This window comes from Antennarius striatus, chromosome 7 (assembly GCF_040054535.1).
Source record: "Antennarius striatus isolate MH-2024 chromosome 7, ASM4005453v1, whole genome shotgun sequence".
Classification (NCBI taxonomy): domain Eukaryota; kingdom Metazoa; phylum Chordata; class Actinopteri; order Lophiiformes; family Antennariidae; genus Antennarius; species Antennarius striatus.
In genome coordinates, this window is record NC_090782.1 from 23,677,837 (window position 1) to 23,748,196 (window position 70,360).

At 48.3% G+C, this 70,360-nt stretch overlaps 4 protein-coding genes across 11 annotated transcripts in view; 3 read left to right on the top strand and 1 right to left on the bottom strand.

Annotated features, from left to right (window-relative positions):
- Positions 1–7,316: 7,316 nt before the first annotated feature.
- On the bottom strand, positions 7,317–13,593 carry ntmt2 (N-terminal Xaa-Pro-Lys N-methyltransferase). The gene is made up of 4 exons (XM_068319809.1): positions 13,313–13,593; positions 11,460–11,632; positions 9,864–10,116; positions 7,317–9,439 (listed from the first exon to the last, which is right to left on the bottom strand). Exons 1-4 carry the CDS (start codon positions 13,509–13,511, stop codon positions 9,183–9,185), a joined length of 882 nt encoding a protein of 293 aa, XP_068175910.1. The 5' UTR covers positions 13,512–13,593; the 3' UTR covers positions 7,317–9,182.
- A 14,405-nt stretch (positions 13,594–27,998) lies between these two features.
- On the top strand, positions 27,999–32,535 carry gorab (golgin, rab6-interacting). The gene is made up of 5 exons (XM_068319315.1): positions 27,999–28,189; positions 28,304–28,616; positions 29,685–29,786; positions 29,861–30,001; positions 31,022–32,535. Exons 1-5 carry the CDS (start codon positions 28,135–28,137, stop codon positions 31,425–31,427), a joined length of 1,017 nt encoding a protein of 338 aa, XP_068175416.1. The 5' UTR covers positions 27,999–28,134; the 3' UTR covers positions 31,428–32,535.
- A 5,714-nt stretch (positions 32,536–38,249) lies between these two features.
- prrx1b (paired related homeobox 1b) lies at positions 38,250–50,809 on the top strand. Of its 5 annotated transcripts, none has more exons than XM_068319945.1 (6): positions 38,250–38,840; positions 45,159–45,334; positions 47,761–47,942; positions 48,905–48,988; positions 50,053–50,194; positions 50,449–50,809. In XM_068319945.1, the coding sequence occupies exons 1-6, from the start codon at positions 38,594–38,596 to the stop codon at positions 50,530–50,532; spliced, it is 915 nt and encodes a 304-aa protein (XP_068176046.1). In that variant the 5' UTR covers positions 38,250–38,593; the 3' UTR covers positions 50,533–50,809. The 5 variants fall into 5 exon arrangements, with proteins under 5 accessions (XP_068176046.1, XP_068176047.1, XP_068176048.1 ...); XM_068319946.1 differs by having other exon boundaries at positions 38,251–38,840; positions 50,080–50,194; XM_068319947.1 differs by lacking the exon at positions 48,905–48,988 and having other exon boundaries at positions 38,252–38,840.
- Positions 50,810–57,037: 6,228 nt separating this feature from the next.
- pde4dip (phosphodiesterase 4D interacting protein) overlaps positions 57,038–70,360 on the top strand; it is a 29,913-nt gene continuing 16,590 nt past the window's right edge. For 2 of the 4 annotated variants that reach the window (XM_068318603.1, XM_068318606.1), the window contains exons 1-6: positions 57,038–57,196; positions 58,150–58,202; positions 59,254–59,321; positions 68,612–68,722; positions 69,402–69,478; positions 70,210–70,300. In XM_068318603.1, the coding sequence (XP_068174704.1) occupies positions 57,171–57,196; positions 58,150–58,202; positions 59,254–59,321; positions 68,612–68,722; positions 69,402–69,478; positions 70,210–70,300 (426 nt within the window). In that variant the 5' untranslated portion in view covers positions 57,038–57,170. Of the gene's footprint in view, positions 57,197–57,902; positions 57,995–58,018; positions 58,203–59,253; positions 59,322–68,611; positions 68,723–69,401; positions 69,479–70,209; positions 70,301–70,360 lie in introns of those variants that run through there. The other 2 variants (XM_068318605.1, XM_068318608.1) reach the window with 2 other exon arrangements.

Below are 70,360 nucleotides of genomic sequence, written 5' to 3' on the forward strand. Positions count from 1 at the left end.
AGGGACAGAGGTGCCCTGGCACCGGCCCGTTGGCAGCCTGGTTGTTGCCCCCCCCCCCTTCAGATGCGACCACGCCAGCGCCGTGCCCAGAATAGCTTAATGAGGCGCTTTTACTGCCTTTATTATGGCAGAAACTGGCAGCGTGTGCTAATGCTAACGAGCCGCCGGAGGTGTAACCGTGTGAGCGGCGGCCCATCTTTACAGCGTGTGTTTTTAATATGTGAACACAGCCCCCACCCCATCTCCACCCCCACACCCCCCCCCACCAGACAATCAGGCTCTGATTTACTACCTGGGACTCTTTTATTCGTCTAATTACTCATTTACAGACGTTCTTCTCACAGAAAACAGGAGAAAAGTGCACCCTGGGAGTTTTTTTTAGCCACGCAGCCAAAACCTCGTTTGATTTTATGGCCAAGACAAAGTTGTTGTTTGGTTTTACGAGCGTCCTCGAGGTTTCCTGAACGTGTCAGACCCTCACAGGGCGTGGCCCGTAAGGCAGGCGCGGTCGTTAGCCACCGACGAACCAACGGGGCTCCTCCCCCTAGCCTTCAGGATGGGCTGCGCTAGGAGTTGTTAGCTAAGCGTCAACCGTTCCTTCAACCAGGTCAAGGTCACCCAAAGCCGTTTAAACCAACCCGCTGGACTAGTTAGAGGCTTCACCGCTCGTGTTGATGCTAATGATGGACGTTAGCCTTAGTTAAACTAGTCTCTTCTTCAGGTGTTTTAAACTAGTCTCTTCTTCAGGTGTTTAAACTAGTCTCTTCTTCAGGTGTTTAAACTAGTCTCTTCTTCAGGTGTTTAAACTAGTCTCTTCTTCAGGTGTTTAAACTAGTCTCTTCTTCAGGTGTTTAAACTAGTCTCTTCTTCAGGTGTTTTAAACTATCGACTGTTACTTCCTGACTGACTAACCCGGTTGGACTTGACTCGGCGTTTCGTAATGGCGTTTAGAAGCCGAGTCGTGCTCCTGTCCACTCGTCCACCGTCAGCGCGTCTGCTGGCGCTGACGGAAATCCTCCAGTCGTCCTCAGAACTCTGGACCTCGTCCTCGTTTCCCCCCAGAGTCGCCGTTCGGAACCAATCACGTCACGTCGGCGCCGGATGATGTCACAACGGCCTCTGACCGCTGCCGTTTGAAACGTGTTTGACCCTGGTGATGTGAACCCAAGAACACCGAGTCCTGGCCTCGCCGGTCACGACTCGGGGGCCGGGACGTGAGTGGGCGTAGCCCGGCGATCATCATATCACCTCTCCCTCCACAGGCCGCCGCCTTAGCATGCGTGCATCTGTTAGCATGTGGCGGCCATCGCTCGGGGAGGTTCGTCTGCGGAGGCAAACATCGGTCCGCCGCCAGCGCCTGACACAACTCATTACTCAAGCCGGCGGCTGACGATGGCGAGAAGCCTCCACGGCGAGCGGAGACGTCCAGCGCGGCCTGCGATCCGGGTCGTTCCGAACACGCAAGACGGGGATGAACGCCGCCAGCGGAGACGCCAGGAATGCGTTGAGGCTCGCCGTGTTGACGTGTTGCAGCGGCGAGGAGAAGCATCTGTCTCCACTTTACTGGAAACTCGATCTGCAACAGCGAGCCTTCGCACCGCCGCCATCGCCGCCGCGCATCCGTCCTCTGAGGTGTGTCCGCATCCCCCCCCGCCTGAGGGCGGGGCACCTGGGAGGGGCTTGTCAGGACAGGTGGTGGTTTATGAAGAAGCGTCAGGTCGGTTAGAGGCGCTGGTTCACCCCACCCGGGAACAAAGGGTAACTAATGCCCCACAGGGTGAAGTCAGGCAGATGAGGTGGGGCCAGAACCACGCCCCCTCTCTGGGGGGGGTGGGGCTTGGCTGTCGACAGATCAGTTGATCTAACTGATTCTGAACAGCTGCAGAGGCGATCAATAAATCAATCGGCAAACACCCTCAATGCTTTTTAAACTGAGTATAACGGAAAAGAATGTCCTATGTTCCTGTCACAGGCTCCGCCCCTCTGTCCCCACACAGGGGGCGGAGCTGTTCGTGGTTTTATTGACCGCTACAGACTCTAATCAACCACTCCTGGAGGTCACCACCATCATCATCACCATTATCATCATCATCATTATCATCATCATCATCATCATCATCATCATCATCATCATCATCATCACCACCATCATCATCATTGTGTTTAGACGTTCAGTTAGCAGGAGGCTAGCATGTTAGCATCAACACGGTTAGAGCAACTGGCACATTGACCTTTGACCTTCATTCACTTCCTGGTGCAGACGTCCATATTTGGTGCAAGTGAAGAAGGTCACCTGATGTCACAGCGTTAGGTTTGAATGATGTGATGAAGGTGATGTGTGTGTGTGTGTGTGTGTGTGTGTGTGTGTGTGTGTGTGTGTGTGTGTGTGTGTGTGTGTGTGTGTGTGTGTGTGCTCCATCAGAACAGAACAAAAGCCTGGCGCTGTCGGTCCCATCTGGCGCCGAGGAGAGAGGCTCCATTGTTCCCGCCCCCTCACCTCTCCTCGGTGACCCCGTCTTCCTGTTGTGCTGACTTGGCAGGCGGACGGGGATTTTTTATTTTGCTTTCTCCGCTGGGGGTCAAAGTTCGCGGGATGTGGAATCAGAGGAGACGTTGCCATGTTTGGCCCCGGGCCCCTCCCAGCGGTCTCTCTGGGATGGCGAGGGGAGCATTTCATCTTACCCTGAGAAACGGCGATCTCACGGCGAGCGGAGGCCTCCGCTAGCATGCGAGCCGTCCCATGAGGCATGAGGAAGCGTGTCAGCGCGCGGATGGCGTTCAAGGCCCACGCTGCGTTTGTGGACGTGTTCGTTTAATCGCTTCGTCTCCAGCGTGGAAACAGTCAGACACTCTGATTGGTGGAGACCAGCGGTGATGTCACATTGACGCATCAGCTGATCTGTCCTCATCTGTTGTGCTAGCATCAGTGGTTTAGGAGAGGCTAGCATGTTAGCATCAGTTGTTTATAACAGGCTGATACCCCATCATGGTGCTACAGGATTGGGGCCCCTGGGGGTCCGCGTCGCCGCCATGTTTTGGTGACTCGGCTGCAGATGTGTTCTCTGGCCTCCGACGGCAGCGATGAGTCGCTGCAGGATGATGAGTCACTAAGTGTTTTTAAGATGTTTGCCCCCCCCACACACACACACACACCTCCCCCTCCCCCTGAGTGGGGCTGTTCTCGGCGGGTTCAGGGGGGGGGGGTTAATATTTTCCGTGCTCTGTGTCCAGGACATTTACAGTTGGCGTCAGGGAACGCCGCTGGTCTGAGGGAGGCGCTTTGAAGTGTTTGTGGTTTCACCACATCTGCAGGCAAGATGTGCGTACGGGGGTGGGGGGGTGGGGTGGGGGGGTGGGGGGGCGGGGGGGAGGCGGCTCATAGAGGAGCAGCTAATGTCATGTGACAATGAACAACATCCCTTAACCCTTTGCGAGGATTGCCGGAGCGGCTAGCGGCGTGCGGCAGCCATGTTTGAAGGGGCGGTGCCTCAGGTGCACCTTCGGGGGGTGGGGGGGGGTCGCAATTTCTATTAATAGAAAGAGAAGCTGAATCGTAAGTCCGACCACAGAGGTGGGCGGGACGACGGAGGTGGAGGCGGGGCGTCAGACGTCTCACCGCCACAGTGAAGTGGGGAGGGGACGGTGTCCTGGAGTCCTCGCCGCCGGGGCATCGGTTTACCCGGCGGTTTATGAAGCTGGAGCTGGCGGCGCCCGTGGACTTTGCGTTTTCACAAGTCATTAGCTGGCCCGTTTGATGACGGCAAGTGGGAGACCGCCGCCCCCTCGCCGTCCCACCCAGACGCTTGTTTGCAGCCATTATTAAAGTCATATTTCACAGCTCGCTTCATAAAGTCGTTCAACTTGCTTCAAATTAGCAGGATTGCCCCTCCATCTGTTCAAAGCATCATGGGTGATGGGGGCGGGGCGGGGTGGGGCAATGGGGTTGGGGCGGGGTCTGCCGCCGAGCCGCCGCCTCTCGTCCCCGTCGCCACCTCGTGTCGAGGCTCCTGAACACAGCAGCACATTTCCTCACGTCATAAATACTGAGTCCGTGAGGCGTTCACTGACCAGCAGGAGAACCCAGCTCCGTCTCAGGAAGACATGCTGAAGTCTAAGAGGGGAGGGTCACGGCCCTGCCCCCGCCCCATGTGACCCCCGTCAGGTGACCCATCATGACGGTCATGTTGAGGCGGGGCCGAGTCCTGATGGATTAGAACCTAATGAGAATTCATTAATGACAATGACAAAGGATTGATTGATTGATTGATTGATTGATTGATTGATTGATGTTGTTGGGTTGTGGATGTTTTTGTTGCACTTGTGTTGTTGTTGTTGTTGTTGTTGTTGTCGTTGTTGTTTCTCTCGTTGTTATTGTTGTTGTTATTGCTATTGTTGTTGTTGTAGTTGCGATCATCGAGAGGTTTGTGTTTGGAGCTGCGTCTGTCATGTAAGGTGGTTAAATAAAGTTTAATTTTAATGATACAGTGTGTTAGTGTCAAATATGATCAGCACACATTTAATAAAGTTTTATGAGAAAACAGACCTTTAGAAACACACACACACACACACACACACACACACACACACACACACACACACACACCCCGGGCTCCAAATGAAATTGAATAATAAACTGTTGGCATCGAACCTCATCTTGTGATGAAGTCGACCCCCGCCAGCAGAAAGCAGCGCCGCCCCCGACATCAAGAGACAGGAAATACCTGCCGCCGCCGCGCCGGCTCGCACCAGTCCCAGCAGGTTTACTGGAGCAGCTAATGGTTCCAGCAGCAGGGCTTGACACACACACACACACACACACACACACACACACACACACACACACACACACACACACACACACACACACTAAGAAACACAAGCTACGGGAGACAAACGTGCCAGAAATCCCTGGGGGCGTGTCCTTTCAGGTACCAATGAACCAATGAAATTTGATCCAGGAAGTCCAGTTGGAGGAACAGACCTGGATGGCCTCCCCAACACTTCCAGTGCTGGGGGGGTTTGAGGAGGAAGCGGAAGAGGAGGAGAGAAAAGTGAGAGGAAAGGAAGAAGGACCTGAAGGAAAAGAGGGGAAGTTTAAAGAATAAAAAGATTTCCTTTTGACATTAAAGGAAGGAGAAGAATGTGTGGGAATGGACACACACACACACACACACACACACACACGCTGTGACTCAGGCAGGAAAAACAGAGTGAGTCGTGGGCGTGGCCTGTGTGGCGGGCGCTCTGATTGGCCGTCGTACTGAGCATGTGCGATCCATTTGGGCTCATTACTCTGAATCTGAAAGGTTCTGGGAGTCCAAAGACGCCTGTGAACGGCTCCACATGTTGTCAGGAAACACGCTGCCACGGCAACGCCAGGAGGGGCGGCGGCCTGGGATTTGGGTGGATATCATTGGTCGATTCTGCTGTCACACATGGTCAAATGATTCCACCTCTTTTCACACCTGTTTTAATGTGGTGATAGAATAATCACCTCCTCAGAGCCCCCATGTCTGTCTGTTGGTTTGTTTTTTAGTTTATTTGTGTGTCTTTGTTTGTGCGTTTCTTCTTGCACTCATTTATTTGTGTCTGTGCATCCGTTCATTCGTTTTTTTGTGTTTTTTTTGTGTTTGTGTGATCGTTTGTTCATTCTTTTGTTTGTTTGTTCATTTGTGTGGTTGTTTGTGTTTGTTTTGTTTGTTTTGTTTGTTCTTTTGTTTGTTCATTTGTTTATTCATTTGTTTGCATGCACTATACCTTACAGATAAGGATTGTGGATCTTTTGTTTTGTTTCTTTTCTTTTCCTCTTTTTTCTTTTCTTTTGTTTTTTTCTTCATTTCTTTTCATTTCTTCTCTTTTGATTTTTCTTCTTGTCTTTTCTTTTGAGTCAGCACAACCTTAGGATCCATCAAGGAGGAGGAGCTTCAAAAAGATTGACCAATCAGGTGGTGAGGTTTTACTGGAGCTGTGGCCTCCGAGTGTTTTTCAAGTGTCTCATGTAGTTTGACATGTGAAACGTACGTGTTACATGTGAGGAACCCGTTTAACATGTTAAATTATTTCCTGTTTCTGTTACCAAGATGGTTTAAGACACACACACACACACACACACACACACACACACACACACACACACCCTCATGGGTTGCAGACGTCCAGCTAGCAGATGTCCTGTTAGCAGACTTTAAGCTAGCAGACGTCTTGTTGACCTTGATGACCTGAGGAGAGTCCAGGTGAGTCAGTAGAGTTATTGATCGTTTGCTGTTTCCATGGAAACCAGGTGTCGGCGTTTCGTCTCACATGGACCGTTCCCCGCTTCTTTCCCGTTCATAACGATGGTAAGGAAACCACACGTGCTCACGTGTGACTCAACACCAGGTCATCGATTGATGCTGGTTGAAGGGGGCGGGGTTTGGCGGTGTCTCGGTGGCCGCTGATGGCGTGTTCGGTGGGGGCGGGCGTCTCTCTGAGGTCGTCCTCACGTCTGGATCCTGCCCAACGCGGCGCTGCTGACGTGACAAATTAGTGTTAGCGCGGCTAATGTATTCAAACCGCCGTCGAGCGGCTCGGACGACGTTGAGTCGGATTGGAAATGATGGCTCTGACTGTCGGTGACGCTAACCACTCGTGAAAAGGTGACAGCACATTTGGCTGCTATTTACTGGTGGGGAGAAAAATACCTAGGAGTTTAACTCGGGGGCATTTTGATGTTTAATTCAAACGGGATGTGGAAAATGTGTTTGCTATATTCTCAAAAGAGTCATTCTGAGGGGAGAAGCACGCCGCGGAGATCATCTCACGCCATCGCGCCTTCAGCACTTTGATGATCTCGCACTTTGTCAGTGCCCGCCGCCTCATTGACAAACTATCCTTTCATAAGGAGGAACAGCTCCGCGCCGCTCCTGTCGAGCGCTTACGCACGCAAACGGCGAATATTTGAGGTGACTCCTGGATGTGTTTTAAGCAGACATCATCTGACAAGCTTGAAACCAAGCCAGGGTGCGTATGAAAGCAGGCACTGTCTGTCAGAACCAGGAAGTAATCAGGTCCGCCGTCCACCTCAGGCAGCAGCTGAAAGTCATTAGCGGGGCAGCATTGTGCTGCTCCTGCTGTTAGCATGAAAAATAATAACGGTAATAGCGCTTAGCGGCGTCGCCAGAGACCAGCTGTCATCTAACGGGGGGCTGCAGAACGACTAGTTAGCATTTGCGTTCCATTTTAAATGCAACGGCGGTGCTGTGATTAGCAAATGCTAATCCGATTAGCCTTTGTTTGGACCGTGAAAACATTTAAAAAGAGCAACAAAAACGATCAAACTAGTTCCACATGTTCATTTCTGAGAAACAGCTGATCGGAGAAAAGACGGAACCGGTGACACGTGTTGATGATCTGTAGCGGTACCGAGTACAAAACATCACATCAGGAACATTTATAACCTGATTAAAGAAGAGACTCATTAAAATACCTGGTTAAAGAGGAAAAGAATAGTTTAAAACACCTGAGGAAGACTCGTCCCAAACACTGTAGCTAACGTTAGCACGTGTCACCTGAGGACACACCTGGTAATAGTTAATGTTAGCACATCACACCTGAGGACACACCTGGTAATAGTTAACGTTAGCACGTCTCACCTGAGGACACACCTGGTAATAGTTAACGTTAGCACATCTCACCTGAGGACACACCTGGTAATAGTTAACGTTAGCACGTCTCACCTGAGGACACACCTGGTAATAGTTAACGTTAGCACGTCTCACCTGAGGACACACCTGGTAATAGTTAACGTTAGCACATCTCACCTGAGGACACACCTCGTAATAGCTAATGTTAGCAAGTCTCACCTGAGGACACGCCTAGCAACACTGTATCTAACATTAGCACGTCTCACCTGAGGATGCACCTGGTAACACTGTAGGTAACGTTGGCACATCTCACCTGAGGACACGCCTAGCAACACAGCTAACGTTAGCACGTCTCACCTGAGGACACACCTGGACAAACATCTAACAGTTGAAAAGTGGGCGTGTCTGATTTTTAGCAGTAGCAGTGTTGGCTAACATTCAGCACTGCTGCTAATGCTAGCTTGTTGTTTATGGACAGTTAGAACCAGTTTGGACAATTTTGTCTGTTAGACAGTAACTTCGCATTTTTACTAACATTAGCCTCAATACATTATGTGTTCTTCCTTAGCAACACGCTATCTAGCGCCTAAAACAACGTGTGTGAAACTTGAAGATGAAACCAACAGTACATGAACTGTTTTCACGTTGGCCATGACAACAACTCTTGTTAGCATTGTTAGCGCTGTTTCAGATGCTGTAGGTTCTGTGTGGAAATCCAGCTAGCGCCTCACAACGATAGCAGTCAGAAAGCTAACTGAGAAGCAGTGACATCATGACAGCGTGACACTCTGTCTACCGTTGGGCAGTCCAACGGTGATGTGACACTGATGAACAGAACCTGACTTAACAGAACCCAACTCAACAGAACCTGACCCAACTGAGCCTGACTCAACAGAACCTGACTTAACAAAACATGACCCTACAGAACCTGTCCCTACTGAACCTGACTCAACCGAACCTGACTCAACCGAACCTGACTCAACAGAACCTGACTCAACAGAACCTGACTCAACAGAACCTGACCTGTTAGTAATGACAAAATACAACTGATGTGTGCTATGTTCTGTGTTGTATTGTGTTGTAGTATTGTTGTGCTCTCATGTTGTGGCATTGTATTTTGTTGTGTATTTTGTTGTGTCTACATTTACACCACATTTACTTTTATTTTTTCTTTCTCGTCCGAATGTCTTTTTATTTCACATTTTCTTCGTCCTGGTAGCGGCTAGCATTCCTGACACACAGTGGTACCGTTTGCTTGGTTAGCTTTCTGGTGGCCAAATAAATGCTGCTGATTCAGGACCCGTATCACGTGTTCCATGTAGCGTGACGTTAGCCTTCAATTGTTCCTGAAGACGATTTGGTTCAGTTGCCACGGGAACAGAGAAAGTCTCTGTGATGTCATCGAAGTTCAAACCCAGAGATGCTCGGCTGTTAGCCACCATCTCCAACTTTGACTTCCTTGCTGAGAGAAAGACGCCCTCCTGTCTCCATGAAGACCGCCATCGGAGACCACCCCTCTCCTGGTGACATCACCAGAGCGTCCCGCTGCTCTGGTCCCGCCTACTTCATGGCGATCATCCACACGGGCATGATGACGTCAGGAAAGCCATCCTGCCGCTGGGTGTCCAGCACCTCCAGGCCCGCCTTGGCGATGATGCTCCTCATGATGTCCAGGTGGCGGCTGATGCTGCTGTCGATGGGGTCCAGCTTGCAGCCCTGACGCGCCATGTTGTCCTTCATGATGATGACGCCGTTGGGGCGGAGACTGTTCTTACAGTGAACCAGGAAGTTCATTAGGTCCTTGTCTGTCAGGTGACCTGGAGGAGGAGGAGGAGGGGGAGAAATCAACCAACCACGACTAAGAGGTACAGCCACCTATCATCCGTTCATCCATCCATCATCCGTTTATACGTCCGTCCATCCATCCATTCATCCATCCATCCATCATCTGTTCATCTGTTCATCATCTTTTCATCCATCATCCATCCATCCATCCATCATCCATTTGTTCATCCATCATCTGTTCATCAGTCTGTTCATCCATCCATCCGTCCGTCCGTCCATCCATCCATCCATCCATCCATCCAATTATATTTGTTCAAACTCCTCCCCCTATCTTTAAGGCGGAGCCTGTTGGACGACAAGACAGGTATCTACAGGTCCAGAACCAGTCGTGACACTGGTCTAGGCCTGGTCGTTGCCGTTGGTAACAGACCCTCTGACGTGTCTCCTCCTACTTACACGCCACCCACTGCATCCAGATGACGTCGTACTTGTTCCTGGGGGGCGTGAACTCCTGCAGGTTGTAGCAGTAGTAGGTCTCGATGCGGTCGGCGTCCTCGCCCAGGTATTCTTCGTGTGCGTGCAACAGGAAGTGCTCCATCATGTCCGCCATCTCCATCTTCTCAAACACTGGGAGGAGCACGCCTTTGGTCACGCGGCCGATCCCGGAGCCGCAGTCCAGGGCGCAGTGCGTCCCCGCCTTCCCGGGCCCCTGTGGGAGGAAGCAGAAACTAGCATGCCCTTATTTGGACGTTCATCAACCGCCAGAGGAGGGGTTGGGTTTCACACGAACCCACACGCCGGGGTCCGGCGGCGTGTTTTTTACCGCGTCTGGAAGCCTTTCCTTTATTTCCCTTGTTTCCAGATGTCAGGCGTCCGACAAGTCGACCTCGGTTGCCCACGGCAACCGCACAGAGGAACAAAAGTCACCTGACTTCAATCCTGCTGGGGCTTCTTCCTTTTCATTTGGTATTCTGACCTCAGTCCAACCCCCCACCACCCCTCCCTCCAGCGCCAGGGGCCCCAGTGCGTGATTGTGTGAAGGATGGGGCCCCTGAGGAGCTCCGGGCTTCTCACTTCCTGGTTCCAGTGAATTACGGCCATGTTGCTCCGTGTGCGTGTAGCTCACTTCAATCTGGGTCGACTCTAAATCTGGATTTTAATGGAGACATGAAACACCAGGTGGGTGGAGCTTTGTGAGGAGGAGGCGGGGACACGCCCGTGAGGGAGAGCATCATCATCACAGTTCCATCAGGAGGAACAAAGTCAGGATCACTGACCTCTGACCTCTGATGCTGAGGAGCATCTGAAGGATAAAAGTGAACAGATTGGCTCCTCCCATCATCCTCATCGTCACGGTTACCACATCAGGCATGACTCACATCAACTTGCGTCTGGTCGAAGTGGGGTCCTCCCACCAGAAGTTGGCAGTAAAATGCCGACAGGAAGAAGAAGAACGTGGAGGGGCGTGGCCTCCTGGTGGGTATCGCCGTGTTGAACACGTTCATATTCGTCCACTACGTAATCAGAACCAGAACTTTTGGGTTCTGTTATTTTTATGTTAGCGCCAATGCTAACATTACTATTGTTTCAGGTGATTGTCATACGAAACTCCTCCCACAAGGAAGGGAGAGAGCCAATCCCGTCGCTGCGCTGACACACCCTCACTGAACCTGGATCAGCAGATCGTTTCCAGATGAACGGAACCGAACCCGGTGACGTCACCAGCCGGGTCTGAGCAGAACCGCCAGGTAGACGGAGTATGCTTAACGTTACAGGTCTATACAGCTGATGACATTAGTGAGCACCCGATTGGTTAACCAAGTGAAGCCCCGCCTACATCTGCTCTCATGTATCTATATTTAAATCTTGTTGGCAGATCTGGTTCTGGTTCAGGATACGAGCTTTAGACCCTCTGGAGGTAGAGGAGAATGAAAAAGCAAAACATTTCTTTCTTCTTAATCAATAACTGATATTCAATAATCAATAACCGATAATAACCAATCGTCAATAGTCAATAATCAATATTCAATGATCTGATTTCTGGTGACTCACCACAAACCTCTTTAGGAACTGGCGGGAGCCCTCCAGATCTGTGTTGGATATCTCTATGAAATCTCCCATCATGCCCTCCTCGGAGGCGGACACGTCCTCGTAGAACTGCTGGGCTCGGTAGTAGAACTGCTTCTCGCCACTGATGTACTCACAGGTGAGTGGGAACAGCTTCACTGTCAGGACACACACACACACACACACACACACACACACACACACACACACATACACACACACACATACACGGGGGTGCTGTCAGTACCCTGTCGGCAGGGAGGAGCCACAGAGAGTCCATGTCCTGTCAGTCACAGCTTTAGCATTTTGGTGTCATGCCCAACGGTGATGTGACGCTGCATCTGATGAACAGAACCTGACTTAACAGAACCTAACTCAACAGAACCTGACTTAACAAAACCTGACCCTACAGAACCTGTCTCTACTGAACCTATCTCTACTGAACCTGACTCAACAAAACCTGAGTCAACCGAACCTGACCCGTTAGTAACGACAAAGTACAACTGATGTGTGCTATGTTCTGTGTTGTATTGTGTTGTTGTATTGTTGTGCTCCCATGTTGTTGCATTGTATTTTGTTGTGTATTTTGTTGTGTTGTATTGATGTACTGTTGTATTGTTGTGGTGTCATGTTGTATTGTGTTGTTGTGTTGCGTATATTGTGCTGTGTTGCGTTGCTGTGTTGTTATGGTGTGTTGTTGTAGTGTTGTATTGCATTGTTGTGTTGTATTGTTGTGTTATGTTGTTTTGTTGTATTCTTGTGTTGTTGTATTGTGACAGAATCTTCACACCTCCCTCTAACTTCTCCTCTGGCTGAAAATAAATCTGGGACGTGAACCCAACATTTTTGAGGAGTGACATGATAGGCCGCCGGCGTGGGGGCGTGGCCACAGTGGGCATGTGGAGGGTCTCTGGTGGCATGAAACGTGAGGAGGGGGCAGGCATGTCCAGCTGGCGCTGACAGGTCATGTGACCACAGGAATAGAGGAGCGCCTGGCGTCCATGTTCATCCATCAGCTCCGAGAAGCTCATTACCAGCTGAGTTTAGTTCATGAGGATTACGGTTAGTCCATTGGGATTATGGTTAGTCCATGAGGATTAGGGTTAGTACATTAGGGTTTGGATTGGTCCATTAGGGGTAGTCTGTTAGGGTTTGGAATAGTCCTTTAGAGTTTCTGTTAGTCCATTAGGGTTTGGGTTAGTTTACTAGGGGTAGTCTATTAGGGTTAGTCCACTAGGTGTAGTCCATTAGGGTTTGGGTTGGTCCATTATGGTTTGGGAGAGTCCATTAGGGTCCGGGTTAGTCTATTGGGGTTTGGGTTAGTCCATTAGGGTTAGTCCATTAGAGACAAAGAAGTTTTTCTCACTGTTTAATTTTGTATCTGTAGTCAGGTTGTGGTGGTGCTGTAGTTAGGTTGTGAGGTTGTAGTTGGTTGTTGTGACGCTGTTGTCAAATTGAAGTCAGGTTGTTGTAGCTGTAGTCAGGTTGTTGTGATCCTGTAGTAAGGCTTTTCTGATACTGTAGTGAGGTTGTTTTGACGCTGTCCTCATATTGTAATCAGGTTGTTGTTAGGCTTAAGTCAAGATGATGTGAGGCTGTACTCACGTTGTAGTCAGGTTAATGTGAAGCTGTAATAAGGTTGTTGTGATGGTGTTGTTAGGTTGTTGTTAGGCTGTAGTAAGGTTGTAGTGAGGTTGTTGTCAGTTCATAGTCATATAGATCTGAGGTTGTTGTGAGGCTGTAGTCAGGTGGTTGTATGCTGTAGTCAGGTGGTTGTGAGGCTGTAGGGGGTTGTGAGGCTGTATTGTAGTCAGGTGGTGAGCGGCCGGCCTTCTTACCCAGAGGAATCTTCTCCACCAGGTAGAGGTAACTGGCGAAGAACTCGCTCCTCAGCGTGTGGTGCAGGTGGAAGGACATGCTGTGGCGACACATGGTGTCGTCCGTCTCCTTCCAGCGCTCCCTGAACGCCCGATGAGCAGCACGGAACTCAAAGTTGGGCGACGAGCTGCTGCAGTTGTCTTCCAGCGACGCGTCCATGGCGTCCGACTGTCCGTCCGCCGCCGTCCTGGTCGAGGTCGGTAACGCTCCAGCGCCCAATCGGGACACTGTTCCTCCACCTGCTCTATCTGCGGGAACTGAGACCTCAACACGCCCCTGCCAGGCGTCAAGCGATCGGGGGGGACGGGGTGGCGGGAGGGTGGGGGGTAAGGAGGAAACACTTGCTGTCTCATTACTAACAGCAGCAACTGAACCTCAGGCGGCAAATTCCAACAAGACATGAGTATCCAGATCGACCTGGAGCCCCGGCGTTCCTAAAATTAGAACATCTTCTCATGTTTGTACAGCGGCTGCAGGTTTTATGGTCCACCTCCAGCCAGACTGCAAACATCAACCACCCCCCCCCACCCCTGACAAGAGTCTCTTTACTCGTGTTCTTCAATTCACCTTTAAAGGTTCCAAACATTTGAAATGTCAGCGTCCTGGAGACGATGGCTGCTTCTTCTCCCAACGTTCAAACATATCATCCGACCCAAACCCTCAAATGGTTCTTCTGAATTCTTGGGGGTTTTTTTTATGTCTCCTGAGGAAACTCCCCAGCAGTGGTGGTTTATTTTATGACATCAGCGGCCACAGAGGTGCTGATTGGTGCTGAGATCAGATTCAAGTTCAAGTTCTGCAGCATCATCTTTTCCCTATGGAAAAGGAACCATGAATCTACAGCAATGATGGATCATTTCTTCAATCGGACACTCTTGTGATTGATCAGCCGTCTGTTTGGCTTAAAGCTAACGGCGTATAAATAGCCTGGAGCTGGGGCTCGGGTCAGATGGACCCCCGCCTGCTGACCCGGGGTGTGTCTGGATGATGTCACACTGCAGACATGTAGGAACGACCTCATTGAGATCATCAGGTGGACCCATGTTGTGACCCTTGGAGGCTCCTCTAGGGCTGATATTGGCATGAGTCCTTCTGGTTGTATTCATGGAACTGAATCCAGTTCCTCTGATTGGTTTTACGGTTAGTAGTGATTCTGATCTATTTTACTTAGACTCATCTACTAAATTTCTCTGGAAGGTTTCATTTTCGGACATTTCTTCCAGGCTGAATGGATCCAATCACTTCCAAGCGAAGCCCCCGCCTTCAGCCTGGAGCTTATTTTGGCTGCAACTGATCAGAGAATCTGTCGGCTTCTATCAACTCGTCCAGGTTCAGAGGAAACACGGCTCCGGCTCGGCTTTCCCTCCTCTGCAGCACGCAACCCTCATTCTGAGCCGCCGCCCACAGATGACACGCCTTCATTAGTATCTGTCATAACGTGTCTTCAGTTCACTCAATGTATGCAGACACACACACACACACACACACACACACACACCTAGTTTAGGATCAGATGTAGTGTAGAGATGCCTCATGGTTATTGGGAGTAGGGTTGTTTTCACCTTATGAACCTGGACTGTTTCACTGTGTGAACCTGGACTGTTGGTGGTTGAACTATTGGACTTCCATCCTCCTCTTCCTCTATCTTCCTCCTCCTCCTCTTCCTCCCAGGTTCAGAGCGCTGACTCGGCGTCACTACAGAAACGAGCGGCAGTGGGCGGAGCTTTCAGCAGACAGGAAGTCAGTAAAGTGATCGTCCTTCTTGGCGCCTCCGTCTTCATGCTTGCTTCAAATTGGACCAATTACGAGCCGGAGCGGGACGTCCTGTTGGAGCGGACGTGTTTGGACTTTGACAGCTAAGAGGGTAAAATGGGGGGGGGGGGGGTATTTTAACGACAGCTCCCAGCTGGAATCCCAGACCCCCCCCTAAAACATTTGAAAACCCATTTCAGGATAATCACTCCTCTGCTCCCTCCATCCTCATTATCTCCTCCAGTTTCTCATCAGCCTGGTTACAAAGTTCTGGACCAGAACCCCGAGAAGATCAGAGGAGGACGAGGAAGACAAAAATAGACTCTTCAAGCAGGAGTTTTTATTCAATATGAGATGAATTAAAATTAATTAATTGTTTGTCTTCTCCCATCTGTTCCCACCCTTACAGGTCATGTGACCTCTCCCAGCAGGATCCCCTCTCCCTCATTGGTTTATTGTTGTGATGAAGGCTCAGGCGGTCCCGACGTCCCGCGGCGCTGCTCCAGGAACCAGGACCACCTGCTTCCAATCGGACCCAGGTTATCAAAGCCAGACCCGCTGAGCCCGGATTTATCTCTGGTTTCCTGCTCAGCTGATCTGGGAGAACATCCCAACATGATGTTTACGCGACGAAGAGGAGGGACTGATGGTTGACTGAGCAGCGTGATGTCATCAGGTCTCATCATCGGAGGAGCGGCGGCGCCGGCGGCGGGATGTCAGCCGTAATTGATGCGGGCTGCAGCTGATTACTGGTTCCACACAGTAGCAGCAGTCTGGTTCTAACTGGGAACAGGTTGGTGGTGGTGGGGGGGGGGCGGGGGCGGTTCTACGGGTCTACAGCCGTCAGCTGAGCATGGTGGGTTGTTTACTCCCTCCTCCTCCTCTTCCTCCTCAAACGATGAAGACCGGGTGTGAATGGAGTTTATCCTCGTTCTCTTCCTGATGATGAAGCAGATTTAATAAGACCAGAGGTTGGCCCCGCCCCTTGTTGCCAAGCAACACCAGAACAGACGACTGGAGAGGTCACTAGTTTATTCCTGTATTACAGGAAGTAAAGTGTGGAGCGTCTGTGAGCGTGCTGAAGCGTCTGTGGGCTGAAGCGTCTGCAGGCGTGTAAAAGCGTCGGGGGGCGTGGTGAAGCATCTGTGGGCGTGCTAAAACATCTGTGGGCGTGCTGATGCGTCTGCAGGTGTGTGGATGCGTCTGCTGGCGTGTTGAATCGTCTGTGGGCGTGCTGAAGCATCTGTGGGCATACTGAAGCATCTGTGGGCATGTCAAAACGCCTGTGGGCGTATTGAAGCATCTGTGGGCGTATTGAAGCGTCTGTGGGTGCGTTGAAGCGTCTGTGGGCATGCTGAAGCGTCTGTGGGCGTGTTGAAGCACCTGTGGGCACGCTGAAGCGTCTGTGGGCGTGTTGAAGCACCTGTGGGCGTGCTGAAGCGTCTGTGGGCGTGTTGAAGCACCTGTGGGCGTGTTGAAGCGTCTGTGGGCACGCTGAAGCGTCTGTGGGCACGCTGAAGCGTCTATGGGCGTGTTGAAGCGCCTGTGGGCGTGCTGAAGCGTCTGTGGGCACGTTGAAGCGTCTGTGGGCGTGCTGAAGCGTCTCAGGGGGCGTCTCGGGTGACGGCGCTTAATGAATAGAATATATTGGTTAGAATAACACGCCGGAGCCTCTGGACAAATGTTGTTTCTGGAGAGGAGGTGGGGCCGTCAGAGGGGGGGCCCTCAGAGGGGGTGGGGGGGCCGTCCTTCAGGAAGTGAAGCTCTCATATAAGTGAACAGTGAATGATGACGCCGCCTCGCCGCTCTGACATCGGTGCTGTTTCATTTTCTCTGCCATCAATCATCGGCTTTCACTGCGACACCCGCCATGACGGCCCAGGAGGCCACGCCCCCAACGTCACCGGGTCGCCTCACAGGGTCGCAGCATGATGTCATCTGTACTTCACTTTTATTCAAGTCATTCAATTTTATTTGATTTGATTTGATTTTAGTTTTTTATTTCATTGATTTTCTTTTCTTTGACTGTTTATTTGTTTTTATGTATTTTCCAGACTGAACTAGAACCTCTGAAGGTCGTTGGTTCTGACTCGTCCAGATGTTTGTGCTTCTCCAGTTTGATGGTGTTACTTAAATGCATCGGGGGCGGGGCCTTTGGCAGCTTCTTGTCACCTTGATGGGGGGGTGGGGGGGATCCTGTGAACCCGACTCCAGACGCCTCTGACCAAGGTCAGGCGGGTTTACATCAGGCTGGGGTGTAACTGGAGTTTGCCTCCCCCCAAGAAGCGTCTAGTTAATTCTTAATAGCCCCCCCCCCAACCTTAACCCCCCCACCCACTTTTCTTTCACCCCACCGGTGTTTTGAACATTTAATGGGATCTCAGTGTTCGACCATAAAGGTTCCTCCTGTTCAGAGAGGAGCTGGGTGTGTGTGTGTGTGTGTGTGTGTGTGTGTGTGTGTGTGTGTGTGTGTGTGTGTGTGTGTGTGGAGGTGAAGCAGTGCTAATGAGAAGCACATGTTCCAGCCAATCGCTGGCAGCCGTGTAGCTTTAACTTATTAAAGGCAGTAAAATCGATGCTTCCTCCTGTTTTCCCAATTAAAGCCGCCCCCCCTCCCACCCCCCACCCCTGTGATTCCAGGTTCACTGGGAACATCTGGATCCAATGCCGCGGCCCCCACTGACCCGACGCGGCCGGACACACAGGAGGTCCATCAGCGGTTCTGGTCCAGCGGGGAGCTTCTCTCTTCACACCTCCCTTAATGAAAAGCCCCCGGGTCACATGGGTTCTGATCTCCAGTCACCCCCCCGGCCGGGTCCTCCTGCTGGCCCCCAGCCGGGGTCAGAGGTCAGACTCATAAAGGTCCAGGGCTGTTTGACAGGCTAACACTCAATCCATTCTGGCTTTATCTCCCCGCTGCTGCTGCCCAGGGGGGGCAGGCTCCGCCCCCTCTCTGGTTAACATCTCCATGGATTCGTCAGGAGATCTGGGTCGGGTTCCGGCCCATTAGTTTTGGTAATCCATTAATGGTAATCCATTTAAAGTTTATGAGTTTCATCTGAGGAAACACCTCAGGAAACACCTGAGGAAACATCTGAGGAAACATCTGAGGAAACATCTGAGGAAACACCCGAGGAAACATCTGAGGAAACATCTGAGGAAACATCTGAGGAAACATCTGAGGAAACATCTGAGGAACACCTGAGGAAACACCTGAAAAAAAACACAGGAAACACCTGAGGAAATATCTCTGGAAGCATCTCATGAAATAGCTGAGGAAACACCTGAGGAAACACCTGAGGAAACACCTGAGGAAACACCTGAGGAAATATCTGAGGAAACACCTGAGGAAACATCTGAGGAAACACCTGAGGAAACACCTGAAAAAAAACACAGGAAACACCTGAGGAAACACCCGAGGAAACACCCGAGAAAACACCCGAGGAAACACCCGAGGAAACACCCGAGGAAACACCTGAGGAAACACCCGAGGAAACATCTGAGGAAACACCTGAGGAAACACCCGAGGAAACACCCGAGGAAACACCCGAGGAAACACCCGAGGAAACACCCGAGGAAACACCTGAGGAAACACCTGAGGAAACATCTGAGGAAACATCTGAGGAAACACCTGAGGAAACACCTGAGGAAACATCTGAGGAACACCCGAGGAACACCTGGTATCAGTGCTTCAACAAATGTTAGCATGTCTGATGTCAGTGCTTTAGCTAATGTTAGCATGCCCTTAACTCGATTGGTTAACTGGAGTTTAGAATTTTTGCTAGTGTTGGCGTCAACAGCTACATGCTAACTAGCATCTCACACGCTCAAATCTTTGTGTATCAACAGTATCAACGAAAGTGGTGGTGATGACATCACAGACAGGTGGCGCCGTTTCTTCTTCTCTGGTGCCAAAACGACCCACTGCTGCCCCCTACTGGCTGGTTGTAATGACTCTGACTGTTGTTTCTGTTTGTCACTACAGACGGAGGAAAGTCCTGAAAGCAGGATTCCAGACTGGATCAATATGTAGTGACGACCAATCAGTGTCCTCTTCCAGTGTCTCCACCTCCAGAGCTAAACAGGATCAGAGTGTGACATCACAGGAAGGAGGGGAGGAGCCTAGGGCGAGACTGTCACAGGTAACATGGGTCAGAGGTCAGGGGTCACTTTATTCCTACCTATAAACACTGACACCACACACACACACACACACACACTGCCTGTGGCTGATCTGGGTTCAGATCTAAATAACGAAGTGGAGCCCACCAGCAGGAACCCTGTGACTCCGCCCACATCCTGTGACCGTGTTTTCCTGTCGTTTCGCCGCCGCCGCCGCCCTCGCCACGCTGACAAAGTGCAGCCGAATCCCGTTTGACCTCCAGCGGCTCGCGCTCTTAAAAAGGCCATTCAGCCAATTAATACATTCAGGGAACACGCCGCCTCCTGGATGCGGTCGCTGGCGTCCTGCGGAGCGTTACGCCACAGCCGCTCATTCATCCGTCGACGCTCCTCCCTGTCGTCTGTTTATGTTGCAGCTGACGAGGCCCAGAGGCCGGTCAGAACCGGCATCCTGGACCACATCAGTACGGACGACACGTCCAGCCCCACGTCTGCCCACACGCCGCGTACCGCAGGAGACTGGCTAATGTACAGCAGGAGGCTGCTAGCATCAGCAACAGACTGCTAGCATCAGCAACAGACTGCTAACATCAGTAGCAGACTGCTAGCATCAACAGACTGCTAGCATCAACAGACTGCTAGCATCAGTAGCTACCCTCCCCCTCCCCCCGACTTAACGTTAAACAGGAAGAGCTTTGAGCTGACGTGGGGGGAAGGGGGAGTTGGGGGCCAGAGGTGCGCAGGAGCGCGGCGGGGCCGGGCCTGGCTTAGGTATCACATACCAGGGGCCCCGGACCCCAAATCAGCCCCGTCTAGACTCTCTGGCACCTGCCTCTGCTTATTTACCACAGACGGCCACCGGAGGCCCCGTCAGGGCCACAGCGCCACGCCGCAGCCCGACCAGCGCCGCCACCTCTGCCCCGCCCCCACCTCCATTCCTGTCCACGTCCAGGACCAAACAACAACCTCAATAAAGCTGCACGGGGGCAGCGAGCCCAGCTGGCAGCCAATGCTACAGCTAACATTAGCACATCAGCAGCCACCTCTACGGCTAACATTAGCACCTCTGCAGTCGCTGCTACATGACGCTCCGCCCGTCATCTCTGTGTTGTGATGGTGCCTCCGGAACCGACAGAAACGATCCGCCTGTCACCACAAACCGCGGTGAAGGTCCAAAATATCTGCTGCTTCCTGTCCGTCAGCGAGGAACTTCTAACTTCTCGGTAAAAAGATCCACTAATGTCCGACCTGTCGTTCAAAAATGCACTTCTGCTACCGCAAACATGGCCGGACCCGACCTGTCATTACAGAACCAGATTTAGCCGCTGCTCGGTTGCTAGGCAACCGTACGGTTCTGGTGTCCCAACAGCTCCTTGACCGACGGACACAGAACCACTGGATGTGTTCTGTTGGGTTTACTCGGACGTCCGGTTCTGATGAGGATCACCTCATTATGGAGGCGGGGCCTGGAGGAAGGAGTTTCTGCTGTCTTGGAACTGGTGCAGGTTGAGAACCAATCAGGTCGGGTTCTGAAAGGAATAAGTTGTTCCTGTTTGTTCTGTATTTTCTGTATTTTCAAGGGCGGTGATGAAACATGTCAAGGACTTTCAAAATTTTTATAAAAAATGTCCAAAAAGTCTGACTTCCTGTTAGGAATCCTTGTTTCCTGTTTGGAAACAAGGATTCCTAAACGTTGAGACGTTTGAGGTGTGGACTTATAGAAGATCCGTCCCTTCCCTGTCGGATGAAGGCGGAGAACATCCATTTTCCATCCGACGACAGGTTGATTGTCGTCTGCCTGGTATGGAAACTGGAGCGGTCCCGGCGTGGATCCCTGAGGGACTCCAGATCAGTCCAGGTTCTTGACGGCTCTAAAGACGTTTAGAATGAAGCTGACAGGAGGACATAGATTCTAGCCTCCGCTTTCGGCCCCGCCTCCTCCTGACGAGCGCCAGTCAGATTTGACAACGGCGATTACTGCGGTGACTGACAGGTGTGGTCAGCGTGTGACGGCTGCCAGACCTCAGATCAGCATAATTAGCTGCAGATCGGGTCCAGGGCCAGAGGAAGTGTTCCATTGAAATTATCAGGGAGACATATTAAGACGTGGACCACATGAGAGGCGCCGGCGGTTCTGGAGTGTGTCAGCGGCGGGACGTCCCGGGCCGGAGAGAAAACAGAACACACACACACACAATCACCGCTGGTGTGGCCGTTTGGCAGCCATTGACTGTCCTGCTGGAACGCCATGGTTCTGCCGGGACCGATCATGCCGGGTCAGGTTCGCCATCCTGACCATCCAGAGGTGGCCCCGCCCCCTCTTTGCCTCACATCACCTGAACAGAGTTAAAGGTCAATCTCCGGACTTTATTGGAACAATGTGGACATTTTTTGTAACGTAGTTTGTGTTCCATGACAACCCATTTTAGGTTCAGAGACATTTTAAACTGGTTTTGGGTTTTATAATAGGTGTGATGTCATCATTAGAGTTGTGACATCATCATCAACTTAAAATGTTTTACCAGGAAATTTTACCTATTGGGGAATCAAAAAGGGGAGGAGCAATAGGAAGAGCCAGAAACGCGTTTTAATGTCAATGAATGAGCCTTAGCCCTGGACAGACACAAGCTAATGGACCAGGAAGGAATGTTTCGACTCAGCTCTCTGCTAACAGATCAGTGATTGTTAGCGGCTAACAGCTAACAGGAGTATGGAGGAGCCAATCAGAGGCCCGGAAGGCTTTCGTGATGAAGGCTTTCAGCTGGATTTTGTCCTCAGACATCATGTCAGAGAGGTCATGTTTAAAAATCAACCTTCAGTTCCCCCATCCACTGCTGCCGCCGCTGTAGCCGTAGCCGTAGCCATAGCCATAGCCACCTCGTGTTTTTCTGAATCATTATTCGCTGACTCGTGTTATTGAAGCGGAGCTGGTCTGAGTCAACAAGCCCTGCCGATCCAAGGCAGCGTGGCTCCACCCTCAGCAATACTTTGAGAACAAACACCCGGCCGCCCGACTTCCTGTTTCTCCTACCCTCAGCCAATCCGGAGCCAGAAGGCTGTCGTCCCTGAGAGGGGCTCTGTGAGCCGTCTCCGGTCTTTATGTCCAGTCCATAGGTGGATTCGACATAGATCTATAGATAGATTGGACATAGATCTATAGGTAGGTTAGTCATAGATCTATAGTTAGATTAGACACATAGTAGATCTATAGGAAGATTAGACATGGAACTATTGGGAGATTAGACATAGATCTATACAGTAGGTAGAGTAGACATAGATCTAGATTAGACATAGCTCTATAGGTAGATTAGACATAGATCTAGATTAGACATAGATCTATAGGTAGATTAGACATAGATCTATACAGTAGGTAGAGTAGACATAGATCTAGATTAGACATAGATCTATAGGTAGATTAGACATAGATCTATACAGTAGGTAGAGTAGACATAGATCTACATTAGACATAGATCTATAGGTAGATTAGACATAGATCTATAGGTAGATTAGACATAGATCTATAGGTAGAGTAGACATAGATTTATATAGACACAATAGGAGTTGGAGGCCACACATCTTCTCCAGGGTTCCCTTTCTGGTGACACCAGTACAGCTGGACCACATCTGAGCCCCCACTAGAATCAGTCCCACATTAAGTGTAAACATGACAGGTCGCCATGGTGACGCTGGCAGGAATGCCTACACTTTCCCTTCATGTTCGCCACAAATCCTTTGCGTGTTCCTCTGCGTGTCCCTCTGCGTGTTCCCCTTTGTGGATGTGAGTGTTCTGGTCTCGCTGGTTCCCATGGTAACAGGCCACCATGTTCCTGGTCCCCCAGTATCAGCTGGGGTCCTGCGGTTTGGTGATGCAGCCCAGGAATCTGTCACCCCGAGCAAAATGCTAGCTGGTGTTTAGAATCTGGCCACAAAATGTGGAGGTGGTTTGTGGGGCGAGCGTCTCGGCGGCTCCATCGCTGGTTCTGATTAGCTGTGTTTGTGGGAGGAGATGCATGTTCGCCAGAACCCAGTTCATCATCTCCTTAGATACCCTCAACGGTTCTCAAGTAGGACAAGAGTCCTCCATTCCAGCTGCAACACTTTTACAAGAAGGAATGAAGGGTGAAAGAACAAACAGTGTTGTTGGCAGCACGTCTCTCATCGTGAGAAGAGGCCGGCTGTGATGTCTCAGCTTTTCATAGCAGAAGCTAACAGTTGCTAATGCTAACTACTTTTTCCGTGTCTTGTAGGATGTCAGTCATTCAGGTCGAGGTAAATCAAGAAGTTGTTGTCTTTCATTCTGAACTGAATAAGACTTGGATTTGGTGGAAGTTTGGTGGAGGTTTGGTAGAGGTTTACTATGGGTTTTGTGGAAGTTTGATAGACAGTCAGTATTGGTTTTAGTTGAGTTTTGGTGGAGGTTTGGTGTTGGTTCTGGGTGAGGTTTGGTGGAGGTTTGGTGTTGGTTCTGGGTGAGGTTTGGTGGAGGTTTGGTGTTGGTTTTGGGTGAGGTTTGGTATTGGTTCTAGTTGAGGTTTGGTGAAGGTTTGGTGTCGGTTCTGGTTGAGTTTTGGTAGAGGTTTAGTGTTGGTTCTGGTTGAGGTTTGGTGGGCGTTGTGGTTGACATATACAGTGTGATTCTGCTTCTTGTTACCTTGGATGCAGGTCTTTAAACTCGTCCGTGGCTACATCTAATTGAAGAGACCGACACTGACGGCTGGGCCCACATTTGCTTTGTTTATTGGTCCAATCCCGTGACGCTATAAAAAGAAATTTTTAAAGTAATCGGATCAGTTTTATGTAATTGTTTATGAAGAACATAAAAACAAGGGCGGGTCATAAATTGGAGTGATTATGGCGGCTTATTTTGTTCGGAGCGATGAGTCACCTCTGCTTGGCCAACCCGTAATCACGACACATATTTGGATTTAATGTGATTAACTTGGCTGAAACTAGCTGCGTCTGCGCCATAAATCTCTGGAGTTCTGCTCCCGGCCTGGGTTCCTCCATCCAGCCCCAACATTAAAAATCCCATCCATGACTCCTGCTCATTAAGAAATCAGGCAATCAGGGCGTGGCCGGTGAAAGCGCTTGTATACAACATGGGGCTACCAGAAACGGTTCTGGTGCAGCTCCGCCAGAGACTAACGGGCATTCTCTCCGTGTGACGGCTCTGATTGGGTCCAGATGTGAGCGCTACTCTGGGAAACGGCTGAGATGAGAGACGGCGAGGCCGCCAGAGCCACAATAAATTCGTGGAATGGCTAATGAATAAAACAACAGCGGATTAAATGCACCATAGCTAAAAATAATTTGATTAAGAATCTGACTCAGCAGCCAGATTGTTGGAGGCCATGCTGGAGACAGCTGTGTCTTTATTCCAGCTCTAGTGGACCACATTTTCCCCCCTAATGAGCTTCAAGAGACGTCGATCGAGGTAATTTTATGGGGAATTCTGGGCAGAGCTGGAGGCGTAATGAATCAGTTGTCATCACATGTGATTGCATGTTTAAGAGCGTTCCCCGTCAGGTTCAGCCGGGGTTATTCACCGCAGAAACACGGCCTCCTCCTCCGGCCAATAACCTGCCGGCATTAGCAAGTGTCTCCAGCTCCCTGTCAATTTATCGCAGTGCTCAGGCGGGAGCGGGACATCCAAATCCTTAAATGTGTACCAAAATAACCAGACGCGTTTGAGTGCATGCCTCACTTTAAACCAGTGGTCCCCAAATTACGGCCCACTGGCCGGATGCAGCCGCCCTCCACATTTTGCACGACCTCCTGAACAGTACTAGAAAAACACCCTGGTTATTATCTACTTCATAAATAGTATTATTTATTTCATTAATAGTGCTATTATTAGTTTCATGACTACCCCCTTTCTGGGATTGGGTCAGTTCGTACCGTTACCGATGGCAACGATGGAAAATGTCTCCAAATGTTGACCGCAACTTCACCAGGAGATGTGGCCTTGAAAGATTGTTTGTAGGGTCTTCCAGGGAGTTCACTCATACGTAGTGAGAGACTACTTCCCCAGCAGGAACCAGGTGAGATGGAACCAATGGAACCAGTGAAACCAGTGGAACCATCACACGTGAACCTGAAGCCTGTCAGATATAGATTTGTGTGACACCATCAAAGTATTTTTAGTTCTTGTGATCCAGTTGGAGGTCAGTCGGGTCAATAACGCCCCGATCGGCTGATGTAGCTTCCTGCTGCCAGTAGGTGTCACTGTGACTTTGACTGCGTGATGTCATCCAGTCTTCATGTGGTCCATGTGGGTCCAAACAGGTGGAACCGACCAGATGGATGGACGGTTCCTCCTGTGGGAAGAACGGGATGGGCTAAAGGAACTTTTTTGTGCTGATCCTAAAATCAAAGGGATGGAGGACGTCGGTGTTAAAGCTCATGAAAGGCAGACAAAGTCTGAAGATGAGGAAACCGACTGAAGAAGTTCTTCTGCAGACAGAACATGGAGGGTGGAGGAAGAGGATGAGGAGATAAAGGGAAACAGAGGATGTGATGTCAGGCTGCCGTTTGCTGCAAACCGGCTGCAGATGGTGGCACGAGGGGGGTGGCGGGGAGGGAGGGGTCAGTCTGGACCCGGGGTTCCTCTGTCTTCTCAGAGCGGCGACCCTCCCTAATCATCCTCAACCTCACTCCCACTGCCTCACTAATGCACGCTTCCTGCGATTGGATGTTTATTTTTCACAGCACTTCCTGTTTGATTGAGGTCAGAGGTGACACATGCACACACACACACACACCTACACACACACACACACACACACGTTAAGTGATCAACCAAAACAAACACTTCGTCTGTTGTTAAGAACATCCATCAACCAAATCTCCACTCCTCACACAGGATGTGTCCAAATGTTTGTGGACACCTCTGCACACACTGGTGCTCAGGATTATTTGCTGAGTCATGCCGCGTTCTGATTGGATGGATTCCAGTGAATAGTGACTCAGGTCGCTCTGAACAGCAAGGCTGCAGGTGAAACCTCTCCAGCTGTGATGTCATTGGCTGATGGCTGTAGGTCCGTCAGGTGGAGGCTAAGCTGTTTAGCTGGAGATGCTAACTCACTGCTAGCTATTAGCTGGTTTATGCTAAACTGTTAGACGTGTTGTGTTTACTCGTCACCCCAGAAAAAAGGAAATTAGCCTCTTCGAAAGTCTGTAGATGAAGAGAATGTTTTGCATGGGTGGAGGCGGAGCCAGAGGCGGGGCCAGAGGCGGGGCCAGAGGTGAGGTGTGTTTGGTTTCTCCGACCGCCATCCGACTCGTCTCAACCAGTTGGACGTGTTGAACTTTTGACCTGACGCAGTCGCCGTGGTAACCTCTCTCCCCGCCCCGGTTGTTCCTACGGGGGGATCTAACGACCCCCGCCTCTCACCCTGATGGCCCCTGCAGGTCACCGCAGTAATGAGCCATGTGGCCCCTCCGGCGCTCGCTAATCAGGACCCGGGCCGTCCCGTCGTTGGCCCGTCGCCGCGGCAACAGAGCAGTCTGAACCCGGAGCGGCGGTCTCTGCCATCTGGCCTCCATGCCGACCCGTCTCCACGCCAGCGATTTATGCCCTCCTGAGGTGTTTCGCCTTTTAACTCACTCGTAATTGGCCCCCAGATGCAAAAAAGATGTGGAGGCCAGTTTTTATGAGTTGCCAAGCAGAGGTCATTGTTTCTTCATCGCTCCGGCTCCTCAGCGCCGCCCAGGTTAAACAGACATGTTTATGTCAGAACCCGGGAACCGACGGCGGCGCGAGGCGGGATGAAAGCAGGGGGTGATGCATGAGCTGCGAGGACAATAAAACCATCGTATGTCCGCCACCTCGTCCCCCTCTTCATCCTCCCAGACGTCATCCAATGCTGCTCATGTCTGTGAGTCAGCGAATACAACAAGACAGGAAAAACAAAAGCTGAGAAAAAAAATCAGCATCCATTGAACTATGAGTCTGCTCCATAACAAAAGGCGGAGCCTGTTCTGGCGCTGAAGATGGGGTGTAGAGAGATGAAGGCCCACAGCTCCCAGAACTTTGAGGATTTCTGTGTAGTGACAGTTTAGCAGTGACTGGTCAGCAGTAACAAGCGATTAGTAACAGCAATAAAGTCTGTTATTATTTGAATTTATTTTATTACTATTTACCTAATAGTAATAAAATAATATATTATTATTATTATACTATTATATATAAATATGATAATATTATTATAACAGTAATGATAGTAATAAAATAAATATTAGAATAGTAATAGTAATAAAATAAATATAATTAAATACAATTAAAGACAGAATTTATTGCTGTCACTACTAGCCGAACCACGACAGCAAAGAAAGCGGTCAGGAAAATGGAATTGGACTATTATAAAAACGGTTAGTGTGTTGCATGAATTACATTAATTAATTATTCTTTTATATATATATATATATATATATATATATATATATAAATTGACATGTTTCAGTGTTCAAATTATCGTTCTAGACGTAAAAGTACTCTGTATATTAACAACAAAACAGTTTTAGATCGAACTCATGGAAATATGACAAATATTCAAAGAATGACAGCTTAGCTGCTTTTAAATACGCCTTTTGTATATTTCTTTTAAAATTTAAATCAAACAACAAAAACGTAACGAAATCAATAATTTAATTATGATTTATTGGGTTTATTTCTGCTTGAGGCTGGACTATGTCATCAAATGTCTTTGATTTTGTCATTCTTGTGGGTTTTTTATTCAGGCGTTATCTACAGCTCCTCCCATCCCGGAGACCGCGGGTCCTTGACGTGGCAGTAGTAAACAAAGATGGCGGCGGTGAGAGGAGTTTGTTAGTGACTTCGCAGCGGATTTCTTGGTTAAACGTCGGGGTTCTGGCGGTATCGGTCACGTCTGGTCCTGCCGGCCGGGAGATGAGCGGCTGGGCCGGGTTCTCAGAGGAGGAGCTGCGGAAGCTTCAGCAGAAAGGTACCGCTGCTGCCTGCCAGCGATAGCCGGGACGTCTCGCCTCTCGCTCCGTCACGGTTTGACATCAACGCCGCGTCATTTTCTGTCGGTAAGTCTGACCTCATGTGTTTTCAGACTCGGCCATGTCCACAGCGGCGGCCCGCGGTCGGAAGCCGGCTCCAGGCACCAGGAGTCGGCAGCAGTTGCAGCGGGAGAGGGCGCTTCAGCTGGCGGCTCAGAGGAACCAAGGAGCCACGTCTCCGAGCCTCCCGCCGGAGCAGCAACTCACCAAACCGCCGCCGAAAGAAGAGCCGGTGCCTCCGGCCGTGACCCCAACCGGAACCCCGCCGCAGAAACCCGTACAGGTCGGCCCGACCGGAGAACATCAACAGGTCCCGGAGGAAGAGATCCAGACCGTCAAAGAGCTGGAGAAACCAGAGGTGGAGCTGTGAGTGGGTCTCCATGTTCATCATGTTCCTCCATGTTCATCATGTTCCTCCATGTTCCTCCATGTTCCTCCATGTTCATAATGTTCCTCCATGTTCATCATGTTCCTCCATGTTCATCATGTTCCTCCATGTTCCTCCATGTTCCTCCATGTTCCTCCATGTTCCTCCATGTTCCTCCATGTTCCTCCATGTTCCTCCATGTTCCTCCATGTTCCTCCATGTTCCTCCATGTTCATAATGTTCCTCCATGTTCATCATGTTCCTCCATGTTCATCATGTTCCTCCATGTTCATCATGTTCCTCCATGTTCCTCCATGTTCCTCCATGTTCATCATGTACCTCGTTGTTCCTCTATATTCTTTATGTTCTACTTTATGTACTACTATTACTGCTACTACTAATACTATCGTTACAACTACTGTACTTCTGATGCTACTATAGTTACTGATAATAATACTATCTGTACTTTTACTCCTGATGCTACTGTAGTATCTAGTGACTCTGATATACTCTTAGTACTACTATGCATGTGGTAGTAGTGATAGTCTCAGTACTAGTAGTGCTAGTAATAATACTAGCGTGCACTGTGTCAGTCCCGCTGGAGCTGCTAGCACTTCCTGTTCTGTGTGACATCATTGAGTTTTTTCATAAACAAGATATTTACGTGTACAAGTACTCTGCTAGTACACCTGTGTTAGTACTGGTGTATCAGTATTGTGCACTGCTAAAGAAAAATTAGAGGAACACTTTGAATACACATCAGATCTAAATGGGGTTAAAATGATCTTGAATATCCTTCCTGATAAGATCAATATCCCACAAGTTTGACTGACAGGTTGCTCTACTCTGATTAAAAAGTGTTCCTTTACTATTTTTGATCTGTGTAGTATCAGCACTTCATGTTCATGTGCTTCTGGTTTTCTCTTAATGATCACCTTGTGACAGACTGGTGAGTGTCCTGTGTGATGTGTCTCTGAAGCCCCGCCCTCCGGTGGTGATGTCACTATGAAGCCCCGCCCCCTCTTCTCATCTTCTTTGACGTCTTTCCTGCTCTCTCTGTCACGCAGGCGGGAGAAGACTCGTCTGGAGCAGCTCCAGCAGGAACAGACCGTCATGGAGGAGATGAACAAACGCAAGAAGGCTCTGCTGGCCAAAACCATCGCTGAGAAGTGAGTACGGTCGTCATGGAGACGGCGACAGCAGCCAGTCGCACGAACCACCTTTAAAAAGGTCCCGTCTGCAGGTCCAAGCAGACCCGCGCTGAGACTCTGAAGCTGAACCGGATCCAGAAGGAGCTCCAGGCTCTGGACGACATGGTGTCCAGTGATATCGGCATCCTGAGAGACCTGATAGAACAATCCAGCTGGAACTACTCCGCTGCCAGGTAGAGACTAACTACTGGAACTAAAGAACCACCAGAACCACGAGTCAGCGATGAACACGCCTGTTCCTCACGGTTCTGCTCGTGTGTTTGTCACCAATCTCTCAGAATGTGGTTTAAATGTTTAGTCTAGTTAGTCATCTTACTCTGATCAGATCACATGACTTACAGCAGCCAATAGGACTCCATCAGGAACCAGGATATTGCCTCATCCTCAGAAAACTGAAACCATTTTTCACCAGATGTTGTTTTTAAACTGTTAATGTGACAAAAACGACTTTAAAAGTGACGTATTGAATCCAGAGGACGGGTGTGGGCCGTCAGGAGAACCTCGGGGGCCCCGCTTTGGTGCTCCAGGGGACACCAGAGAGAGGAAGATGAGCCCGGTGATGAGCTGTGAGTGCTGCCCCCTGCAGCTGGTTTCCAGTATCAGGAGTCGATTCAACCAGCTGGAGATGTTCTGTGTTCCGTCCTGGATCCTGTCGAGGTGATTCTGGTGCAGCAGCACCAGGAGGGCGGATCAGCTGATCCAGGGTCCCGGCTCTCTGGCTGGGATGGAGCTGGAGTCTGAGGGCCAGGCTGCTGGACCGGCTGCTGTCCATCACTGATGATGTCATCATCCCTCTGCCTGACTCTATCACCTCACAGAAGAGAAAAATAGAGGAAACTACCTCTAGTACTTAAAGTACCTCTGCTACTTTAACCACATCTAGTACTTAGACTGTGTCTTGTACTTAAACTATGTCTAGAACTTAAACTATGTCTAGAACTTAAACTATGTCTAGAACTTAAACTATGTCTAGAACTTAAACTATGTCTAGAACTTAAACTATGTCTAGAACTTAAACTACATCTCGTACCTAAACTACTTCTAGTCCTTTGTCCTCGTTCTGGTTCTGGTCGCAGAACTTTGACCCCCCCTCGCTCAGACCTGGCAGCAGGTTTTCTGGACCGGATGAATCCATAGATCAGAACCCAGCAGCAGGTTCTGCTGGTTCTGATTGGTTGTCCTGTTCTCCTCAGGAAGCGTTACGAGAAGGCGGAGGCGGAGTTCGTGTCGGCGAAGCTGGACCTGCACAGGAAGACGGAGGTGAAGGAGCAGCTGACGGAGCACCTGTGTGCCGTCATCCAGCAGAACGAGCGGCGCAAAGCCCAGAAGCTGGAGGAGCTGATGGAGCAGCTGCAGCTCCACGAGGACCTGAGGAGCAACCAGGAGGAACCCGACAGGTCGGCCAGAGACTGTACGGAGGAGGAGCAACCGATCAACCAACCCAACAACCAACTGAACAATGAACCGATCGACCAACCGAACAATGAACCGATCGACCAACCGAACAATGAACCGATCGACCAACCGATCAACCCACTGGTCAACCCGCTACCAGGGCCTGAGGAGACCCGCGTCCACCAGGAGGTGGAGGCCTCCTGACGCCCCGGCTGCTCCTGGACTGGTGCTGGGTTCTGGTCCACGTCCTCGGGGTGTGGTTCCAACGGTTACAGGGCGGGGCTGAATGGTGACTGGGCAGAGTTTAGACTTTGGGGGTGTTCAGGATACGGTTTGGGAAGAAGGGTTTTTAAGGGTTTTCCAGGGGGAGAACATTTATTTATTTACACCTGATGTGAAGCTAACTTTACTCGGAACCAAACTGGGTCACCAGAACCCAAAAGAATCAGTAACCCACCCCCTCTTGGTGGGAAGGTCCGCCCCCTGTAGGGCGGAGGCTCCACCCACCAGAATCACTACATCTCTATCATGGATGACTTGAAGGGGTTCAGCTTTAAATTTATATTTACTATAAAATTATATTTATGTTTTATAAATATTATTACAAAATATATATTGTAAAATAATTTGATAGAAAAACGAACAAAAAATGGTGTCAGACGGAATTTATCAAAATGAAAGTAAAATGTGATTCAGGGGTGTGACGTCATGATGACGAGGATCCAGATTTAATTGTATTTGTTGTTTGTATTGATTGATGATCAGTTAAAATCGATCAAGTTCTTGATCAGTGTTTATTTTTTATTTATTCGTTAAAACGGATACATGTCGGGATGCGTGTGTGTGTGTGTGTGTGTGTGTGTTTTCCATCTGGTCGGGGCCCGTCTACGTCCTGGAGCCGGAGCGGGCCGGTGGTTCGGGTGTCCCGGAGCGGGTTGTGGAGCTGCGGGCCTCCTGCGGTGAGGCGCCGTCCTGCGGGTGGAGGTATTTGAACGGTTTAGTGTGTAATCACAAGAAGGGGGTGTTTCCGGTGACACCCCCCACCCCCACTGTCTGCTTGTTCTCCCCGGGACGAGAAGCAGCTTCTGTCCGGGTTTAACGGCCCCGCCGGCCGCCGCGCCTCTCCGGTGTCCGCCTGAAGGAGCCCGAAGGCCGAGTACAGTCATCCGGACATAAATGAATAAATACAAATAAAATAAATAGAAACTTATTTATAAAATAAATATGGATAAATATCTTCTTTTTTTAAAATGTTTGCTTATTTACTGATTTGTTTATAGGCGGACTTAGTGACAAAATAAAACTGAATCTGACGTCATGGAATCAATTCCAAGAAAAACACGCAAGAGTTTGTTCATTGTTTGTTTGTTTGTTTGTCAGAAGGGTTTTCATCACGTCACACAACGTTAAATATTTACACGTATTTTTAGGCCTGATTGATCCAGAACCACCCGGGGTTCCCGGTTCTGACCCGCTAATGTGTGTTTAACAGCCGCTGCTGCTGGTTTCTGGGGGTGTCAGCGGTACCGGCCGGGCCGGGTGGAGGTTCTGTTTGTTTCCAGTGAATTATGTCATTACTGTTTTCATGTCGGTGTCGGTTCGTCGGTGGAGGAAAATCAACTGGACCCCCTGAAGGTCCACGAATCTTCAGGAGGTCCAGTTAAATATATATTTATTTATTTATTTATTTATTTATTTATTTGTCGAGCTACTTATTTATTTTATTATTTTTATTTATTTGATTTAATTCTTGATTTTTAAGTGACGGCTTTTGCTGTGACGTAATCAACGGGTTAAGTGTTATTTATTTTGTTAATTCGTCTCCAGCTGATCGGGTTTATTTTAATGGGATTTACTGTATTTGGATTATTTATTTAGATTATTTATTTTACCTCCTTCAGCCCCCCAGGAAACACAGCGGGACTCCGTTATCACTGAGATGCGTTCAGGAACAGGAGGACAAGCCACGTTGTCAGGCCTCACGACACGGGTGGGGTCCGATCATTGGTAATCAATATTCTCAATACGTTATTCGCCAATCATCATCAATTTATTTAATCAAGCCTGAATGAGATTTAACCTATATATTCCATTTATTTAATTTCTGAATAATTTCTTATGTACAATTTTTTGCAAATAAATAAGTGTATATATATATATATATATATAATATATATATATACACACACACACACACACACAAACACACACATTTCGAAAAAAGTTATCTTAAAAATCTTTTTCAAATTTGGAACATTTTAAAAATGAAGCCTTTCAGTGATCAATATTTTTAGATGGAAATTAAATGTCTTTTCAAATTATAATGATAAATAATTGTTCATTATTATCGTTGTTTAATACAGATATTTTTAAAATGATTTTCCGAAGCAGGCTTATAAAAATTGCTGCGTCTTTTTCCTCTTTGAAACAAAAACAATCTACTGATAGTGGTGAGGGTATTATTGATCAGGACAGCAGCTGATTGATCAGTATTTAAATCAGTAGTTAACTCAGTAGTTAAACTTACTAAATCGGGTCAATTTTAGGAAACTTGCTCCAGATCGACTGAACTGACGTCTTCCTGTATTTATGCTGATTAATGTTTGTATCTGGTCTCCATGGTAACGAGCCGGGACGTTAAACGTAATGAACGCAGTCTCTTTGTGTATACTTCAATGCTTGTGGGAATTTTGATGCCTCAGGTTAATTTTTAAAATGACTCAAATATCATTACAGTTTCAGGGGTGTGTAGAATCAGATGGATCAGATTCATATTTCTGATTTCTGATATTGATTTTCTGATCAGGTGATGGCCTTCACTTCCTTTTTTCTTTAAAGTTAAAGTTAAGTTTACGCGCGCCTGTTTGTTCTAACTGGAGCCAGTTTATGAAAAAGACCAGTAAATAACAACAACAGCAGATCATCAATCACTATTTACCACTGATCAATCATCAATGATAGAGAAATACTTTATCGATCCCAAAGGACATTTTAGTGTTTATCAGTGAGTTTAAGCATAAAGTTTAAAACCGCCTCTGTCCAAAGCGAGCTGCTTTTCCTCTCCATGTGAAAAATGATGATTGTTTCTCCTGGGGGAGGAAAGTGTGTGTGTGTGTGTGTGTGTGTGTGTGTGTGTGTGTGTGTGTGTGTGTGTGTGTGTGTGTGTGTGTGTGTGTGTGTGTGTGTGTGTGTGAAGTAAAGTGTGATTTATGTGGTGCTGGAGTCGTTCGACAGGTCGGGAAAGACCTGAAACCGGAGGAGGGAGAAAGAAGGATTTCCCGAAGGTCTCTCCACCCACTTCTCCTCCATCCTGAGGAGTCAAACTTCTCCTCCATCCTGAGGAGTCAAACTTCTCCTCAGAATTCCTCCTCTTTTATTCGGGAATGAATTAAAGGTTTTCCTTTTTCATTTCCAGGGACGTGATTTGATTTCTTTATTAATTCTTAGAGGAAAAAGTTTGATGCTCTTTAAAACCAGGAAAGCTTCGGGAACACGTGTCGTGTCGAACAGTGTCATCCAATCATCAGCTCATCATCAGTTTTTCCTCCACTTCCATCATGTTAACACGAGCTAGTCCGATCTGTGCTAGTGCTAACGATGCTAACAGACGTACACTTCCTGTTTAGGGAGGAGCAACAATGACCTCATCAGCTCCCACTTTACACGCAACTCAGGAGGAGGAAGAAGACGGTCCCAGACCGTTACCCGGTGACCCCTGCTGCTGTAATGTCGGACCATCTGTGACATCATCACAGGTTCATCTATGATGTCACAGATTACATAAACATAATGTGTGAGGCGGAGCTAAGACTTAACAATGTTAACATGAAGCACTGGAGGAGGCGGAGCTAAGACCCGCCTCATGAACTCCTTATTTATTTCTCTATCACAATGTTGACCTCTGACCCCTCCCAACGATGGACCCCCCCCCCCCAGCACCAGTAGGTCCTGGTTGTTCGCGGTTCATATGGTAACATGTATGTTTGTGATGTTTGTTGTTTGTCCAATCAGCTGACGCCTCAGCTGTTTGTGGGCGGGGCTTAAACTAACATCATAACAAACAGGTCGCCAACAAACAACTGTTAACATGAATATAAAACCCTAGAGTCACATGACAAACTGTGTCCTGGCGTCCCTATTGGTCGACGTGACTTGTGAACTATCTAATGAGGAAGAGGACGACGAAGGTCTCCAGGTTGGTGGACGTTTCGTCCTCATCGTACGTTAACTCCACGGAGCTCAGCAGCGCCCCCACAGACCGGCGGCGTCGACCGACGCCTGAAACGCCCGAAGCCTTCCTCTCGTCGGCGTCAGGAACACACCGGCCCTGAACGCAGCGCCGCCCAGCCTCCGCCTCAGACGTCACGTTCCTCCCAGAGATGTTGGGATGTTTCCATTGGCCGCAGACAAACAGGCCACTTTCTCATGAACAAAGACTCGGGGCCCCGGAGGAGCCGGCTGGGAGCCGGAGACACAGGGAGGCCTTTTTTTGGGCAGCGCTGGCACTGGAATGGACTCGTAGGCAGGAAAGAGAATCTGGAGGGAAAACTAATGATGAAAAAGTCTCCTCTCTCCCTGCCTTCATTAAATCCAAGGAAAGAACCGGAGAAGCACATCTGGATTCAATCGCCGTCCCTTTGATGGCATCAAGTGTTCTTTTCCCAGATCAGGGGGCTGGAAGCTCTGGGATGTCTATGGCAGCTCCGAGCTCAGAGCTGACTCCTGAACCCCCCCACCCCCCAACCCAACCAGCCCCACCCCCCAGGCCTGCGAACAGACTCTTCTGAGTGGAAAGAAACTGAGGATCAGGGTTTGGGGGTTGGTGTTGGGTTTGAGTCCCACCACGTCTGTCTGACAACTCTAGATCCTCAACAAACCCAAACTCAATGGACCCCCCACCCCCACCCCCGCCCCCTTAATCGGCCCCCTATACCACCCCCCCCCCCAGGAGTTTGATGTGGGGGTGCAGTTCACCTGGTCTGGTGTCAGGTCGTATGGACCGGTTCCATAGGCCGCCGTCTCCACCGGACAAAGGCAGGAAGACTTGGCTCCAACCACGTAACACCAGATTGGTCGCCACAGCAACCCTGTCAGGGGCGTGTCTAGGGCGTGGTCACGCTTTTCCTCCTGGCAGGAACCTGGACCTGATGGAGGTGGAGCTCCAGAGGGTAAATAAAGGTAAACAGCTGAGTCAAGTCATGGGTTCAAGACCCACAAACAGGTTCTGATGAAGCAGGAGACCTGGAAACAGGAAGCTTCCTGGAGTACACAGTACTGTATTACTACTGCTGTCACTAGTACTACAGTGCGCCCTCGTTCCTCGCGGTTACTGCGTTCCAGGAAACACAAGCAAATAATGAATTCCGTGATATGGTGTCAAACCCCCCCACACTGACATCAAACCACCTTCTATCTCTGTCACCGTTCCCCACACTCTGGTAGTCTGTTCAAAGCACTTTAGTGTCTCACGGAAGTCCGAGACTCACAAACGTAACGCACTTCCGTATGCCGTCAGCCAATAGAATTGCGCGTACGGCATCACGTGACTACCTACCAAAAATCCGCGATGAGGTGAGGTCACAAGCGTTGATGTGCGAATGCACGAGGGCGCACTGTATTACTACAGTATTACTGTTATTGTTATTCCTACTACAGTTACTACAACTACTACTACTGCTATTATTACAACTAGTACTATTACTAGTGTTACTACTATTGTTACTACTGCTATTACTCCTGTTACAACTACTTTTACTCCTACAACTGTTCTTACTACTGTCACTACTAAGACTATTACTACTACTGCTACTATTATTAATACTGCTACTACTAGTGTTACTAGTATTATTACAGTTACAAGTACTATTACTACTACTACCTATCCTCTGACTACTATTACTACAACTACTGCTGTTGTCATCACAGCCAGTTCTCCACCAATCAGGTGCGTACATGTCATCTGGTGACATCACGATGTTGTTTATGCTGATTTACAGATCTTTGAAGATGATGATGATGACTGACCTTTGCCCTTTGATGATATTTTTGTTTGTGTGTTAGATTACAGGAATAACCTGGTGGTTCGGGGTTAGGATTAGTATTAGGATTGGGTTTGGAGTTAGGTTTAGGATTAGGGGTTAGGTTTAGGGAGTAGGTTTAGGATTGGGTTAGGGTTAGTTTTAGGGATTAAGGTCAATGGTTGAGGTCAGGGTTAGGGGTTAAGGGTTAGCCTTGAGGGTTAAGATTAGGGATCAGGATTAGAATTAGGGGTTAGGAATCAGGATTAAGAGTAGGGCTGAAGGGGTGGTATAGTGAAAGTAGGCGGAGCCTGGTCATGTGACGTGAGCAGCTTCCTGGGGGTCCTGCCTGCAGGTCGACGGTGACGGTGACACCACTGTAGTCCAGATTCTAGGGGCGGGTCTTCCTGGTCCAGGAGTCACATGATGAGTGCCAGCCTATTAGGGGCTGCTGGGGACCTGAGCATGATGTCATCAGCCCGCGACACACTGGAGTGCCGAGAGGCAGCTGGGGCAACTAGTGGCAGACCGCCGGGGCAGCAACACTGATAACACACACACACACACACACACTGACAACACACACTGATAACAGACACACACACACACACACACACACACACTGATAACACACACTGATAACAGACACACACACACACACAGAGGTGATGAAGATGATGTTGGTGATGAAGATCCTGTTCGCCTTGGGGTTGGAGTGTGTGTGTGTGTGTGTGTGTTTGGGGGGGGGGGGGCGTGAATCGTCACGCGCGACATGAAGGCAATGCCACGTAATTACGGGGTTCTCTCACCCTGAGAGGGGGGGGGGGGCAAGGAGGGGGGAGTGGGAGAAAGGGGGCGGGGCGGGAGCGGCGGTGACGTCCTCGCCTCTCTGCGCCGGGGCTGATCCCAGCACGCTTTGCGCACGCACGAGCCTTTTTTTTGTTTTTTTTTTGTTGCGCATCTGGTCGTCATCATCATCATCCTCATCATCATCATCATCACCACCACCACCACCATCATCATCATCAGAAGCAGCAGCAGCACCAGCGGCGCCTTCCTCCTGCTCAGACGCGACTCGGTCCGGCGTGAAGAACTCCTTCCTCAGCGGGACGCAGCGGCTCCGGACCCGGATGGATCGCCTCTAGACCCGCATCGGAACCGGAACCACAAGTTTTGCTGAAGTTTAGTCTGCGCCTCTGGCTCCTCTGGATGCGAGCAGCGCCGCCGTCCCGCTCGGAACAACCGAGTCCGTTTCCGGTTCTGAAGCCGCGGCTCGCGCCGGATCTTCTGGGCTCGCGCGTGATTCCGTGATTTATTATTATTTTCCCGTTTTTTTTGGTTTTTTTTTGCGTCATGACTTCCAGCTATGCGCACGTAATGGACAGACAAGCGGCGCTGGCGAACCGCCTGGAGAGCCCGATCACGTCGAACCTGGACACCCTGCAGGCCAAGAAGAACTTCTCGGTCAGCCACCTGCTGGACCTGGAGGAGGCCGGGGAGATGGTCGGAACCCAGGCCGACGAGAGCGTCGGGGAGGCGGGGAGGAGTATGCTGGAGTCCCCGGGGCTGACCAGCGGGAGCGACACGACCCAACAGGAGAGTAAGTGACGGAACCGAGCCGCGGAACTTCTGGAGAAGTTTTCTGATCGACTTGTTTTTCGCGGGGGTCCCGCGTGCGGCGCGCGTGGCCGGATTCCATTAGTGAGTTTTGGTCATGCATCAACCCCTGACGCCCCCCCCCACCCCCCAACTCCCCCAAAACACCACTTACCCCCCCCCCCCCCCAGAACCCATTAATCCACCGTTAACACCGGAGTTGGTGATGCCGGTCAGGGACGAGCCTGCGAGTCAAACCCGGGGGTCGTAAATCTGTCGGTTCGGGTCCATAAGTCCAGCTTTATTACTGTGAAGTCATGTGACCCGCCGTCCGACACGCGCGACTCAGACATCAAAATTTGTTGTTAATTTATATCTAATTAAGTTGGGAATTTTATTTTATTTTCTTTGACCTTTTTCTTGTCTGGCTGGGGGGAAAAAAACCCCAAAGGACCTAATATTTCTGAACTCCAGCTGCGTGTTTCAAATGTTTTGCCCAAATTCTGTTTTTATAATTTTTATAATTCTGTTTCAAATTCTGTCAGTTTTAAATTTCTGCCTCAAATTCTGTTAATTTAAAAATATATATAAATATCTGCCTCAAATTGTGTTAAATCTAAATTTGTACCTCAAATTGTGTAAAAATTAAAATTTTGCTTCAAATTAATAATTCTAAATTGTTAATTTAAATATTTTTTTGTTTTTAAAAAAAATTCTGTTAATTTTAAATTTCTACTTCAATTATTGCTCATTTTTAAATTTCTGCTTCACGCCTGAACAGAACGCCAAAGTGTCCGTCTCTCCGTGGAGTCCGTAAACTCTCCTCCCCCCCCCCTTTTCCCTCCCCCCCCCGTCCCCCCACCCTGACAGAGACGTTAAAGGTTTTAATGAGTGTTTTTGTTATTTTTTTAAAGGCTAAAAAATCTGTGAGAACTCCGCGGCAGGAAGTGGTCGGGTCACGTCGTTAATTCTCGGTTATTTTCGGCCTGTCAAACACTTTCAGAACTTCGGGACGCGATCGTTTGTCATAATTAGCCGATCGGCCGCGCGTGTCTTCAATCCAACAATTAAGGAATCAAATAACAGCCGCGGCGCGCGTGAACGCGTGGAGACAAAAAACAAAAAAAAAGCGTGTTTTCCGACACGCCCTGAATGCAACACAATCATTTCATATTTCATAAAACAGCTTTAATCCCTTAGAGGTGTTTGACGTCACCGATCAAGCGCTCATCATTAATCTGATCGATGGTGATGATGATGATGATTTTAACGCTTCACCCAAAGGCCGCCAGACGTTTTTTTTAAAAAAAAACAAAAAACGTCTAAACGTTTTTTAATGTGTGAAAATAAATGAAGTCAAACACAAATAAACATACAAATTAGATTTATGTTCGTGTGAACAAGTTAATGAATGAACCCTGAACCTTTACAGGTTTTCTCAAATTATAATTTATTTGTTGTTAAAATTTTTATTGAGTGCCTTCAACTTTTTAAATTTCAGCTACCAGCAAAACTGAAGCAGTTTTAAAATAAAGAATTAATTCATGTGGAGGATTTTGAATTTTTTTTTTTTTCCCCATGTGAAACAGTTTAAAGTTAAAAAAAAATTATGTGAAGCAGTTTAAAATAAAGAATTTATTCATAAAGCAGTTTAAAATAAAGAATTGATTCATGTGAAACGGTTTAAATTAAAGAATTGATTTATGTGAAGCGGCTGGTTTTGATTCTGGGTCCATTCCAGGCCCAGTTCTGACTGTCTGACATGTTTCACCTCAGAACCACACAGACCAGTTAAAATGATTTTTGATTTCAGCAACGATCTGGAACTTTTCTTTTTTCTTCTTCTTCTTTTTTTTTTTTTTTTACAACTGGGATAAAACATTGAAATATAAAGGCAGGATCTACGTATACTGAAAATTGATAAATAAATAAATATGAGCTAAAGGCCAACATATTTTAAGATAATATATGAATAAATAAATGTAAAGAAAATATAAATAATGACAGTGTAAATCACAAACAATAAATATTTTATATTAAATCTTCAGATTGTAAAGTTTGAACAAGCAGACGTCCATAAAACTTTAACTTGATGTTATTATTATTTTTTATTATTATTGTTATTTTTATTGTTGTTTTTATTGTTACTATTGTTGTTTTTTATATTTTGTGTTAAACTTCCGGAGGGTCATAAAACGATGAAGCAGAAAATAATCCCAACGTTTATAATTCTATTCTTTCATTTGAATCTAAAGACAAAGAAAAACAAACATGAGGAAAAAAAAGAAAGTTTTCTGTCAAGAAAGAAAAACCGCAACTTCACATAAAATATTTAACCTTTATTTATTTCTGTAATTATTTACAAATCTTCAGATCACAAAATTTCGCTTTGATTTTAATCCAATGACATAAAAATCCAGAATCATGTCAGAATCTCTCAGCGGCGACAAAATTAAACAGAAACTTTTTCTCACCATTGAGGAAATTCCATAATTTAAGTGGAATAAATAAATTATCTTAGTTCCACATGGAGGCAAAAAATAACCAATGATATAAAATGTCTTATTCAGCATTTTGTAAAACAGAAACTTGTAAATCAGAAGACGACTTGACCGAGAATTAATCTTGACTAATTAATAATTAATAATCTGATCAGAATCGATTGATCCAGCAGAGGCTCCTCGCTTGAACTGAAATTTAGCTGAATTTTAGCAAAACATGAAGCAAAGTTTCAGAAATAAATGGATTTGCTTGTCTGAGTGGAGACGGATGAACATAAAGAGTCAAACTTTGTTCCTCGAATTTAAATCTTTGTTTGAGCGGCACGTTTTTACCAGCTTTAAAAAAAAAATTCTTGACATCTGCTGAAATTTAACTTTCCGGCTCACAACCAAATTAAAGCAAAAAACAAATTAAAACAAACAAACAAACAGATTAAAACAAACAAACAAACAGATTAAAACAAACAGATTAAAACAAACGGGTCGCTGAAGAATGTGATGGAACCGTCTGACCGGGCTCAGTTTGACCACCCCCCCCCACCACCACCACGATGAGGCGATGACATGATGGGATGTCGCTCCATCAGTAACGGTTGAAGGCACTGCTTTGGATTTTATTGTCATTTATTGGTTATTGATTTGTTATTCGTTGGTTCAGACCTAACGTCGCCGTATTCCAGCGGTCGCTTTAGTCGCTGACGGATCTGAACCGGAGTCGTTTTACATCTGCAGCCGCTGGGAAGTCTCATCTTGATTAAAGGTCAAAGGTCAGCAGCCCGTCTGTTTCTGATGAGGATCAATATGCTGATCAATAACTGATGGAGAAGTAAATGACAACTTCAGATTCCCGTCAGAAGGATCAATAAATCCTACATTGATAACGCCCGGCAAAACAACGAAAGAAAGGGAGGACGAGGCGTTCAAGCGCTGTGGAACATTTAGCGCTCTGTTATTTATTTTAAGAGGCCAGAACAGTTTACTGTCTGCTGATTGGCTGGGGGGGAGGGGGCTGCTGAGGGCGCTGGGGGTTAATTCTCTAATTAGACAACATGGTGACAAAACAAATAGTGTGTGTGTGTGTTTTTGCTGACGTGCTGCGTTGATTATTGATTCGACAGAAATGTAATCAAGCCCCGCCCTGATCAACACGTTTGCAAATGTTAATAAATATCTGAAAAGAATCCTCCAATCAGAAGTGGTTGAGGTTTATCAACAGGAAAGAATGTAAATAAATAAACAGGCCACACCTCCAGGTAAACAAAACAGTAAATAACTTTTAACACATTGGGATTTAAACTTTTCTTACCGGAATGTCTTTGAAGGCATCTTCTTCATCGGATCTTATCCTTGATAACAACCCGATGACATCATCAGATCCAGCGCACATCAGGGTCTGATCTGGATCCTGTCTTAATCTGGATCTGCTGATCCAGATTAAAGGTACAGATAGTCCTGATCCAGACTGACCTGAGATCAGATCAGAGCTGAAACTGATCCAGATCAGGATTTAAAGATCTGGATCCTGATCAAAACCAGCAGACAGACGACCAATCAGATCCAGGTTCTGGGTGTGCCGGTGTCGGCCTATCAGGACTGATGGTTTATGATGACATCATAAATCACGTTTATGGTTTTACAACATGAAAGGTTTCGTCGCCACATGAAGGAAGAGTTCCTTCGTTTACGCCTCGTTTAGTCCTGTTTGGATTTAAAGACGTGGACAGTCTGTTATTGATCAGCATCGATCAGATGATGCAATCAATCAGATGATGCCATCGACCACCTGAAAGACCACGTTGTGACACTCAGAACCATAAATCCGGTAAAGACCTCAAGAGACGATGAAGTCCTTCAGGTCCAAACCAGATCCTTCATTTAAGTGTGTGTTTATATACGTAGGTTCTAAACTGGTTCTGATCCGGTTTTGTTCTTCTGAGTGGTTTTTGTTTGTTGTCTGCTGGAGGTCAGGGATCAGGCGGTGGATCGTCTCCGTGTTCATAGAGGTGGCGGACAGCGCTCACGACAACACGCTAAAAACACACGACAGATCGGGGTTTAAAAACCATCAATAGATAATCAATAGATAACTTGTCAATTTGATTTTATTATTAAACAAAACATTTATTTTGTATTATACAAAAACACATTTGTATTTTACAGTACAAGCACAGCAGATTTTAGAATTCTAATAAAATGACAAGTTTATTATGAAATTTAAAAAAATCTGATTTCACTATTTAATAAAAATATAATTTAATTTTAAGATTTTATTATGAAACAAAATATTTTTATATAATACAAAGGAAATTTTAATATTCCAGAAATTGATGTCACCAATCAGTTTTTTTGTTCTGTTTCATCAATTATTATTATTATTATTGTTGTTGTTATTGTTATTATTATTATTATTATTGTTATTATTATTGTTATTGTTATTATTGTTATTATTGTTGTTATTATTATTGTTATTGTTATTATTGTTATTGTTATTATTGTCGGTGTTCCTCCGTTTTTCGGTCTCCAATCTGTTCTTTCTGATTCTTGTCGTCGTTTTTTCTTCAGAACTTAGTTTTTACGTATTGAACTGGACTCGCTGTTAAGCTTTGATGAGAGACGATCCGTCGTCTAATGTTTGTTTGTCTAATGTTTTATTTTTCGTGTTTTCTGTCTCGTTGGTTCTGTCCCATGTTTTCTGTCCCAGGTTTGTTGTCCCGTACTTCTGTCCCGTTTTTTTGTCTTGTGTTTCCGTCCAATGTTTTTTGCCCCATGTTTGTTGTTTCATGTTTTTCGTCCCATTTCTTGTCTTGAGTTTTCTGTCTTGTGTGTGCTTTCCCGTGTATTCTGTCCAATGTTTTCTGTCCCGTGTTTTTCTGTCTCATCTTTTCTGTCCAATGTTTTCTGTCCAGTGTTTTGTTTTCTCATGTTTTCACCAGCAGCTTTCAGTCCCCTGGTTCTCACCCTCATGTTCTGCTGTTCCTGCTTTGTCGTTTTCGTCTCATACTTTGTGCTTTACTGTACTGTCTGTTCTACTGCCTGTGTTGTACTACCTGTTGTACTTCCTTATGTCCTGCCTGTTGTACTGCCTGTTTACTGTGGGTCAGAGAGGACTGCAATTTCATCTGTACTGTACGTCGTGCACATATGGTACACTTGACAATGAAGCTGACTGACTTTGTGGTTGGTTGGTTGGTTGGTTGGTTGGTTGGTTGGTTGGTTGGTTGGTTACTTATCAAAAACCTGACTTCCTGACGTCTTACTGAGCGCTGTGGTACCGGTCCAGTTTCTGGTCCAGACAGAATCCACTGGGTGACTCTGAACTTGTGTTCTGACAGCTTCCTGTTGGGGGCAGTGTCACATGTCTCTGTTTGGACCGTCCTCGTAGAGGTCTACTCTGACCATCTCGTCTTCCTTCTCGTGTTATTGGAGAGTCGTCGTCGTTGTTGTTGTCGTTGCTTTGAGCCTTAAGTTAAATTGGAACTTTTAATATATTTTAATAGTCATAGTTTTTATTAGATGTTTTTGCTCATGTTGTTGACATAAATATTAGTTTATTTATCTGCTGTAGATATTTATTAACAAATGTACTATATATAATTTTCATGCTTTATATTTTACCAAATTGTATTTGTTATTTTATTAAATTTTATTTTCTGATAATTTTTTCTTGAAGGTCTGAATGAACTCCATTGATTATTAACATCTGATGAGGGCATCTTTATGATTCTGTACTGATTGCTGATTGGCTGGTGTGATCTTTAAGCTTCCGCCTCCCCTTCCTGGTTCCTCTGAAGGCTTCAGGTTTTTTCTTGTTATTCCTGCAGATGAACAGATGAACACGGAGGAGAAGAAGAAGAGGAAGCAGCGCCGGAACCGGACCACCTTCAACAGCAGCCAGCTGCAGGCTCTGGAGCGGGTGTTTGAGAGGACGCACTACCCCGACGCCTTCGTCAGGGAGGACCTGGCCCGCCGGGTCAACCTCACCGAGGCTCGAGTCCAGGTACCGGCAGCAGCGCCACGTGGCTAGCATGTTAGCATGAGTACTGACTCTAAACTGGTTACACCCACATGTTAGCATGAGTCAAGTCTAGACTGGTTAGACTCATGTGTTAGCATTAGTCTAGACTCTAGCCTGGTTAGACCCACTTGTTGGTATTAGTTCGGACTCTAAACTGGTTAGACCCAACTGTTAGCTTTAGTCTAAAGTCTATACTGGTTAGACCCAACTGTTAGCTTTAGTCTATAGTCTAGACTGGTTAGACCCAACTGTTAGCTTTAGTCTATAGTCTAGACTGGTTAGACCCACGTGTTAACATCAATACAGACTCTAGACTGCGTAGACTCACATGTTAGCATTACTCTAGTGTCTAGAGTAATGCTAACATGTGAGTCTAAGGTGGTTAGACTCTAGCATTAGTCCAGACTTTAGACTGGTCAGACCTACGTGTTACCATTAATCTAGACTCTAGAACTGGTTAGTGTTAGTAGGCTTACATGTAAGGATTCGCCTTGTATAAAGAATCATTCATTCACTCACTCATTAGATGGACAGACAGATTCGGGTGGTTGAATTATGGGTTCAGGTCCTATTCTGGTGCCGGTTGAAGACCGGTTCTACCCTAGTTCAGGACCGGTGTCAGTGCTGGTTCAGAATTGGTTCTAATGCTGGTTCAGAATTGGTTCTAATGCTGGTTCAGGACCAGTTCTACGCCTGGTTCAGACTGGTCCTAATGCTGCTTCAGGTCTGGTTCTAGTTCTGGTTCAGGAGCATGAGGATTTATTGACTGGTTAATGAAGGGCTCTGTTGGCGGCGCCGCTCGTCCTCATCTGTTAGCTCTTACGCTAACAGATTCCGTCGGGCCGTCAACATTCACATGACGGGGCGTCGAAGGCGATGATCAGGGCGTGTCTTCAGTGACGGCCGATGAATCACCCAGCCATGGGTTTGATGATGTTTATAGGTCAGAGGTCACACACCAGTGACAAACATGTTCGACAGACTCCGTCTGCAGCAGAACGGCAGCTCCAAACGAAGGGGCTGGACCCGCCCAGTGGGCGGAGTTGAGTTCTCTTTTTTAACAATGTGACGCCACGTTTCATCTTCATATGTTTGTGTCGTTCCTCAAACGTTCCGTGTTGGGCTCGTCGGTTCTTCTGTTACACAACACGTGTGTGAGTCCATTCTTCTGGGCCTTGTTGTGTAACTAAAACAAGCTCCACCAATCAGATCGCCGGATCAAACCTGACAGACAAAGCCCAGGGACCAGAGTTCCAGAACGCCCGACGAGGCTCGTCAGGAGGAAACTGGAAACTTTTAGTTGTTACTTTCTTTCAGGAAGATTGAAAGTCTGAACTTTATTGACAGAAACTCTCAAACGCAGACGAACTGATCAGAGGGGGAAGTGGTGACACATGAAGACCACCCTTTCAAAATAAAAGACAACATTAAACATGTTTTTATATGGAATAAAACTTTCAAAATAAAAGTCGCAGAGCTGGACTCTGGCCCGTACTGGTTCTTGGCCAGTTCTGGATCCTGGCCTGTTGTGGATCATTAGCTGTACTGGATCCTGTCCTGTTCTGGATCCTAGTCCATTCTGGATCCTGGCCCGTTCTGGATCCGGGCCCGTTCTGGATCCTGGCTTGGTTCCGGGAGCGTGGAGCGCCTGCTGGAGGAGACGCAGCACATCTGTGATTAATGCGTAGCAGAAGTCCTTTGATGGAGGAGCTCATTCCTGAGGCGCTGCGTCAGCTCCTAATGGATCTGGTTTCACAGAGGGACGGTGTTCGCGCCCCCCCAGGGCCAAACCATCACCCTCTGTTTAGTTCACGTCTGTAGGGGGTGGGGGGTTACTGGTTCAGAAACCATGTGGAACGTGGTCAGAAACGAGGCCCGGCAGACGTTTACATTCTGACTGTTGGTCCGGGGCAGAGACTCCGACTGCCTGTTGTCTCCTCTTGACTTCCTGTTGTCTCCTTTTGACTTCCTGTTGTTTCCTGTTGACTTCCTGTTGTTTCCTCTTGACTTCCTGTTGTCTCCTCTTGACTTCCTGTTGTTTCCTCTTGACTTCCTGTTGTCTCCTCTTGACTTCCTGTTGTCTCCTCTTGACTTCCTGTTGTCTCCTTTTGACTTCCTGTTGTTTCCTGTTGACTTCCTGTTGTTTCCTCTTGACTTCCTGTCGTCTCCTCTTGACTTCCTGTCGTCTCGTCTTGACTTCCTGTCGTCTCCTCTTGAGTTCTTGTCATCTCCTCGTAACTTCCTGTTGTCTCCTCTGACTTCCCTTTGTCTTCACTTCCTGTTGTTTCCTCTTGACTTTCTGATTGTCTTCTTTTGACTTCCTGTTGTCTCTTCTTCACTTCCTGTTGTTTCCTCTTGACTTCCAGTTATCTCCTCTTGATTTCCTGTTGCCTCTTCTTTGAGTCCAGGTCTGGTTCCAGAATCGGAGGGCTAAGTTCCGCCGGAACGAGCGCGCCATGCTGGCCAGCAAAAACGCCTCGCTGCTCAAGTCCTACTCAGGAGACGTGACGGCGGTGGAGCAGCCCATCGTCCCACGCCCGGCACCACGCCCCAACGACTACCTGTCTTGGGGCAGCGCCGCCCCCTACAGGTAGATACCAGGCACTGCACCCACCTGAAGTTCACACATATCTGTGCTAACAGCTATGCTAACTGCTGGACTAACAGCTTTGCTAACAACTATGCAGCTGGTCTGTGGACAGCAGGGGAAGAACTCCATCTGAACCAGATGAATAAAAAAACAACAGCAATAATAATAATAAAAATAACACTAGTAATATAATTGTAATAATAATAGTAATAATAATAATATCGATTAAAAATAAAATAATGAAAAATATTTGTCTAGTTTTCCCATGTACAAGCGAAGCTTGTTAGGTACCACAGAACTGCTGTACTGTAGTTTGTTCTGTGGTACACACACACACACACACACACACACACACACACACACACACACACACACACACACACGTGGTACTACAGTACTACTGCAGTACTGTAGCATGTTTTCCTTTCATTTCCTGCTCTCCTCTGGAACATTCTCCTCATTCTTCCTCCTCGTCTTCATCCCCTCTGATCCTCCCAGTCTGACCCAGAGCCAGTTTGATTTTGTCAAACTTTATTTAAACGTTTCTGACGGCCGACGCCTGAACCCCCCAAACCTGAACAGGTCCAGACAAGTTCTGCTGTTTGCTTCTGGACCTGATCCAGAACCCCCACATGTGCCCCCCCCCCCATCAGAGTACAGGGACCGTGACGGTCCTCTTTGGTCACGTGGTACTGGTTCTGGTTCCGGTAACGGGTTTCTGTCTGTTCATCACAGACTGGAGTTCTTCTTCCTCACCACCTCGTCTGTCTCGAAAGTCACTCCACATCGTCACGGTCAGGGGGGCGGGGCAACATCCCTTGACCCCCCTGATGAGGCGATAATGTGAAAATAAAGCGTGTGAAAGCCCCCCCGGATCCCCAGTGACCCCTTGTCTGGGCTGTGAGCAGGAATGCTGCTAATGCTAACATGGTGCTAACACTTGACTGTATGTGATCCTAAAGCTGGTATCCGATGCCGGAGGGGGGGCCGGGGCCAGGAATGAGGCGGGGGCCGGGGCCACAGAGAATGCTGCCCTCAGAGAACAAGTAGGCTTTCCTTTTCCTACATACAGAAAGTTGAGCCTACAGCCCTCTGGTGAGGGGGGGGGTTCTATTGATTAGTTGATGATTGAATGATGACATTATTATGTTGATCGGTCTGTCGATCAGACTTAATATTAGTTTTTAGAAAAACACAGCGACCTGTTGAAGGTGGGCGTGGGCGTCGCTGTGTCACCGTCATAAAGTTTCACAAAAGTTTCTGAGGTCAGAGGTCACTGCATTACCTTTATCCCCCAGGTGTCTTCCCCAGTGTACTAACAGACTAATCAATCAATCAATCAATCAATCAATGCATCTTCTGTTCATGTCATCTATACGTAACACATGTGTCTGTAGGTTCTCAGTCATCCAGGTCATGGTTGTCCAGAGCTGTTAAAGTCAGTCCACTGGACTTTAAGAAAGTCTCTTGAAGACGTTTCGTCTCTCATCCGAGAGACTTCTTCAGTTCTGGTGGTGTCTGGTCTTGTCCCAGCTCATTAACCCTGTGGGGTGTGGTCAGTGCTGTTCAGATTCCAACGACCATAGTCGAGACCCAATCAGCCCCCTCCAGGACTGGACTCGGCAGTCCTTCACCTCAAGGAAGAGGGACTCTCATTTCAGGATACCGACGTTCAGGTCTTGGACTGATGTTTTCAGAGAGGAGTGAAAGAAGCCAAAGTGGAGACGCCATCTCTGAACGGGGGGTGGGGGGGGTGGTCTGCGACATCACCTTTTGCCTATTTACACTCTTGTCCGTTTGAAACTCCCTAAAAGAACGACTCAGCAGATTAACCCAGGTAATGTGCGTCATGCTAATGACAACCATTAACCAACAACCCCCCCCTTGGACAACCACTTGCACCCCCATCAACCGTTGTTGAGGAGCCAGATGGGTTTCAACGGCAGTCTTGGAAACCGGTCTGGCTGACCGCTGACGGGTTTCAAAGCACTGACCACACCCCCCAGGGTTAATGAGCTGGGACAAGACCAGAAACCTTCAGAACTGAAGCCTCTTGGACGAAACATCTTCATGAAACTTTCTTAAAAGTCCCGTGGATTGACTTAAACAGCTCTCTCCCCCCTCCCCCCTCTGTCAGCGCCATGGCGACCTACCCGCCCAACTGCTCCAACACCAACGCCTCCCAGGGGATGAACATGGCCAACAGCATCGCCAACCTGCGGCTCAAAGCCAAGGAGTACAGCCTGAACCAGGTGCCCACGGTCAACTGAGGCTGGGGGGGCTCGCTGACGAGGGGGGGGTGGGGGTGGGGCGCCGCCCAATCCCTCCCCCCCAACAGACGGACCTGTCTCTGGGATCCGACGCCGCCCGAGTCTCTGGAGCGGCGCGGACGCTGGATTCTTTTATTGTGAAGTCAGACGATGCTGATCTGCCGTACTTTTACTTTGAAAGCGACTTTTTTTTTTAAAAATTATTTTTTTTTAACACGCGTGTTCTTCGGTCCCAGATCACAGACTGTCCTATGGAGGACGTGGAGTGTCTTCAGACCAGACCCCCACCCACCCCCACCTTCCCAACCTGGGACCCGTGACACTTTCTACTTTTCTCTGAAAAACCCAAAAAAAAAAAAAAAAACCAGCAAAAGCGAAGAGAACTTTTCACATGTATCAACTTCCTGTAAGCGTTAGTTTGTTTATCACGTGTTATACCACTGACGTGTTCCCTGATGTCATGTAAACAGCCGGTATAACGCAGCGGCTGATGTATTTCTGAATCCAGACGCAGTAGATTGTCTTCATTTCCTATGATATACTTTATTTGTAACGGAATAAAACCTGTATATGAATAAAAAAAAGCATTTGAAAGGACGCCGTGTCGGCTTGTTGGAGGAGGGAAGTCCCGCCTCTGCAGGGGGCGGAGCTTCACCACGTCAGAACAGAACCTCCTTCTGCCATTTTTTTTTTTCCATCTTAAAACTTGGATATTTATGAGCAGGGAAATCCTCTCCTCCATACGGGGCCCCGGGGCCTCCTTTACCGCGGCGGCTGTCACACGAGGTGTTTCTTCTCCTCGGCCCCTCGTAACCTCCGCCGCCGACGAGCCAACCAACACATGTCGTCCTTCGCCCGCCGCACACGGGCAGTGGCGGCGGCGGCCGATCAAGCTGCTGGGGAAGAAAAAAGAAAGTGATTTATTTTTTTTGAAGCCTTTAAAAGGTTTTGGTTTTCCGCTAAAAAACGAGTTTTATCTTCAGATTGGCCGCCGCCATCCGGCTCCGCCCCCTAGTTTTATTAGTGGTTTTACTGCCCCCCCCACACACACACACACTCGCTGAGGGGGAGCAACATGTGCTGCTGCGAGGCGTTCAGGGACGACTCCGTCATCGGCTGATCTTTGCTGGATGGCGTTTGGGGGGGAGGGGGGGTTAAATAACCACCTGAAGGCCACGCCCATCGTCCAGCTGAGGCAATGCGGTCTGGTGTCGCCATGGAAACAGGGAGACCTCCTCTTCCTAGAAATATACTTCCTAGAAACGCATCTAAACATCGTTGAGGTCACATGTCGACGACCTGACCAATGAGAATCCAGATAACACACACACACACACACACACACACACACACACACACACACACACACACCTGGTGGACCTGTTGGGTCCAGTTTCCTGGTTCTGATTGTGTCCAGTGTCAGCCCTTGTTTCCCCGTCCCGCCCCCCCCCCCCCCCACCCGGCGCACGGTCTCACCTTTCATGGCCCGGACCTGGTCTGACCTGAAGTGATTCCAGATGTGGAAATCCCTTTGACCCCCCCCCCCCTCCTGCCCTTCACCCTCTCCTCCTCCTCCTCGTGGCCCCCGGGGGGGGGGGGTCGGCCAGCCACTCCATCAGGCTGACAGCGTCCCCTCGGACAGCGTCTCTCCACGCCGGAGCACATGACAGAGAATGCAGCCCCCCGTCCGCCCCCCCCCCCCACAATTCCTCCCACATCTGGAGCTCGTTACAGAGGAGACAGTCGTAGCGAGGGAGGGGCCGCGAGTCTGCATGCAGAGCGGGAAACTTTCTCAGCCCGTCTCCTTTACCTTTCCTCCTCTTTCATCCCCCTTTGTTTTTCTCTCTCCTCGCCCCCCCACCCACCCCCACCCCCACCCCCCCACAGCGAGTTTTGTCCCGCTGTCAGGACCACATGATCACAAATATCTTATTAATGAGCGGTTTGGAGGCGAGCGCGGCGGCGGGGCGAGGAGTGAGATGCTGGCCAGCTGTTAGCAGTGTGTGGTTAGCGGTGCCGGCGCGGAGGAATGTCCCTGGATGTGGACTCTTTCCACGCAACGCCGGGTTGACGGAGAGGTTGACCTGTTTGTGTGATTAAGTCACTCTTATTACACACGTCTCCTAAACACAGATGCAGCTCCGCCGGCCGGCCGCCGCTGCAGCGGCAGGAAACCAATTACCGTCCATCTGTCTCCAGGTTCACGGCGAGGGCTCGCCGCCAGCGCCGCCGCGGCCCGCCTGAGGTGGACCGTTCAGGTTCTCACGCCACAGCGTAGGACAGAACGAGGACATCAGGGCGGGAGACGGCCTTACAGACCCCTAAAGACCCCCAAAGACCTCTACAGACCTCTACAGACCACTAAAGACCCCCAAAGACCTCTATAGACCTCTACAGACCACTAAAGACCCCCAAAGACCTCTATAGACCTCTACAGACCACTGAAGACCCCCAAAGACCTCTATAGACCTCTACAGACCACTAAAGACCCCCAAAGACCTCTAAAGACCCCCAAAGACCTCTATAGACCCTCACTAGTCTCTTCTTTAGGTGTTCAAACTAGTCTCTTCTTCGGGTGTTTAAACTAGTCTCTTCTTCAGGTGTTTTAAACTAGTCTCTACTTCAGGTGTTTTAAACTAGTCTCTTCTTCGGGTGTTTTAAACTAGTGTCTTCTTCAGGTGTTTTAAACTAGTCTCTACTTCAGGTGTTTTAAACTAGTCTCTTCTTCGGGTGTTTTAAACTAGTCTCTTCTTCAGGTGTTTTAAACTAGTGTCTTCTTCAGGTGTTTTAAACTAGTCTCTACTTCAGGTGTTTTAAACTAGTCTCTTCTTCGGGTGTTTTAAACTAGTCTCTTCTTCAGGTGTTTAAACTAGTCCCTTCTTCAGGTGTTTAAACTAGTCCCTTCTTCAGGTGTTTAAACTAGTCTCTTCTTCAGGTGTTTAAACTAGTCTCTTCTTCAGATGTTTAAACTAGTATCTTCTTCAGGTGTTTAAACTAGTCTCTTCTTCAGGTGTTTAAACTAGTCCCTTCTTCAGGTGTTTAAACTAGTCTCTTCTTCAGGTGTTTAAACTAGTCTCTTCTTCAGGTGTTTAAACTAGTCTCTTCTTCAGGTGTTTAAACTAGTCTCTTCTTCGGGTGTTTAAACTAGTCTCTACTTCAGGTGTTTTAAACTAGTCTCTTCTTCGGGTGTTTAAACTAGTCTCTTCTTCGGGTGTTTTAAACTAGTCTCTACTTCAGGTGTTTTAAACTAGTCTCTTCTTCGGGTGTTTTAAACTAGTCTCTTCTTCAGGTGTTTTAAACTAGTCTCTACTTCAGGTGTTTTAAACTAGTCTCTTCTTCGGGTGTTTAAACTAGTCTCTACTTCAGGTGTTTTAAACTAGTCTCTTCTTCGGGTGTTTAAACTAGTCTCTTCTTCAGGTGTTTAAACTAGTCTCTTCTTCAGATGTTTAAACTAGTATCTTCTTCAGGTGTTTTAAACTAGTATCTTCTTCAGGTGTTTTAAACTAGTCTCTTCTTCAGGTGTTTAAACTAGTCTCTTCTTCTTCACTAGTCTTCAGACTTCAGGAGGACCTGGTCCTAGTCAGAGGACGTCAGAGGGATTACCAGCCGTCTTCCTCCCTCTGCTGGACTCTGACGGTCACACAGCTGCAGGTCCAGAGAACCAAACTGTCATCAGTTCTTAGACGCCCCCCCACCCCCCCGGGTCTGCAATCCACTAGTTAACAGACTGAACACTGACCTGGAACCAGTCATGTCAGAACTAGGTCGTTTACATATATTGTCTCTTTTATTTACTTAGTTAATTTTTATTTGTATGCTGGATGAATGCAGGTAGGAGACGAGTTTAAAACACCTTCAGGTCACCAATCAGACAATCTCAGTTGGCATGGACAGTTCTGTTTATTGATTATAGATTATTGATGAATCTGATTCCTTTGATATTTGTAAACATGTCAGTGATCATGTGACTACTGATGGAGTCTGACCAGAACCAGATCTAACTAGGACTAGATCTGACCAGAACAGGATCTGACTAGGACCATGAGGGTTTGGTGGTCCACTTTGAGAACTCGGTCGACCTGGAGCTTCTCTTGAATCTGCAGCTCCACCACAGAAAGACTGAGGTCTGCTTCTGCCAAAGAAAAGTTCTGACTCAGCAATTTCCAGAAGCTGTAGGTCCATGTTTCCATGACAGCGACCGGTTTGGCAGCAGCCGCTGAGTCAGCGCCATGACATCACATCCTGACCAACTTATCACGCGGCGTGTTGTTGGTTGGCTCGGCGGCGCCTCAGCTGATGGATTCTGTTTACCTTCTGACTCATCATCGGTCTGAGCGGCCCTCCCACCCCCCTGAGGGAGACTCATCTTCATCTCCACCCCCCCACCCCCTCGGCGGTCATCACCCGTGTTATTGGACGTGTGTTTCCTGACGCCTCCATCGTGTTGAAATCCGTGGCGGCAGGAATGACGGGAGCGGCGGGAAATGAGGCGGAGAGAAAAACACTCGTCGCTCAGCTCCGCCCACCAGTCGCCTCGCTGTCACTTCATCTTTTCAGTCAACACAGACATGTGTTACCATGGAAACAATGTATTTCAAACACTGGAGAAGCTTGAAGGTCAAAAAACCAGGCAGGCTAAAAAGGTTAGCATTCTGCTATCAGAGTATCTTTAGCCTTTTTAACCTTCATCCTGGATGTTACCAACAGGCTAACATGTTAGCATCAGTTGCTTTCAACAGGCTAACATGTTAGCATCAGTTGCTTTCAATGAGCTAGAACCTTCAGGTAAGCTCCACCAGACCTCCACAGTGTGTGTTATGATGTCATCACCTGCCCCTCCTCCTGGCGTTAGGCCACACCTCTTCTGTCCACCTGTCCTCAGGTGTTTTCACAGGAAGCTTTTCTGATTTGAATTTCAAGCATTTTGAGTCTGAGGCTAAAAGTTCAAGTCTGAACGCGGACCTGGATCAGGTCTCAGTCTGCTGCTGATCCAGGTGACCAGAGGTGCAGTTCAACCTTTGACCACCAGGGGACAGAGGAGTGATGTTTGCAGGAGGAGCCACAGGTGTGTGGGTTGGTGCCAGAAGTCATGTAGATAAGAGGACCCCCTCGCCCCCCCAGGTAAAGACGATCAATCAGTTATCAGTTCCTATAGGGAGTCATCCATCTCAGTGACTTGACTCATGGTTGGTGATGTGGAACTAAATCTAACTACCTAGGCTACCACCACAGCTAGCTATGCTAGCAACCAGACTTGATCTCTTGTTTCACGTTTATCTTTTAATTTTCCTTTAACATGAGGGGGTTCTTTTTTTTTATTTGTTTTTTTTTTGTGTGTGTGTGTGTATAACTTTTATCCGTTTCTATATTTACTTGTGTGGTTTTTACTTGCCTGAGGACGACAGATGTGAATTAGCAATTATGCTAAATCTGGTTTATTTACGTTGACGCTTTGGATGACATGTTTAACGATGTACAGAGTTGTAATCATTCATTCACTCATTCATTCATTCCACTTCTTCGTCTTCATCTGTTACAGCGAGTCGCGGGGGGCTGGAGCCTATCCCGGCTGACTGAGGGCGTGAGGCGGGGGAAACTCCGGGCGTGTCGCCAGTGCACCACAGAGCCACACAGACAAACACACACACACACACACACACACACACACACACACACACACACTCATACCTACGGTTAATTTGGGAGCGGCCAATTAACATGAAGTGCACGTTTTTTGAAGGAGAGAGGAAGTCGGAGAACCCGGAGAGAACCCACGCAGACACATGAAGAACATGCAAACTCCACACAGAGCGGGACTCGAACCCAGAACCGCCTTGCTGTGCGGCGACAGAGCTACCCGTGTTCATATGAATAAAAATAAAATCTATAGAACCAGACTAATGTTATAGAACCAGTCTGTTATAGCACCTGGAACATGCTTTAGCACTGAGGAAGGAACCTTCAGGAACCTCCAGGAACCTTCAGGAACCTCCATGAATGTGAGTCCACTGAGTGAAGGCAGGAGTGGGCGGGGGAAAGGGCGGAGTCAGATCCCTCACATTTTAGTACGAGCCAGCAGTCGCTGCATCTGAATGACTCAACAATCCCTTCATCATCATCATCATCATCATCATCATCATCATCATCATCATCTTCACAATCACCATCATCATCGTCCCTTCTCCAACCCAGGCAGTCATCGTACCAATGACAGTACTCTAAGCCTTTTTTTTATTGGTTGGCACAGTCACATGGTCACCAGACCACGTGGCTGCACATCTTCACAAGAAGGGCCGTGTCACTTCCTGTTTCACAATAAAATACCTCCACAAGTATATTATATAAGTATATATATAACATCTGACTGCAAAGAGAGAGACAGACGCTCTGTGTGTGTGTGTGTGTGTGTGTGTGTGTGTGTGTGTGTGTGTGTGTGTGTGTGTGTGTGTAGGTGTTAGTTTTGTTGGAGAACATCATGTCTTTATTTTACCTGCTGAAGACCTGTTGCAACTTGTCACACACCTGGGGGTGTGTGACACACACACACACACACACACACACCTCAGCTCCTCCCCGTCGGTGGAGCAGGAGTTGTGTGTGTGTGTGTGTGTGTGTGTGTGTACTGTGGTTCAGTGTTCTCGGCAGCAGGAACGTGTCGTTGGTTTGAACGCTGACGGTTTTGGGATCTCGCTGAAACAGATCCGTCTTTCATGAAGCAGGAGCTCAGCCCTCCTCTTCCTCCTCTTCCTCCTCTTCCTCCTCTTCCTCCTCGTCCTCCTCTTCCTCCTCTTCCTCCTCTTCACCTCCTCTCTGCTGCCACGTTGAAGTACTGCCTGGCTGCTCCTGCAGGAGTCTGACTGTGGTCAGTGTGGACCGGTTCTGGGTCCAGGTGGTCCGGTTCTGACGGGGGTCACCTGACGGGGTCACCTGACGGGGGTCACCTGACGGGAGGAGGAAGATGAGTGGATTTCTCTACAGAGGAAGGTAAGCAGAAACACCACAAAGGAAGGTATACATAAAGGTTTTGTGTGTTTCCTTCCAACCGTCGTTACATCATCAAGTGTCGACGCCTTCCAGTCGACGCCCCCCAGGGGCTGTTCTGGATGAGGTCCAGTGATTGGCTGAGCTCACTAAACAAACACCTGAACTGTCCGTGTGTCGCTTCCCCCCGCTGACAGTTTAACCGCTTCACGTCTGACAGACAAACAACTGGGCTGTGAAAGACTCACCCAACAATGACCCTCAATTATGATGTCATCCATGACGGCGGGAGGCGGAGCTTCTCGGGAGAACCCATAGCACCATTCTGCTAAACAACTGAAGAAGAGACTAGTTTAAAATACCAGAAGAGACTAGTTTCAGAAGATGAAGATGAAAATCCAGTTCTCATGAAGTTCTGGAACAGATGCGGTCCATGAAGCGTTGGGTCTTCCTGTGGGTGGTTTCCTACTCTGTGATTGGCTGAATCCTTGTCGCCCTGGTGACGGCTGACAGCAGCGGTGCTTCCTCCTGGGGTGGTCATCACCCGGTCAGGATGTGGATCAATCCTCTGAGTCAGAGAGAAACCCGGTGACCCGTTCTGGCTCACCTGAGGAGAACCCCTCCCAGGAGGCGTCGGCCTGGGGGAGGGACTTCCTGGAGTCAGGGTTTCTTGCCGCGACTGCTGGGCGAGGGTGGCGTGACTCCAGGCATGCGCTGACTCATCTTGCACCAGCAGGATGCCTCGGACGTGGACAGAGGCCGGTCTGTCCTGGGACAGGACGGCGGTAGGGTTAGCTGGAGGTGTGTCAGCACCAGGACTAACTGACATAAACTGACACTAACTGACACTAACTGACACTAACTGACGGGTTTGAATGGAGGGCCTGGGAGGGGCTGGTGGTCTCTGGTGGAGTGGGGTGTCTGGGAAGTGAACCGATGTCCAACTGTTGTTTCAGACACTCTGGAGTAGAGGAGCCGACCCGACCGAAGAGCCACAGAACCGCAATGGGTGAGTGACCATAGTGCTAGCATTCATGACCCAGATCCTGATGCGGATCCAGATCCTGATGCTGATCCAGATCAGGATCTGGATCAGGCTCTGGATCAGGCTCTGGATCAGGACCACCAGGACTCTGGATTCAGAGTCTTGGTGGTCCGGATTGCTCCACAACCAGACGACCAGATGCGAGCCTTCCCTGTTAGCTCAGAGGGCTAACTGCTAGCTGTGTTTGGTCAGATGAATGATGCTATGCTATGCTATGCTATGCTATGCTATGCTATGCTATGCTATGCTATGCTATGTTTGCTGTTTTTTCTGCTGCCTCCTCAGACCCCTAGATCATCATGAACCGGTTTTTGCTCAGGGTTTTAGTGTGAGCCTGACTCCAGTAGGGTAACCGTTCTGTTTGGGTTCTGTTCACGTCCGGGGCGCGGGGGCGGGGGGGGGGCAGTCAGCTGGGGTCTGTTTGTGTGTTTGCGTGTTTGGGCTGATGCGTCATCTGGCCGCCGTCCAGAACACCTTCTGCCTCTGTGTTCCAGAACCGCTCTTTAATAGTCTTTAATGTCTCTAATTCTAAAGAACCGTCAGAAAGCTGTGCTCCGCCAGAAGTGTGTTGATTTCTCCCCTCCGGATCTGGCACCCCCCGCTCCTGACCCGATTGCCCCACCTCCTTTTGGAAAGGGTAGAACACAAACTGTTGTGCAGATGCCTCCAGTTAGCGGTCCAGGGAGCGATCTGGAACACTCAAGACTCAGATGATGAGTTTGGTTCTGGACCACAGATAGATCCCATCAGGTCAGAAGGTCAGTGGAGGTCTTAGCCCCGCCCTGTTGGACTGGTTCTGAGTCCTCAGGTCAGTCCAGGTTCACGCAGCGAAACTGCACAGGTTCATACAGTGAAACAATCCAGGTTCAGACAGTGAAACAGTCCAGGTTCACACGGTGAAACAGTCCAGGTTCACACAGTGAAACAGTCCAGGTTCACACGGTGAAACAGTCCAGGTTCGTTACTTCACTCCGTTGTATTTTCACCCACTCACTTCCGTCCTTCCTGTCTGCAGACTCGTCCGGCGGGGAGACGGACAAACGACCGCCGGTCCCGACGCTCAGCCTCAGAGGGTTGGAACAGGTAGGACCGTGTGCTGCATACAGGCTGTGTTAATGCTGATAGGAGCTAGCACTGATGTTAGCACTGTGTGTCAGCGGTCTGCTCATCCGCAGTTGAGTGACTCAGCCGTCAGTCTGACTCCTGTTTCCATGGTGACGATGACGCTCCTGGTTGTATTTGTTCGTTGTAGCTTTGGAGAAAACTTTTCTGCAAACAATCTGACGTCCATTTTTAATACAGAGACACGGCTCGAATAAAAGATCACAGCGTGACTGACGGTTTCTGTCCTCATGACGTCCGACCGCGTTTTCTTGTCCGACGCATGTAGACGGTTGAAGGTCATGTGACCATTTTGGGCTGTTTGAGTGTAAACAGTCTGAAATGCTGATCTGGTTCTGGATCACTTCCCATCAGATCTGGTGTTGTATGTAGAGGACTACTGTTAGCTGCAAACTGCTATTAGCTGCAAACTGCTATTAGCTGCAAACTGCTATTAGCTGCAAACTGCTGCTACCAGGGTTACTGCCTCCTTTAGTTACTCTGTGAGCAGGATTACATCGTGTGATGTCATGGACATGTGTTCTGAGTTACTGGACATATTTCTGGTATGCCGGGTCTTTAATTGGACGTTAGAAGAACAGAACCGAGGACATCTGAGCCGTCGCTGCACTTTTCTTGTCTTGTGTGAAACTTAATAGAACTTCTCAAACGTTCCGGACCACATGTGTGGCATCGTGTTCTCTCAGGTTTCCGTTCTGCTGCCTGTACAAACGGATCACATGACCCACACAGATATTAATAGATGCTAACATGAAGCGTGAGAGGAGAGGCGTCCTTCACCTCATGCATGCTGGGAGTTTTGCCAGACGCTCTACGGGTCGGCTGGCCGAGAGCTTTGCCAGGCGCCATACGGGTCGGATATCGATGGTGGCGTTCAGTTAATGTGGAGGTTAGCATGTGAACCCTGAACCATGTTGAAATTAGCCACTGGTAGCATTTAGCATCTGGTAGCATTTTACAGCTAGTAGCATTCAGTAGAAGTTAACAGCTAGTAGCAGTAAGCAGCTAGTTGCATTTTACAGCTAGTAGAATTTAGTAGCAGTTAGCAGCTAACAGTAGCTACCAGCTAGTAACAGTTAACAGCTAACAGTAGCTAGTAGTGGTTAGCAGTCGTTAGCAGCTAAATAGCTCTAAACCCTCCAATCAGACGACAAGTTAAGCTATTGTGTAACATGCAGTAGACATGTGACATGTCATGCTACGTTAGCTTGAGGACTGTTAGCATGCTGCCTACAGTGACACACTTTAGGGGTGGCACTGATCTCTGTAATGCAGCCCTGACCTTTGACCTCAGACCACATGAGGCAAGTCCAGTCCAACAGAACACCAGAACCAGGAAGTGGTGGGAGGAGCTTCTGCCGTGACAGTGGGAGGAGCTTCTGCTGTGGCAGTGGGAGGAGCTTCTGCTGTGGCAGAGACTCCGCCCACCGGCCCGCTGGGGGAGCGGTGAACCCGCTGAGCGGCGCTGGGAGCCGTCAAACATCCCCCGATGTTTTCATGAAAGGGAAACATCGGCCAATCAAAACGCTCCGTTCTCAAACGGCCTTCATTAGCGGGCAGCAGAAATTGAAAGCACATGGCTGCCCGTAAACGTGTTGAGGCGACCGCAGACACGCTTAGATCCATGGAGGGGGGTTGGAGCGGGGGGGTCCTTCAAACCTCAGGACAAATTAGGGCTGTTAATCTGTTATTCTGCCCCCAGTCTCAGAGCAGTAATGGTGCCCCCCCCCAAGAAAAATAGTATGTGTTAGTGTGTGTGTGTGTGTGTGTTTAAAGTAAGATCCTTCAACCCCCATCATCTAAACTCTATTGATTAGCTGTTAACAATCAATAATAAACAGGAATTAAAGTGTTCTGATTGATGTTTCTGATGGTCCAGGTCTTGAAGTCTGTCATGATGTCATCAGATGAATAAATTCAAGCACTGATGACATCATCAGTAGCCGCGTTGGAGAGAATCACCTGTTTGAGATTGAGTATGTGTTGCCATGGAAACCAGAAAAGGAAACTGAAGCTGTGCAGATTCATGACGACAAATACTTTCAGCCTCCTCGGCTAATGTTAGCACGCTAGTGTTAGCACGTCTCAGGTCAATGCTGCAGCTAATCAGTTAATATTAGCATGTTGGTAGCTGTTGACACACACACACACACACACACACACACACACACACACCTCCTGTTTTACATTGACTCCGGTATGTGTCCAAACAGAAAGATGCATTGAGTATTCTTTCTCATCAGTCACATGACAGCCTGGTTGTCACGGTAACGTGAAACACACTCTGCAGTTCCAGATGACGCCAAAGTGTCCGTTGCCTCTGGAGACACACATGTCACCAGCCTGCAGCTCATTGGTCTAAACTCATTCAGGGGCGGGTTTCCAGCTGGAGGACTGTATCCGTGGTAACCGTCCCCAGTCCTCCAGAACCGCTCTGGACCCGGTCCTCGTGTCCCGTCAGGAGGACTGGGTCCTGCGTGCGTCTCTGGGGCCCCTCAGTGGATCTGTTAGGTGGTTCTGGTGGACAGCCCCCCCCCCCCCCCCCCAGGCTGGTCCCGGTCCATCCTGTGATGAAACCTCCTTCCAACCCTGCGTGTCTCACAGACTCTAGCTCAGTCTTCCTCTCCTCTGATTGGATGATTTATAAATGTTGTGAAAGAGGGACATGTGCAGACCAGACCTCAAATACCAGAGAGAAACCCCCCCCACCCCACCAGAACATACAGAAACATGGTTTAAAATTGCACCTTAGACCAGTTCTACGTGGAGCCAGTCTGGTTCCTAGACTCTCTACAGGAGGGTTTTGTGAGCCCTGACCTCTGACCTCTGACCTATAGAGCCTAGAGGAGAGTCTGAGTCCATGTTATTTTGGTCCTCTGGATAACCCCCCCAAAAACAATAAAATATAATAAATTATATATATAAAATAAAATATATATATATAAAATAAAATAATTAAAAAAAAAAAAAATGTACACACATACACAGTATATACACACACACACACACACACACACACACACACACACACACACACACACACAGAGTATTTTCCACACTATAAGGCGCACCGGATTATAAGGCGCACACAATAAAAATAAATAAAATTTATTTGATAAACTGCAGCGGCTGTAGTTTCACAATCCGTCCACTAGATGGAGCCGCGCTGCTCAGACAGTCATGATTGCATCCATGACTTCCTGACTACCTTTGAATGGCCCCTATTGTTATATCAATAATCCATTCTGAGCCTCATCAAGGAAACCTGATCACCTGATCAATTTGCCATCTTAGAAAGAAGTCAACACGCATATTAAAAAATCTGACATTAAAAACTGGTTAAATTCATCACGAGTGCAGTCAGTGCCAACAGAGCGGATTATTTCCTGATCTGAAGTTCGAAGCAGATATTTAAGCTCCGACGTTCGTCTTCGTTTATTAATTAAATATTGTTTCGATCGATCGGTAGTCCAGTCGGAGGTGAGGTGCAGCTATTTGCTGCTGTGTGTCCTAAACAATTTTTTAACTAGTTTTACTCCTAGAACTGACTTTAACGTCGGTGTCTCACCGCCGTGAATCTCACCGCACGTCGCTGCAGACAGAATACACAAGCCTGAATGCGCCCCCGCCCCCGCCCAGAGCTATCAACTACATTTGTAAATCAATGCAGCACACCAGACACCTTTGTCTAGAAGTGAATCTGCTCTTGGAATTTCAGAAAAGGCTGGAAGTTCAGCTTTGAGGGTCTTTAATTCACCTTTATGCCAGTTTCTCCGTGTGTTTCCACAGACTAATAGAATGGACCGTCACTAGATTCCAGATGACAACACAATGGGGTTTTTTAGACCAATTCAGTTTAAAGTGGGTTATTTCTGACGCCAAATAGTTAGAAATACTGAGATCAGTCAGTCAGTCAGACTTTATTAATAGAATTGTTGAAAGTTCTTCATGTTTTGCTGTAACCACCGGTGCTCCTACAGTCTGCTCTACCGTCTGAGAGCAGCTCAGTCAGAGGCGGGACTTCGGTGACGCCCCTTGACTACCGTTGTTAGGGGGCGTGGGCCCGAGTGCCTTGTGAGGGGGCTCCTCTGGTGGTGGAGTGCGGCATGACTGGCGGCCAGACTGCCGGCTTTTTTTCAGCGATCATGTTTTTAACCAATATTAATATGAATATTAATCCATATATAAGACGCACCGGATTATAAGGCGCACTACGGGTTTATGGGAAAATTTTAGGCTTTTAGGTGCGCCTTATAGTGCGGAAAATAGGGTATATATACATATATATATATAAATGTCCCTCTCACCCTTGTGGGGTGGTATCTGTGTGTCATCCTCCAGCTCGGGTCCTCTACCAGAGGCCTGGGAGTCTGAGGGTTCTGTCAGTATCTTAGCTGTTCCTAGGACTGCGCTCTTCTGGACTGAGGCTTCAGATGTTGTTCCAGGAATCTGCTGGAGCCACTCTTCCAGTTTGGGGGTCACTGCCCCAAGTGCTCCTACTACCACGGGGACCACATTAACCTTGACCTTCCACATCTGTTCCAGCTGTTCTTTCAACCCTTGATATTTCTCAATCTTTTCGTGTTCCTTCTTCCTGATGTTGGCGTCAGCTGGAATCTCCACATCTATGACCACTGCTCTCTTCTGCTCTTTGTCAATCACCACAATGTCCGGTTTTTTAGCCAGCAGCTGTTTGTCGGTCTGGAAGCTGAAGTCCCACAGGATCTTAGCCTTGTCGTTCTCAACCACCTTCGGTGGTATGTCCCATTGGGATTTGGGTACTTCTGGTCCATACCGGGTAGAGATGTTCCTGTACACTATCACAGCTACTTGGTTGTGCCTCTCCATGTATGCTGAGCTGGCGAGCATCTTAAATATGGCTGATGATGGGAGGATCGATATGTATATATAGCACATATTGAAGGGTACATGTTGGAGGGTTTACTGTATACACAATTGCATATTAATTTGTGTGTATTTATAAAATTAAATATTGGTCTTTCTCCATATATAGTAACTTATTATTTCATATATACCTTTATATGTTATAAATAAATAAATATACGAACTAAAAAAAAAAAATATATATATATATATATCCTTTAATAATCTCGTTAGAATTTGTTTTTTCCACTCCAAATTTTACATAAGGATTTTCAGTCCCAGAGTACTGACCCACATCCCAGTATGCTGCATATCACACTGTATGTTCTGGGTTCTGGGTGAGCAGCTCCTCGGTGTCAGTCTGGTCTCTTCAGCAGCGCCATCTGCTGGAGTCCTCGTGTAGTGCAGGTTTGAGCACCACGCCCAGCTGCCACAGTGACGCCTGCTTGGTGGGCGGAGTCTGTGCCGGGTTCGATCCTCTCATCTGGTGTCTGTGGGTGAACCGAGAAGAACTCTGTTCTGAAGGTCTGTTTGTTTTTCAGGCCCGTCTGACTCCGAATCCGCCTCAGAGCCAGAGCCTCTGGGCCGGGTCGGGTTCACACACACACACACACACACACACACACACACACACACACACACACACACACACACACACACACACACACACACACACACACACACACACGGGGGGGGGGGGGGGTCGGCCATGACAGTTGGCAGTTAGTGCAGAACCCGATCCCATAATTTAGATGTGCTGTAAACACAGAAATGAGACCCAGACGGTTTCTCCTCTGAACAGCAGCCATGGGAACAGGCTGGAACTGGATGTCACGTGTTCATCAGCACACACACACACGCACGCACACACACACACACACACACACACACACACACACACACGCTGTGGGATGTGTGTGTGTGTGTGTGTGTGTCATCATCCAGAATGTTGTGTTTTTAAGGCTGGAGAGCAGGTTAACTGATGATGATAATGATGATGATGATGATGATGATGATTACAATGATGGTGATGATGACGATGGCGATGATGATGGTGATGATGTATAAAGGGACACGTATGGACATAAGGACACCTATAGAATGTCCCTGTAAGGTTCCGTTGGCTGGCGGGTCAGAGCCTCTCTGGGATCGGGCTGATCTCCAAACCGGGTTCTGGAACCTCCTCCACAGGCTGGACTCCCTCCTGGGCTCGGTTTGGACCTGAAGACACGCCCACAGACCTGGAGTCAGTTCAAGGCCTTGAAAGTCAGTGATCCGGATAGATTGTGAGGTTTGGGTTCCACCTGGCTGAGGCGGTATCTGGTGCAGCGCTAGTTGATTAGCCTCAGATCACCTGTCAGGCAGGCAGCAGGGAAAAATAGCCCAGAATCCGATCCTGTATTTATGGGTCCCTGCTGCTCAGACAGCTGTGGATGTAACCGAAATAGACTTCAAGCTACACACACACACACACACACACACACACACACACACACACACACACACACACACACACACACACACACACACACTGTAACCTGTCATAGAAAACTGTGGTTTCCAGCCAAGGCCTCGACAGATTTTTCTTTCTAGAGGCGGCATCAAGCTGGAAAAGTTTTTCTGGACCATTCTGTAATCAGAATGATCCAAAGTCTGTTTGTGGACTGGAAACAACCCCCACACACACTCCTCCAAGTGTAGTTTAGTACCAGGTGTAGTTTAGGTACCAGGTGTAGTTCAGTACCAGGTGTAGTTTAGTACCAGGTGTAGTTTAGTACCAGGTGTAGTTTAGTACCAGGTGTAGTTTAGTACCAGGTGTAGTTTAGTACCAGGTGTAGTTTGGTACCAGGTGTAGTTTGGTACCAGGTGTAGTTTAGGTACCAGGTGTGATCACAACATTCAGGACTGGCTGGAGGTGGAGCAGACGCTCCACCAGGGACCACTCACCTATCGTCAGGTAGAACGTGGTTCTGGAGGCTTCTGATTGGTTGAACCACTGAGGTTCTCTCAAACATTCTTCTGTCCGTCTCTTTTTTTATCTCCTGGGGATATTTTTTTCGTGGTTCTCTTGACGATTTAGTAAAGCTTACCAATGTTCATTGTGATCCTCCGTGTCGTCCGTGGACCGTGGCGGCACCATAAACACAATCAGACGTCCCTGCACCCCCAACCCCCCCATTAGAGGTTTGGCCGCTCCGGCGGTTCGACTGGAAAATGTCGAGCGAGCTGGCATGGACCAGCTCCTGTTACTGGAAAAGTCCCAGTGCTCTGCCAACCGACGCTCGCATGCTAACTCCCAGCTACGCCATCGCCGCGGTCCCTGCACACCAGGCTCTTTCATTAACCTGTGATGGTTTCCATGGAAACACAACAGCTGTCAGAGGAAGAGGAGTCGGGCTTTGGGATTCCGTTTGATTCAAAATAACGAGCCGTCATGGGGTCCCTCCAGGAAAGATGAGGTCATGCCTCGCTCCGACCAATCAGGGTGGACCTAGTAATTCTGATTGGTTCCCTGAGTCAGACGCTCTTTTCTCTGATTGGTTCTTATTTTTGCCATCAGAACTTTTTTTTGCGTTCTGTTCGTGTGGTTGTTGGTTCAAGTGAACGGCGAGTGACTAGGGGGAGGTGGCCAGAAGTTTGTGGACAGCTAGACACCAGTTAACTAGTTAATGATGGAGGGAGGAGTCAGAGACTAAGGGAGAACCAATCACAGACCCCCACACCCTCATCAGTGCCAAAAACAACAGACTAGAAAATTAAAATCATGGTTGTTGTGTTCAGAAGTTTCAATAAAGTTAATTTGTAAGGAGAACTCTTCAAAGGGGCGGAGCCCCCTGTCTCATTATTTGTGGTAACCTGAGCTGTGAGGAAGGCGTCAGCCGGCCAATGAGAAGCAGATGTGTGGTTCTGGTCCGTGTGGTTCTGTGGTCGCTGTCAGTGGAACAAATTAGAAAAGGTTTTCAAGGAGTTAGTGGTGACAGAAACGAACGAGGTGAACGTCAGCTGATGGAGAACTGATGGAGATCTGATGGAGATCTGATGGAGATCTGATAGAGATCTGATGGAGACCTGATGGAGACCTGATGGAGATCTGATGGAGATCTGGTGGAGATCTGATGGAGATCTGATGGAGACCTGATGGAGATCTGATGGAGACCTGATGGAGATCTGATAGAGACCTGATGGTGATCTGATGGAGATCTGATGGAGACCTGATTGAGACCTGATGGAGCCCTGGTGGAAACCCGATGGAGATCTGATGGAGACCTGATGGAGGTCTGATAGAGACCTGATGGAGACCTGATGGTGGATACCTGATGGAGATCAAATGGACACCTGATGGAGCCCTGATGGTGTAAATGGTTGTGATGCACCATCATTCTAACTTACTGTGTGTGTATGCTGTGGACTCCCGCTGACTCGACATCTCATATACGTGTGGCATTACCATGACCTCTGACCTCATGGACGTGTTTGTTCTTCTGCCTCATGCTGCTGCAGCGGCGTCCTTCAACCTGTAGGGCGTCAGCGCCCCCTTGTGGTCAGACCAGGGATCACAGCTGTGAGCAACTCATCTCTAAAGATCGCATTTCATTTATCTGCATGTTACCGTGACTGCATGACGTCGCTGAGACACGCCCACCGCGGACTGTGACACGCCCATATCGGACCGAGACACGCCCACATCGGACAGGCAGCAGCTACAGATAAATTTAATCGACTGGATGGCGTCGCTGATCTGTTGACTGGTGAATGGTTTTTGTCTGATTTTAATTTATACATTTTAATGAAATAAACAGAAAACACTTTTATTTTTTTGTTTCTTAAAAATTGAAAACAACAGATTTTAGACAAGCCCTCTGACGTCCAATCAGATGTTTGATGTAGAATCTAATGTTGTCCTGACAGCAGGAGCTCATTATTATTATTATTATTATCATTATTATTATTAATAATAATAATAATAATAATAATATTTTTATTTTTATTATTATTGTTGTTGTTGTTCAGCTGTTGCCATGGAGGAGACTCTCAGCGGATTCATTCTAACTGTCTCCTGCAGCAGCTCTCAGATTCCTGGCGTTACTCTTTGAGTTAAAAATGGACACCCACCCCCAACACACACGCACGCGCACACACGCACACACACACACACACACACACACACTTCCCATGATCCCCTGCTGCCTGCCTTCAACAAACTTTGCTGCCCGTCGAGGCGACAGCAGGGATCTGGTCTCGATCTCGGACCACTTTGGTTCCAGACCTTTGGTTCTAGTATGCCGGGTCAATGGGGGATGGCGATGCCCCCGGCGATCGTTGCCATGCCTAATTCTGGTTTCCGTGGTTACCGCACTATCTCACAGCACCTGAGTGACTTGAAGAAGGAGAACTTCAGCCTGAAGCTCAGGATCTACTTCCTGGAGGAGAAGATCCAGCAGAAGTTTGAGGAGAGCAGTGATGGTGTGCACAAGGAGGTGAGTCCAGGTCCTCTATCGGTCCAGAACCGTTTGGGGCCAGAACCCGTTGGACCAGCCTGTGTGTGTCGGGGTTTTAGGTTTAGTGGGCTCTGATCAGTCAAAACCTGCAGCATCGACCCAAACAGTCAAGCAGCTGATTGATGACAGGCGATCAGATCAATCGGTTCTGTTGTTTAGATGTTTTAGATTAATGGTCAATGATGGTGCTGCAGGAATCGTAACGCTGAGAGGGGTCAAAGGTCACTCATCAGGATGTCAGCAGTATCTAGAGAACCTCTAATGTGTTAAACAAACTTAAACAATCTGTGGTTCTGAATCCAGGTTCTCCTGTGAGGACAAACTGAGGGTAAAACGACTCCTGCTGCTCTGATCAGATCCTGTGATTGGCTGCTGCACAGAGCAACACACTCACATTTGTTGTGTGTCAGTGTGTCAGTCAGCTGTAACTCGACACTGATCACACGTCTGAACGTGAGCAGCCGGTTCAGTCCGGCTGCTCACGTGTTTCTGGGGTCTCAGATATGGGTCAGGGACTCAAAATAAACCTGCTCAGTTTGGACTGTTTCACTGTGTGAACCTGGACTGTTTCACTGTGTGAACCTGGACTGTTTCACTGTGTGAACCTGGACTGTTTCACTGTGTGGACCTGGACTCTGAACGTTTCTCTGGTCTCCAGAACGTGGAGCTGAAGGTGGAGGTGGAGAGCCTGAAGAACGACCTGGAGGAGAAGCAGCAGCTCCTGGATGAAGCTCTGTGAGTCTGATCAACCAATCACGTGACGTTCGGAGGTCGCTGCTGACCTACAATCAGCTGCTGGTTTGATTATTTCCCATGAGCCCCTGCTGCGTGAATCGGGGGTTGTCATGCTGCTGAGTCGGGATAATCTGAGAAGCTGCACCTGTTTACCCCCCAGCTGTCAGTCAGAGGGTCCGACCCCGCCTCCACACACACACACACACACACCCACACACACACACACACACACACACACACACGGGAACTAGTTCAGTACAGAGAACTGGATCAATACCAACGACCAGTAGAGGGCGCCGCTCCTCCCCTGTAGCATCTTCCTCATCCAAAGAAGAACCATCTTCACCATCTGATGTGTTGTTGTTGTTGTTGTTGTTGTTGTTGTCACAGTGAGACTTCCTGTCTACAGACACAGTTAATGTTAATAAACTGTTTTAGCTACTAGTTAGCATGTTGCTAAGGAAGTTCAGTTTGGATCAGTGGCTAAGTGTTTGATGAGGCTGTTAAAATCTAAAGCTAATATGAGCTGCAGAGCTCGCTACTCAGGTGTGTCCTCAGGTGTGTCCTCAGGTGTGTCCTCAGGTGTGTCCTCAGGTGTGTCCTTGCAAAGATGTTCCCTCCCTCCCTTCCTTTCCTTCCTTTCTTACTGTGTTCCTCCTTTCCTTCATCCTTCCATTCGTTTTTTCATTCCATCCGCTCCCCCAGCTGTAACACGTGTCTTCCTGTCACAGCGCCGCTCAGGAGCGTCTGTCCAATCAGAATGAAGCGGAGCTGCAGCGCCTCCTGGCGGAGAGTCAGGAGGAGATCAGCCGCCTGCAGGAGGTGAGAGCAGGAGGAGAAGGAGGAGGGAGGAAGGAGGGACTTTCTGTCTGAGGACAGAAC

Excerpts from the sequence above, each read along its gene's own strand:
- ntmt2 (XM_068319809.1), bottom strand. The coding sequence starts at position 13,511 with ATGGACGCGTCGCTGGAAGACAACTGCAGCAGCTCGTCGCCCAACTTT. Across the intron at positions 10,117-11,459 it reads AGTTCCTAAAGAGGTTTGTG|GGGCCCGGGAAGGCGGGGAC; the intron begins GTGAGTCACCAG and ends TTCCTCCCACAG. Across the intron at positions 9,440-9,863 it reads CTGGATGCAGTGGGTGGCGT|GTCACCTGACAGACAAGGAC; the intron begins GTAAGTAGGAGG and ends CTCCTCCTCCAG.
- prrx1b (XM_068319945.1), top strand. The coding sequence starts at position 38,594 with ATGACTTCCAGCTATGCGCACGTAATGGACAGACAAGCGGCGCTGGCG. Across the intron at positions 47,943-48,904 it reads GGCAGCGCCGCCCCCTACAG|CTGGTATCCGATGCCGGAGG; the intron begins GTAGATACCAGG and ends GTGATCCTAAAG. Across the intron at positions 48,989-50,052 it reads ATGCTGCCCTCAGAGAACAA|CTCTCTCCCCCCTCCCCCCT; the intron begins GTAGGCTTTCCT and ends TGACTTAAACAG.
- gorab (XM_068319315.1), top strand. The coding sequence starts at position 28,135 with ATGAGCGGCTGGGCCGGGTTCTCAGAGGAGGAGCTGCGGAAGCTTCAG. Across the intron at positions 28,190-28,303 it reads GCGGAAGCTTCAGCAGAAAG|ACTCGGCCATGTCCACAGCG; the intron begins GTACCGCTGCTG and ends ATGTGTTTTCAG. Across the intron at positions 30,002-31,021 it reads TGGAACTACTCCGCTGCCAG|GAAGCGTTACGAGAAGGCGG; the intron begins GTAGAGACTAAC and ends TGTTCTCCTCAG.